This window comes from Mangifera indica, chromosome 9 (assembly GCF_011075055.1).
Source record: "Mangifera indica cultivar Alphonso chromosome 9, CATAS_Mindica_2.1, whole genome shotgun sequence".
Classification (NCBI taxonomy): domain Eukaryota; kingdom Viridiplantae; phylum Streptophyta; class Magnoliopsida; order Sapindales; family Anacardiaceae; genus Mangifera; species Mangifera indica.
Genome location: NC_058145.1, coordinates 3,733,713 through 3,794,660, shown reverse-complemented (window position 1 = coordinate 3,794,660; position 60,948 = coordinate 3,733,713). Strand labels below are relative to the sequence as shown.

At 32.7% G+C, this 60,948-nt stretch overlaps 3 protein-coding genes and 1 long non-coding RNA gene across 9 annotated transcripts; all 4 read right to left on the bottom strand.

Annotated features, from left to right (window-relative positions):
• Positions 1 to 19,230: 19,230 nt before the first annotated feature.
• On the bottom strand, positions 19,231 to 31,170 carry LOC123225836 (transcription factor IIIB 60 kDa subunit-like). Of its 5 annotated transcripts, XM_044650134.1 has the most exons (22): positions 31,007 to 31,094; positions 29,624 to 29,675; positions 29,463 to 29,548; positions 28,821 to 28,913; positions 28,625 to 28,706; positions 28,145 to 28,220; positions 27,987 to 28,072; positions 27,833 to 27,909; positions 27,087 to 27,143; positions 26,840 to 26,952; positions 24,871 to 24,950; positions 24,688 to 24,774; positions 23,718 to 23,798; positions 22,697 to 22,858; positions 22,488 to 22,592; positions 22,119 to 22,191; positions 21,890 to 22,017; positions 21,377 to 21,457; positions 21,030 to 21,167; positions 20,732 to 20,821; positions 19,851 to 19,904; positions 19,231 to 19,753 (listed from the first exon to the last, which is right to left on the bottom strand). In XM_044650134.1, exons 2-22 carry the CDS (start codon positions 29,639 to 29,641, stop codon positions 19,529 to 19,531), a joined length of 1,992 nt encoding a protein of 663 aa, XP_044506069.1. In that variant the 5' UTR covers positions 29,642 to 29,675; positions 31,007 to 31,094; the 3' UTR covers positions 19,231 to 19,528. The 5 variants fall into 5 exon arrangements, with proteins under 5 accessions (XP_044506069.1, XP_044506066.1, XP_044506067.1 ...); XM_044650131.1 differs by lacking the exon at positions 29,624 to 29,675 and having other exon boundaries at positions 31,007 to 31,154; XM_044650132.1 differs by lacking the exon at positions 29,624 to 29,675 and having other exon boundaries at positions 28,821 to 28,883; positions 31,007 to 31,154.
• Positions 31,171 to 31,937: 767 nt separating this feature from the next.
• Positions 31,938 to 33,850, bottom strand: LOC123224770. The gene is made up of 3 exons (XR_006504053.1): positions 33,633 to 33,850; positions 32,524 to 32,604; positions 31,938 to 32,224 (listed from the first exon to the last, which is right to left on the bottom strand). It is a non-coding gene; the product is annotated as an uncharacterized LOC123224770 (long non-coding RNA).
• A 13,226-nt stretch (positions 33,851 to 47,076) lies between these two features.
• Positions 47,077 to 51,290, bottom strand: LOC123225187 (DNA-directed RNA polymerase III subunit RPC4-like). 2 transcript variants are annotated; one of them, XM_044649086.1, is made up of 9 exons: positions 51,151 to 51,290; positions 50,942 to 51,012; positions 50,747 to 50,807; positions 49,699 to 49,738; positions 48,834 to 49,075; positions 48,696 to 48,759; positions 48,051 to 48,142; positions 47,734 to 47,970; positions 47,077 to 47,655 (listed from the first exon to the last, which is right to left on the bottom strand). In XM_044649086.1, exons 1-9 carry the CDS (start codon positions 51,181 to 51,183, stop codon positions 47,461 to 47,463), a joined length of 1,035 nt encoding a protein of 344 aa, XP_044505021.1. In that variant the 5' UTR covers positions 51,184 to 51,290; the 3' UTR covers positions 47,077 to 47,460. The 2 variants fall into 2 exon arrangements, with proteins under 2 accessions (XP_044505021.1, XP_044505022.1); XM_044649087.1 differs by having other exon boundaries at positions 48,834 to 49,060.
• Positions 51,291 to 56,429: 5,139 nt separating this feature from the next.
• Positions 56,430 to 60,323, bottom strand: LOC123225604 (splicing factor-like protein 1). The gene is made up of 2 exons (XM_044649698.1): positions 57,800 to 60,323; positions 56,430 to 56,769 (listed from the first exon to the last, which is right to left on the bottom strand). The coding sequence occupies exon 1, from the start codon at positions 60,197 to 60,199 to the stop codon at positions 57,836 to 57,838; it is 2,364 nt and encodes a 787-aa protein (XP_044505633.1). The 5' UTR covers positions 60,200 to 60,323; the 3' UTR covers positions 56,430 to 56,769; positions 57,800 to 57,835.
• Positions 60,324 to 60,948: the final 625 nt, after the last annotated feature.

The window sequence follows — 60,948 nt, the reverse complement described above, 5'->3', positions numbered from 1 at the left end:
CTCAAGATATAATTATTAAGCACACAAACTGTGTTCTGTTTTTGATGATGATATTTCATCTATAATTTATAAAAAGGCCAAAGGACTTATTCCATCCAAGTTCAGATGTATTCCCAAAGTCATATTTACGAGGTTTAAAAAACTTAAAGTCTCACCTATAAATCAACTATTGTTAAAATTCTCTGTTAGAGGTATGAATAAAATTATCATTTTACTAATAATATTAAAAAATATAAAATTCATTATATTTTCTCTCAAAATTTTAAAAACTAGCCACTTCATTTTTGTCTAAAGTTTTATAGCTTTTATAAATAACATTTTTCCCTCTAAAACCTAGAGTTTATTTTTTAGACGCTCTCTGACCACCGAGGATAGCACTTCAACGCATGAATCTGTGGCCACCCTTTATCTCTCCGACGATTCTAAGAGATGCGATTCGTCAATTCCAAAAGAATCGACAAAGACTCGTTTTCATCGATTCCATACAAATCGATGAAGATTTCATCTTTGTCACGTCTTCCTGAGCCAAAAAGTGAAACTCTGATGGATGAAAATGGTGGGTTGATGCGTCATCATCGATGGCCAGAGAGTATTTAAAAAATAAACTCTAGGTTTTGGGGGGGAAGGGTGGGGGAATATTACTTTTGAAAGATAGAAAACATTAGATAGGGGTGAAATTGTTAGTTTTTAAAACTTTAGGGGGAAATAATGATTTTGTATTTTTTAATATTATTACTAAAATGACAATTTTACCCTTACCTCTAACAGAAAATTTTAATGACAATGACTCATAGGTGGGACTTTGAATTTTTCAAACTTCATAGGTGTAATTTGGAAATGCATCAAAACTTGGGTGGGAATAAGTCCTTTAGTCCTTTGGCCTTTATAAAAATATCAATTTTAAGTGACCTGTTTGATATCGATACATCTTTGTTTTTTTTATTCACTGCAAGTACAACATTTTCAGAAAATGACTATAACTTGTATATCACAATTTTCACACAACTAAATCTAATGAACAAGATTAAAAGACCAAAGTGCCCATAAACCAATATAAAACAGAATATATAAAATTTTCAAAAATAATTTTATCCTTAATACAAAGTTACTTAATCATATGATGACATATTATTTTTGAATACAATACTTAAAACTGATAATATGTAATTTTATATTGAAGGATTTATTGGAATACATTCTTCTCCTAATATTATTTCAAATTAGAGGTGTACATAATTCAGTTCAAACCGTAAAACTAGAGCAAACCATTAAAAAATTTCAATTTAGTTTGGTTTGGGTTGAAAAATTTTTGAAAAACAGTTTACAGTTTGGGTTGTTGTTTGAATGATTTTCAAACCAAACTAAATTGTAAATCATATTTATTTTAAAATATATAATACATACACACACACATACACACATAGAGAGGAGAAATTAATTAAATGATCCAAAATTTAGGGGTGCAAAGCGAAATTGCCCAAAATTTTGAAATTTAAACAAAATTGTCCTATTTCACTGTGAAGACGAGATTGCCCTTCATTAAAATTTCGAAGAAAACGATGAAGTATTATTCCTAGCCACATGAAAACGCATACTCGCCAACACGATACCATAGACTTTTTTTGGTCGATTTTCTCAAGCGAATTTGGCAACGTTTTCAGCAACAAAAATGGATGAAAAGGTTAGTAAAACAATCTTTGTTATCCTTTTATACATTTTAGTGTAAGATTTAGTCGATTGGATGCAGTATTTGGGTGTTTAAACTTAGGGTTTCAAATTGAATTATTTGTTGGTGTTTTGGCTTAATTTTCTTAGGGCTTTTATGTTAGATTAGTTGTAGAGTTGATTGTTGATGAAATGGTATTTGAAAAACAAAGTTTGGGAGGTGAAATCTCACCATACGAAATCAGCAGTCATCACACGAAGTTTTTGCTCACCACACGAATTTATGTGATGAGATTTCTTAGAGATGGAGAGGTTTTGTGCATTTTTCAAACTTTTTGAACCACACAAATTCGTGTGGTTGGGGGCCAAAGTGCAAGTTTTTAAACAGTGAATTGTGTGGTGGGGTAAAAATGCAATTTTGAAAAATTTGTTGTTAAGCGAATTCATGTGGTGGGGTGCAAAATGCGTTTTTTCAAAGTTTTCAACTATACGAATTCATGTGGTGGGTTTTGGGGCAGAATGAAATTTTTTCTTAATTATGGGTGTTTTTTGACATTTTTATATGAGGGGGCAAATTTAAATTTTTTTCATTTTAAGGTTTTTTGATGTGTAGAATTCAAATTTAAGGTTTGTTTTTCTGAATAATGCATCTATGTTTAGAATTGAATCATTTCTAATATAATTGCAATTTAATTTTTTTTTTATAGGAAGCTTAATAAAAGAGAAAAAAGGATAAAAGAAAGGATGAAATGAGATTTCCTATCGAAAAGCACTTTAAGGCTCAAGTTATTACACGTGAATATAGAGATGTGAGAGTCATGATTAAGAAAATATTAATAGAGTGGTAATTACAAATGTTTCAACATGCCTATTTCGGACACTTCCTCAACCTTAAGGATGGTTGAGTCAGTGGAGTATTAATACCCTCCTTCATCCTGAGAGTGGTAAATAAGACAAACTTGAGCAATGAATTATGGTTTCGAGTTAATGAGATTGATGTCAGGTTTAGCCTATACGAGTTCGTCATTATGACGAGCCTTTGATTCAGTCGAATGTTGGATATTGACATGTATATTTCATCAAAGGTCATAGATCAAATCCAACATACATATTTTCACAGGCGTAAGTTAGTTACATATGTCGATTTAAGTTACATTTTACAACAGAAGTCTTAGAAGGAGGACGACACTGATTCAGTAAAGTTGGCCCTGTTGTATTATTTTCATATGAGGTTATTAGAAAATGATTTGAGGAAAATAATCCTTCAGAAGATATTACAGTTGGTTGATCATCTTGATGGGTTCAATGCATACCTATAAGGAGTACGGGTGTGATAAATGATATATCGATAAATCTGTGATAATATTTCTCGAATTTCTATAGATTTCAACCCTATAAAAAAAAATGAAAACCTTATGAAACAAAATGGTATCATAAAGTTCCCACTAGTTTTCCAAATAATTGTGGTATTTATTAATTTAAAAAATTGTGATTAAAATAAAATTAATTTAATACGACTGTAATTTTATAGAGTAATAGATTTAAGTTAAAATTATAGTTTTGGATATACAAGACGCTAGACACATTACATCAATGGGTAGATATCATGCCAGTTTCAAGATTTGTTTGGATGTTGAGATGACACACGAAAGACATCCTGGGATAGAATGCTATCCCAATTATTTTCACTAGAAATGTAGTAAGTAATAATTTGTTGTTGCTTAAAATATGAATAAAATTTAATAACAAAGTTTACTTAAACAAAAATTTATAGGATGATGTTAATTTCCTGTTAGTTTTAACTCTAGTGAAAAAAGCTGCAAACTGGTTTGATGACATTATTCGATATGTGGGGATGTTGCATAGACAGTCTTTTTTATCGACATCCTCCCCATTCTCATCAAGAGATGCATCATCGAGTTCTCCTAACGTTGCTTCTCTGATCGTTGCTCCGCCTCATATCGAGGCTCTTGTTTAGCCTCTTATCACCGATCCTACTCATGTCACTGAGCCCATTCTTGTCAACGCCTTTGTTATGACCACTGTCATCAAGTGCATATCATCAAAGCCCTTTGTTATGCCCTTGACCATCTAGCACACATCAGACGATCCCCTCGTCACGAGACATGATTTCTCCATTTATTACTTTGATGTTGTATTGGCTCAATGAGACAATTTTATCTTAGATCAATTTACTTGTTTGGAGAATAGGATGACTCGTATAGAGGACAAGATAACTCGTATAGAGGAGACATGATCTCATCTCTGCACAGATACTGTCGTGCAGGTAAAAAAGTTAATGATGTACAAAATATTTCAGTTAATGAAATATGCAAACATATAAACCCTACAATTGTTACAGTCTCCTCGTGACAATGATGATGAACCATCGAAAGGGGGTTCAACATTCACATCTCCACTTACTGTCAAGGTAAGTACTAAACTTTTTTAGTATATTAGAAATGATATTTTAGAAATACTTTTAGTATTTTATTAACTTTTATTACAACGTCAGTTTTTTATGAGGGACTATCAAAGGAAGATCCTATATTAATTTTCATGTGGGCAATGAGAGATCATTGTATGAAGTTTCCTCATTTACACCTTCTATGATGATACAGGTAAGTATAACGTTGTTTGTAAATGTTATATCTCAATTCAACATTAGTTTATTGATTCCCTATTAACTCGTTACTGTCAACATTGTGACAGTGCCTCGACATTGATAAGGTCATACCAAGGAGGGATCCCATATTGACATCTGTTTTGATAGTAAAGGTACGTATAATGTCGACTTTAGATATTGTAATCTTTGTTAAACACTTTGATTAACCAATATAAAATATTAATATTATTACAAGATGTCGACAATGATAGATCACCCCATGAGGTTTCCCTATTGACACTTTCTATAATAATTTAGGTAAGTATAACATTGTTTGCAAATATTATATCTCACTTCAACATTTGTTTATCAATTCCTTGTTAATTAGTTACTGTCGACATTATGACAGCGCCCTAGCGTTGATGAGGCCACATTGAGGGGGATCCCATATTGACACCTATTCTGACAATAAAGGTACGTATAATATCAACTATAGACATGATAATCTTTGTTGAACACTTTGATTAACCAATATAAAATGTTAATATTGTTACAGGATGTCGATGATGATAGATCACGCCATGAGTTTTCCCTATTGACACATTTTATGATAGTTCAAGTAAGTATAATGTCGTTTATAAATATTATATCTCAATTCAACATTTGTTTATCAATTCCCTATTAACTTGTTACTATCAACATTATGATAGTGTATAGGCGTTGATGAGGCCGCATCGAGAGGGGATCCCATATTGACATCTATTCTAATAGTAGAAGTATGTATAATGTCGACTGCAGACATTGTAATCTTTATTAAATACTTTGATTAACCAATATAAAATGTTAATATTGTTACAAGATGTTGACGATGATAGATCACCCCATAAAGATTTCCCATTATCACATTCTTCAAAGGTTGAGGTAAACTGTTTGATTAACCAATATAAATTGTTAATTTTGTTAATATAAGTTGTCATTTACCTTTTATCTATTGTTATAACAGGATATCCGATTGATCTATCTCAACACCCCAAGTAAGGCTAAAAAGATGATTGATATTACCTCTCAGGATAACAAGTTGATTGATATTACTTGTCAAAAGGACTATGTGGTTTAGCTCCTAACACAGAGGGAGATAATTTAGGTATGCAAATTTTGTTAATGTTTTCATTATAGCTTGTACGTTTGAATGAAAAGTATATTATTTATTTATTGTTTTTATGTCTTTAACACCAGCAGGTCCAAATATTTGATATAGTCAACCTGACCTTTCTTGAGAATTTCTTGACTATGACTCTTACTTTACAGAAGGTATTGAAATAAATTTAAAAATCTCACGAGTTAATATAATTTTAAATGACATATTATTTGTTTTGGTATGATATTTTTGCACACTTCGTGGTCAACTTGTCAAGAAAGGACTGCTTGTTCGAAGCTCATACACAAATCTGTTAAAACCAAGGATCTAATGAGCAAGGTCTATTGTGCCATTATCAAGTAATGAACATGAGAAAATTTTCAAGAAATGGTATATAGAACTTAATCTCTTCGAGAAATGGAAGTTGTACGTGTTAGAATATGCCCTAAAAACCAATCGCTTTAATTGGTTTTAAGAGTTGTATATCTTGCATATACATTATTAATAAAATAAGAGTTCTGTCATATTTCACATGTTTTCTACGTCACTTTTATATCTATATTGTAGTTGTATATTACATCCATATTAGCTACATGCATATGACATGTGAAAGGTCCCGATGAGTTTTAATAAACGTCATCAAATCGTTCCTTGCATAGGTAATCTATTTGGGCAATAGTATTGCATAGTGGGTGTGTGCTATATCACTACAGTATATCAATGGATGATATTAGATATGGTGGATATACACATGGGTAAACAATGGAACCATTTGATGGTTAAATAACTGATCAAAGGTTATTCTATTATATTGTTTATCGAACGTGACCGCTGAACGATGATCACATGGGCATTAATATGTAGTCAATGATACATCATGAATCATACTTGTGTATAGATCCTTTGACTTGAGATATCACAGTTATGCTTCGTTCCGGAACGTATGGTTCATACGGTGTATACCACGAGGCTAATCATGTCTCGTTCAAAAGTCGTTTTGATAATATGTTGTTTGAGTGAGAGGACAAGTGATGATTATACAGGGATCCGTCAGCTCGACTGCTCTCGAGTTCCTATATGAATATCGAGAAACATGAAAATCTAAGACACTGGCCAGTGTAGATAAAAGACCACATGAAAAGAGTTTCGATGTGGCACGTTATGATGTATTACTTGATATTCGAAAAGATTAAATATTGAATTTTGACATTCCATGAATCCAAGTTTAATCGGGATGTACTAATGAAGGGATTGGACTACATGGTAAGTGTGAGTAAAAAAGATTCATTTGACATTATGTGAAGCTTGTACTTCATTGTGATGTAGGGGTCATGAGACATTGCTAGATGACACCACATGATCAGTAGGAGCTTCGTTTTGTAGCGAAAAATGAAGTATATCGGTTAACGACAGTTTTAGGTTATATAGTGATATAATGAAACGTATCGTCTAATATAGGGCCCACGACTATGTCACTATGAACCTTGAAGGTCACACCCATATTTCAAGGAAGAAAATGGTGTTATGAAGCTGAAAATATTTATCCATGGTTGGCTAGCACTTTTCGAGGATAAAAAATTGTGCTTTTCGAATAAGATTCAGAAAAGGGGCAAAATTGTCATTTTACACCTTTTAAATTGTTTAGAAAGTTAAAATGAATAATTTTAGACACAAATTATTTAACATGTGTCAAATTCCAATTTCTCTTAATTATCAACCAATGAGAATTAAGCACATGTTGTAACTTGATAAATATCAAGTTTTAATGTAATAAATGTGAGGCAAAAATGAAGAAATATATACATTTTTCTTTTCTTCTTCTTCTTTTGCCGGAAAAAGCTTCTCTTTTCTTCCATTTGTCTTCCTTGAAGGGTGCAAGCCAAGAGATCGCTTATTTTAGTGATTCAAGCTTCCAAACTTCAAATTAAATTACAAGGTACAAGGTAGTTTACATGTTTCTATGTTTTATTTCTTGAAACAACATGTAAATTTTATATTACCATTATTACATATGATGTGAACATAAATTAAAAATTTTAATTTTCTTGCCGAAATCCTTCAGTACGACATAGGGATGAGGACCGAAATTACCTTTTAAGATACAGTGATGGACATATCTGGATGGTTGTCTGACAAAGTAGGTTGACTTGGTTAATTAATTTTGTTTGTTAATATAGAATGTCGTTCAGATGCATGATAATGTTATATTATTTGTTTTCACAACATGTTGATTCTTTTTGGGATTATTACATCGGCGACAATATGATGTTACGACGAAGGTTCATTAGAACTGGACGATAGTTAGTTCTTGGTTGTTTTGTTGTATATATCTCTCACAGGTATGTCGATTGTTTTGTTGTATTTTTCACATGACTGGTCAATGCAAATTATCCTTCTAACTTACATTTGTAACCTTGGGGTGTGATGGATTGTAACATCCCCCTCTAGAAGTACTACCCACCAAAGAAGAAATGTTACAAATTAATCTCCGGAACGTCTATTTTTTTTTTCTTTTAAACTACTTTAACATGAATGCATCACTAAAGTGTTTAGAAATTATTTTTAAAACTGAATATCTGGAAGCAAACCAAAAGATGTATATACTCATGTGAAAACTCATCTGAAGATATCTGAAAACGTGGAGTAATCATATACCAGTGTACCATCATCTCAAAAGGTCAAAAATCAATAAGAACATGCGACTATATGCATGTAATATAAACCGGAGATAATCTGCTCCAGCCAGATCTACCTACGCTGACCTGACCTTGTCTCGCAACTACCTCGATCACTTGTACCTGCAATCAGGAAATAAAAGGAAGTGAGTGATAAGAACACTTAGTAAGAGGAAGGAATCAAGTAAACTATCTTTTTTCCTATTTTAACTCACTTTCGGGACTCCACCTCACATCTTAACCTCTATAAGAGATTGATAGGGTAATCTAGCTCATTCTTTACTATTTGGCTCATACTTTGTCTCATCTGGTGTCTATTTGATACTTTTGGAAGCTAACTATAGGGATTTGACACTTTTCTAAGCTCAAGCTCTTTTCCTTTCTTTCACTACACCAATTGTGACCGGAATTGTACTCTACTACGAGCATGCTCTACTATGAGCGGACCCTACTATGGGTCTATGTCCTACTACGGACGTGTCCTACTATGGATGTGCCCTACTACGGGCGGTGTAGTCTAAAGTGCCCCTTCATAGTTTATAGCATGCATGCGGGTCTTATATTTTACTAATTTTACTTCCATCTAAATTTATTCATAACTCACCAGACATTACTCTTGGGACGACCCCTAAATCTTGAGCCCCGAATTCCTTTTCTTGCTTTTCTTTCTTTTTCTTTTTCTTTTCTTCTTTCCTTTCCTTTCCTTTCCTTTCCTTTCTTTTTTTTTTTCCTTTTCTTTATTTCTTGCCCATAACTACAAAATACTGTTTACAGAATAGTCATTTAACAGGGTAACCTTCTTTTTCATACAATTTAACAACCCAAACGATTTCTAATTTATACAAGCTATATATCGTTGAAAAGAGGATTCAAAGATCTTTCCAACAAGCTATAATACCATTCATAATTCTATAGATAAGGCAGTCAAAACGTGCGCTAAAGTCAGTGGGAAAAACTGCCTCCTCTGTTTATTTGGTAAAGCAGTCCTTGTGGTTCATGCAATATTTAACAATCTAAATGATCTCTAATTCATACAAGCTATATATCATTGGAAAGAGGACTCAAAGAGATTTCCAAAAAGATATAATAACACTCATACTTCATCAGATAAGACAGCCAAAACATGGGACGAACTCAGTGGCAAAAACTGTAAATATCATGCAACTTTCTACCATGAACAAAATAACACACATAGACATCCCAAATGACAAGACAACATTCATCAACTTCAAAATCATCATTTATAACATAGATCCAAGGAACCAAAAGCCTAAAACATGCAACATATCAAGAATGATTTCCCTTACATTGTTTCAAGTCCAATATTTGCAAGTTGGGTTCCTTCTCTTTGTTTTGTTTCCTTTAACACCAAAATCACATTAATTCTAATACCTTACACACTTATATAAATAAAAGTTATTTAAATAACCTAACTCAAATTACTTCAAGCATGTAAAGTATGAAATTCTTACCTTTCCTTTGCTAATTAGGTGATTTAAGCTTATTCTCCTTCTTTTCTTCTTCCGAACAACCTTAATCAACCAAAAATATAATCATCCATCAAAACCCTAAACTTGACATCTCTTAAAAATTAAACTTCTTATCTTAGAACTGACCAGAATTAATAGATTTACATTTTTTATAACTGGAAGCTCTGGAAATTAGGTGGTTTAGCTAGGTTTTTGGATGAATTTTAGTTGAAGGAAAGCTTTAGTTCAAAATAATGGAGGTTCTCGGCAAATGAAGAAGGAAATGAATAGGTTATGAGTTTTATAAACCTTTTGGACAAATTTACCCTTCACCTTTTCTATAAATGACTATTTTATCCTTAGCCAATTACCAAAAACCCTTAGCACCACCATATAATTTCAAGTATGCCATTCAATTTTCATTCCCACTTTGTCCCTTAAATCCTTCTAAAATGACCATTTTACCCCCTTTGAAAATTATTGCTCATTTAGTAGTTTTCTATAATTCTTTTACAATTTCTTTAAACAATAAATTATAAAATCAACTCTAGGGGTAATTTTGGAAGTGGAGTTTACTGACACACCTGAATTCGGATGTTACATGGATGAGGTCAAAATTCGATAATCAATTACTTTACAAGGATTACTGAATTAAGGTCTAATATATGTATTTTGTTAATGTGTGCAGGTTTTTATCCTAATAAACTTCGATAATGCATATTAGATAGCAGACGTCTTGGATTTTAAGGAGTAGAAGATCACAATTTATGACTCATTACAGAGTTTTATTACTGATCCAGAGATATTTAGTAGGAAGATGTTGAGGTATACATCGATGATACCACATTTGCTAGCTATGATATCATTTTGGTCTTACGTGGGTCGAATTCCACGGGATGATCCATTTGTATTGCATAGGGTGGTAGATATGCATAGTAGACGCCCTTATCAGGTGATTGTGGTGTGTTCATGTTATATTACATCAAGCGCTTGGCACTTGGCCGATTGTTATCTTTTGAGGCAGAGGACTCGTTACACCTACGCACACGTTTAGCGGCACATAGGATATTGATTAACCTTTACATTTTGAGTGTTTGTATATTTATATATGTTTATTCATTCATATGTTTTATGTGTTAGTATGTCTATATGTTTATTCATTTATATGCGTTTGTCTTTTATATAGTTACTATAACCGATCAGTCAAATGAACAAAAAATGACTAAAAATGGATATATGAAATCAATATTGACATATATAATAATTAAAAGAAGAAATCTTATAGATATAATAACAAGTACAATCACAAGTTTTAAATATAATATATCACAATCACAAACTTTATATATAAAGTAATAAGTACAATCACAAATTTTATATCAAAATAAACAAGTACAATCGTAAGTACAGTTATCTTCAACCATTTTTTTAAGTTGCTGAACTTGATGGTATGAAACTAGGTATCGGAACAGGACTTTTGCAATTCTATCTTGTATATCCAAGTTTCTGACATTGACTACAAATAAGTTGTTCAACAACTTCACTTTATGAAAGACGTCTGTTTTTATTTGCTAGACGTCTTGTGCGATGATGATGGATAAATGGTGGATGGATAACGCGTGCCTCTTCTGCATGTAACCACTCTGATTGATCTCCTAGTAGATTAACGACCTCTACATAATCTGCATGGTAAAAAGCGGTATTGTAGTAAGGATGCACTCATTGAATACAAGTGGTGAGCTTTATATATCTTGCAATGGCAATGACTTGCATGTAGAGAATCTGTGATAGCTGAAATTTTCTACATATACATGTCTACTCTGTAAGGTTAACCACACTATCGTATTAGCCACTACCTATAATCTCGTATCGTTCAAATGTAATAGGACACACCTCTAAGTTTGAAGACTTTTGCACACGTTTGACAATTTTCTTTTTTGCCCATGGTATTACGAGATTGGTGCACACATCTACAAATCATATAAATATCAATACATATGATAAGTAATTAAGTATAAGTATATATAAACACATTTACAACAAGTTATAATATTGAATATATAGTTACTTACATGATTTCTCCTTTCATAAAACTATCTTTGTACCGTACCTCTGATGAACTTGATAAGCATAGTAATGGACAAACCTCAAGTATGTCTGACAAGTGCATTAAACGACTCGATGATATTGGTAGTTATTATATTGTATCTATACCTTAGGAAATATGCCTTTGCTTATCAATCATAACCCACCTTACACAGGTACGTTACTGTATCAGGGTGCATACAGGACAATGTCTTCATTATCTCTTGAAATTCATACTTTGTGTATGTCTTACTTACTTTCAAATACACCCATACAACTTTTGCATTCTTCTTGTACTTGGACGCATGTTATAGTGAAGATGATGATAACAATAACCATGGTGCACACCTGGGAAGTCTTTAGCTATTATAGAGAAGATACTAATATGTCAATTTGAAATCATTGCTAATATCTCCCAAATTTCTATAGATTTCAACCCTATAAAAAAGAATGAAAACCTTATGAAACAAAATGGTATCGTAGGGTTCCGTTAGTTTTCCAAGTAATTGTGGCATTTATTAATTAAAAAAATTATGATTAAAATACAATTAATTTGATACAATTGTAATTTTATAAAGTAATAGATTTAAGTTGAAATTATAGTTTTGGATATACGAGAAGTTGGACACACAACATCAATAGGTGGATATCACGCCAGTTTTAGGATTTGCTCAATTGTTGAGATGGTATATGAAAGACATCCCGAGATGGAATGTTATCCTAACTACCTTCACCGGAGATGCAATAATTAATAATTTATTATTGATTATACTATGAATAAAGTTTAACAACAAAGTTTACTAAAACAAAAATTTGTAGGATAATGTTAATTTCTCGCTAGTTTTAACTCCGATGGAGAAAACTATAGACTAGTTTGATGACATTATCTGATATAGAGATTGTTACATAGACAATCTTTTTCATCGACATCCTCCTCATCCTTATCAAGAGATGCATCATTGAGTCCTCTTGATGTTGTTTCTCCGATCATTGCTCTGCCTCATATCGAGGCTTTTTTTTAGCCTCTTATCATCGATCCTATTCATGTCACTAAGTCCACTCCTGTCAATGTCCTTGTTACGACCCCTATCATTGAGCGCATGTCATCGGAGCCCTTTATTATACCCCTGACCATCGAGCACATGTCAGATGATCCTTTTGGATAAGATTTCTTCATTCGTTACTTTGATGTTGCATTTGCTCAATGGGACAATTTTATCTTAGATCGGTTGACTTGTATGAGGGATAGGATAACTTGTATAGAGGACAAAATGACTTATATAGAGGACAGGATAGAGGAGACACGATCTCGTCTCTACATAGATATTGTCGTACAGGTAAAAAATTTAATGATATACCAGATATTTAAGTTAATTAAATATGCAAACATATGAACCCTACAATAATTGTATATGTTGTTACAATCTCCTCGTGACAATGATAACAAACCATCAAGAGGGGGTCCGACATTCACATCTCCACCTATTGTCAAGGTAAGTACTAAACGTTTTAAGTATATTGGAAATGATATTTCAAAAATGTTTGTAGTATTCTGTTAACTTGTGATTATTGATATTATTACAACGTCAGTTTTTTGATGAGGGCCCATCGAAGAAGGATCTTATATTAACTTTTGATGTGGGCAATGAGAGAGTATTGTATGAGGTTTTCCTATTGACACCTTTTATGATGGTTCAGGTAAGTATAACGTCGTTTATAAATATTATATCTCAATTCAACATTTGTTTATTGATTCCCTATTAACTCATTACTGTCAACATTGTGATAGTGCCTCAGCATTAATGAGCCACACTGAAGAGAGATCCCATATTGACATATGTTTTGATAGTGGAGGTACGTATAATGTCGACTGTAGACATTATAATCTTTGTTAAACACTTTGATTAACCAATATAAAATATTAATATTGTTATAGGATGTTGATGATGATGGATCACCTCATGAGGCTTCCTCATTGACACCGTAAGTATAACATCATTTGTAAATATTATATCTCAATTCAACATTTGTTTATCGATTCCCTATTAACTCGTTATTGTCGACATTATGACAATACCCCAGTGTTGATGAGGCCACATTGAGAAGGGATCCCATATTGACATCTGTTCTAATAGTAGAGGTACGTTTAATATCAACTATAGACATGATAATCTTTGTTAAACACTTTGATTAACCAATATAAAATATTAATATTGTTACAGGATGTCGACGATGATAGATCATCCCATGAGTTTTCCCCATTGACACATTTTATGATAGTTCAGGTAAATATAACGTCGTTTGTAAATATTATATCTCAATTCAACATTTGTTTATCGATTCCCTGTTAACTTTTACTGTCGATATTATGACAGTGTCCCGATGTTGATGAGGCCGCACTGAGGGAAAATCCCATATTGACATTTATTTTAACAATAGAAGTATGTATAATGTCGATTGTAAATATTATAATCTCTGTCAAACACTTTGATTAACTAATATAAAATGCTAATATTGTTACAGGATGTTGGCAATGATAGATTACCTTATGAGGATTCTTCATTATCACCTTCTTCAATGGTTGAGGTAAACTATTTGATTAATCAATATAAATTGTTAATTTTTTCATTTACCTTTTATCTATTGCTATAACAGGATATCCGATTGATCTATCTCAACACCCTATGTAAGGCTAAAAAGGTGATTGATATTACCTCTTAGGAAAACAAATTGACTGATATTACTTGTCCAACGGACTATGTGGTTTAACTTTTGACACAGAGAGAGATAATTCAGGTATATAAATTTTACTAATGTTTTCATTATAGCTTGTACGTTTGAATGAAAAGTATATTATTTATTTATTGTTTTTTATATATTTCACACCAGTAGGTCCAAATATTTGATATAGTTAACCTAATCTCTCTTAAAAATTTCCTAGCTATGACTTTTGCCTTACAGAAAGTATTGAAATAAATTTGAAAATATCACAAATTAATATGACATATTATTTGTTTTGGTATAATATTTTTGCACACTTCATGGTTGACTTGTCAAGAAGAGACCGCTCATTGGAAGCTTATACATAAATCCGTTGAAACCAATGATCTAATAGGTGAGGTCTGTTATGCTATTATCAAGTACCAAACGCGAGAAAACTTTCACGAAATGGTATGTAGAACCTGATCTCTTCAAAAAATGAAAGGTGTACAACACAGGGATAAAGACTAAAATTACCTTTTGGGGTACAGTGATAGATATATCTGAATGGTTGTCTGACAAGGTGAGTTGACTTGGTCAACTAATTTTATTTGTTAATATAGAATGTCATTTAGATGCATGATAATGTTATATTATTCGTTTTTATAGAACGTCGATTCTTTTTGGGATTATTACGTTAGTGACATCATGATGTTACGATGGAGGTTCATTAGAATTGGATGACAGTTCTGGGTTATTTTGTTGCACATATCCATCATGAGTATGCTGCATGGATAAAGATCAGTTTAAGTACCAGTTTCCTCCACTTTTCACATGACTTGTCAATGCAAATTATCCCCCTAACTTACATTTGCTACCTTAGGGTATGGTGGGTGAGATCAGAATTCAATAATTAGTTACTTTACAAGGATTACTGAATTAAGGTCTAATATGTATATTTTGTCAATGTGTGTAGGTTTTTATCCTAATAAACTTTAACAATGCATATTGGGTAGCAGGTGTTCTGGATTTTAAGGAGTAGAAGATCACAGTTTATGAGTCATTACAGAGTTTTATTACTGACCCGGAGATATTTAGTAAGAAGATGTCGGGGTGTATGTCAATGATATCACATTTGTTAGTTGTGACATCATTTTAGTCTTACATAGGTCAAACTCCATAGGATAATCCATTTGCATTGCATAAGTGGTGGACATACCGTAACAAACGCCCCTATCAGGTGATTGTGGTGTGGTCATGTTACATTACATTGAGTGTTTGGTACTTGGCCGACTGTTATCTTTTGAGGCTAAGGATTCTTTATGTTTATGCACTCGTTTAGCGACATAACTATTTTTTTCAGGATATTGATTGACCTTTACATTTTAAGCTTTTATATATTTATATATGTTTAGTCATTCATATGTTTTATGCGTTAGTATGTCTATATATTTATTCATTTATATATGTTTGTCCTTTATATAGTTACTATAATCGATCGGTCAAATGAACAAAAAACAACTAAAAATAATTAAATCAACATTGATATCTATAATAATTAAAAAACGAAATCTTATAGATACATTAACAAATACACTCATAAATTTTAAAGATAATATATCACAATCACAAACTTTATATATAAAGTAATAAGTACAATCACAAATTTTATATCAAAAATAAACAAGTACAATTATCTTCAACCCTTTTTTTCAGTTGTTGAACTTGATGGTATGAAACTAGGGATCGGAATAGGATTTTTACAATTTTATCTCGTATATCCAGGTTTCCGACATCGGCTACAAAACAATTGTTCAACAAATTCACCTTGTGAAAGACGTCTGTTTTTATTTGCTAGACATCCTGTGCGACGATGGTGGATGGATAACGCGTGCCTCCTCTACATGTAACCACTCTGATTGATCTACCAATAGATTAATGACCTCTGCATAATCTGCACAGTAAAAGACAATGTTGTAGTAAAAATGCATCCATTGAATACAAGTGGTGAGTTTCATATATCTTACAATGGCGATAACATGCGTGTAGAGAATCTGTGATATTTGAAATTTTCTATATGTACATGTCTGCTCTGCAAGGTCAACCACACCATCGTGTTGGCCACTACCCATAATCTCATATCGTTCAGATGTAATAGGACAAACCTCTAAGTTTGAAGACTTTCACATAAGTTTGGCAATTTTCTCTTCTGCCCATAATGTTAAAAGATTGGTGCACGCATTTATAAATCATATAAATATCAATACATATGGTAAGTAATTAAGTATAAGTATATATAAACACATTTATAACAAATTATAATATTGAATATGTACTTACTTATATGATTTCTCCTTTCATAAAACCATCGTTGTATTGTACTTCTAATGAACTCGATAAACATAGTAATAGACAAACCTCTGTGTGTCTGACAAGTGCATTAAACAATTCGACGATATTGGTAGTTATTATATTGTATCTATACCTCGGAAAATATGCCCTTGTCTATCAATCATAACCCACCTCACACAGGTAACAATGACTTCATTTTCTCTTGAAATTCATACTTGGTGTATGTCTTAACTACTTTCCAATACATCCACGCAACTTTTGCATTCTTCTTGTACTTGGATCACATGTTACGGTGAAGGTGATGACAACAACAGTCATGGTGCACACCTGGGAAATCTTTAGCCATTATAGAGAAGATACTGATATGTCGATCTAAAATCATTGCTAAATGAGGTACCTCACCTAAACAATCATTTAACTTTGTTAAAAACCAACACCATTTGTCATTGTCTTCCCTAAGACCAATACCGAAAGCCAATGATTATTATAATCCAATGTAATAGCAATAAAAAATTGACCCAAATAGTTGCCCTTTAAAAAGATAGCATTAATACAATTGAATAGACGAATATGTTGTCGGAATACTCGGATACTGCAACCCAATGTCATGTAAAAGTATTTAAATTGTTTCTGCTCATCCGTTAGTGTATATGTCACAGTTCCTGGATTACAACGTATTAAATTATAATAATACTCTGGTAGCAACATAAACGACTCTTTGGGTGTGCCTTTCAATGATTAAAGTGTCCAATTTCTTGTCTACCATGTTTATGCATATGATATATCAATTGACGATGTCCACAATAATCTCCTTAGGTTGATACACATGATTAACCAATATAAATCAGGTTCTCAAAATTTACCCTAAAGCTCAAACCCCAATTTGCCTATGATGAAACAATATCTGATCTCTAGGATATGTGTGTTGGCTATCCATACGACATAATTTGAAACTTTCACTTTTTCCTACCTTGTTTGCCTGTACACGCTAATTACATTGCTGATTATGACATTTAACCTCCCATCTGAGTGTGTCTAACTTGTGCATTTTAAATTGATATTTTTTTTCAAGAGCATCTCGAGTTACTACAACAATGGCATACTGTTTACTTGAAAATAATGTACCAATTTTTTAAGAATCATCATCTTTTTACACTCCTCGACTTTTAGATGTGAATGACTGGTCAGAAATTTTAGATAGCCAATTAAATGTATTAATATGAACATTCCCACCATTAAGATTTGTTTGCGGGAAACTACTTGTATTTCCAATATCTTCATTAATATATATCTTCTCTTTGAACTCTAGTTCCACATGCATAACCTTCCTATCAAATTCACTCTAATCTAGAAATTTTTCTTTGTTGTCACGAACAAATTCTTCTGTATTATACAATACAATAAGATGAACATCATTTAAGTAAGCAAAGTCTTCCTCAGAAAATTTTTGTTTCGGATTGATCGCGATATTTTGAATCCCTCCTAAACCAATCTTATGATCTTGTAGATAACTACTCGGCTCACTACCTTGTAAACCCTCATCTGCTTGTTAAACTTTGTAACTATTATCATTAAGTGTAGTTATAACAAAAACTGAAACACATGCTTTAAAGATGTTAAATAGACCATTAAGAACCTTAAAATCTTCATCATTTAAAATTTCAACAGAGATGTCGTTGTCAAGATGCTTTGGTCTTATACTTATTTGAATGTTAAATACCTTTTGATCTATATTACACTTTTCTCTCACCATTTGGATTAATCTCTTGAATGTCGTGTCCTTTGAAATTTTAATCAATTTTCTATTATCTCTAACATATTTTATTACGTTGTTACCTATTTCTATCAATTCTCTCTCATATCTAATTGAAACATATCCGACCATTTAGATTAATTCTACAATGAAATATAAAATTAATATAAATAATATGAGTAAAAATACTATTTACAGATTTGTGTTACATTATTTTATTATTAAATTTGAGATTCGTGATTTCATTTCTATTGTATAATTATACCTATTCCATAATTCTATTACATATTGTAACTGTTAACATACTTTGATTAATTTGATACTAATTTTTGAAAATATCACTTTACCTCTATATTGTCAAATATCGTTTTACGTTCAAATATTAACTAACATTTCTAACACCCTTTATTATAAAATATCATTTCACTCCCTTACTATTATAATTACAAAATTTAATTTTTACACAACTTTAATTTATTATATAAAACACCACATATAATTATATTATCAATAAAAATAATAACGATTGAAATTATAGTATATATAAATACCTCGATATCACGAACTTTTTTCTTCTCTCACGAAATCACAATCATGAACTTCTTCTCTCTCAAAATCTCTTTCGGATAATAAGTAAAATTGTATATGTTGATAGATAAAGAAAGAAATATCGAATCAGGCTCATATAACTGCCACATGTGTAGTATATCCGTAAAACTTAAGCCACTAGTAACCTAAAATTATCAGATGGAGTTTACTTGGGTACAATGCGCTGATACCACACCAGATACGACAACAAAATTTTATATACAGACACCGTCAATTGTTTCAAAGAACTACAGATTTATCAGGTGAGATTTGACAAAGGCCTCTCTCAGGCTTCAGTTTCCACCCTTGAATGATGAGGCATTCCAAGAATATATGATAAAAGAAAATAAAAAGGTTAGTACAGCAGAATATTTTTCCAGGCTTAACTTTGAGGCCAGTGCCAGGTAATAAGAGCCCAGCAGAAATAATCGTCCTGATTACTGGACCAAGGCAGTCGACCGTGACGATAGGACCCATTAAGACAAATCAATGTTCAAATTAGTAGTCATCTTCGAGATCAAAAGTGTCGTCTTGATTTTCATAATCCAGCTCATTATAAAACATTTCTTCCACATCCTGCTCATCATTGTAATCATCTTCTCCATCCAGGTCACCATCTTTTAATGTATCATCCCACTTATGCTCTTTTTTCCCTGTACCGGCCAACTTGTCATCATTGTCTTGTGACTCAGTTCGCGGTTTTTTGGTATTATCTGCATCCTCCTGCAAGAAAAAATGAACAGTCCCAACATCCAAACATCCACATTAATTAGATGTTACTACAGATGCAAGAATGCAAATGATATAAAGACAAACATACAGAATCCTCAAAAAGTTTCTCCAGCACTTCATAGTTGATTTTGGAGCTGAGTCTCTGCACACAAATCAAGTTGACATCCGTAAAGAAAGAGGGACAATAATCAATATGTTTCATAGAAAAAAAAACCCCCATAAATAGGGAATTTCATACATATGCAAAGACATGTCAATGCATTTACTAAGGGGTGCAAACGTGCCGAGTATTGCTTGGTTTGAACTCAGCTTGATAGAGTTCACCTAAGGTTTATGTTCAAACTTGATGAGCTAGGATGTTGCTGGCTCAAGCTCAAGATTGAAAGTGAGGACTCGAGATTGGCTAAAAAAATTACGTTAAACCTCATAATTTATATATTTATTAATTATTCCTTATATTCAAAGTTAAAAGAATAAAATTTTAAAAGTGAAAGTACAAGAGTTTAAACTTTTTGAGGTTTATAATATTATATTTGAGTTGAACAATAGAGACCTCTAACTTGGCTCGAGTATAAGACTTGAACCACTCAAGCTCATCTCAACAATAACCGAGCTGAGTCATGAGTAGCTCATGATTGGTTTGTCTCGTTTGCAGCCCTACATTTGCTCTAACAATGATTACTTATGAGAGTTCTCCAAAAAAATCTTCTAAAAATAAGCCGTGATTGAAGAGACTAACATATTCAGCATCTAGTACATTTTTGCCTATGAAAAGCCAGTGACTAGCCATGGGAGAGTAATTCATTTCTTGCAGTACAAGTTCCAATCTGGGTGAGTGCTGGTCCAGTATCAGAAATATAAGATTCAACTCTTGTGAATGATTTCACTTTAACTAACCACTAAGATGACGAGAGAGTTTAGCTTTTTGTAGTTATTATAGAAAAGAGGAGTTAAAGTGTGGTTTGGTACCTTTTTATTCAGCATTTGGCGAGTGGCTTCCAATGCAGTCTGAGCAGGAGCAGTGTTTTTCGCTTCTGCAGCTCGTTTTTGTTGTTTTTCCTGCAATGAGAAGATCACATAAAACATTTTTAGAGACAATTTGTGAAGATCACATTAAACATTTTTAGCGACAATTTGTGAAGCAATGATACTATTTTCTGAAGAAGAATATACTAAAACATAGCATAGCAGATAACTGACACAGCCTAAACATACGCCCTACCATAAAACATTTCAAATGCCTGTATTTATGGATACCTAAAACTACCTTCTTATATTTGGCCACATTAGCTTGAGCAGCAGCAGCAAGCTCCCTTGCAGCTTTTAATTCCTCAGGATTGCCCTTGAAACTAGCCTCAAAGGCTTCTCTGGCAGCTGCTGCAGCTGCTTCCTTTGCTGCTTGTTCCTGTAAAAATTATAGCACAAAGAAGTTCTGGTGGAATCAATATAAGCCAAATTAGCAGCAGGTGCAGCAGAAGAACAAATCAAGAAAACAAATGAGAACATTTAACTGTGACACTTCATTTATAAGTTACATCAAGAATTAGGATATGAAAGTTTCTACTGAATATGGTTTATGAAATCTAGGATTCAACAGATTACAGATCACATCACCTCAACATACTCCCGGTTCATTTCTTCCCAAATTATTTTTTTGAGATGTTGCTCCTCCTCATTATGAAGGTAGCCATCAACCTGAGATGGCAAAGTTGCACAAATTGAGTCTTGATCGATGTAATGAGTCATGCATGAAGATGAAGTGCATTACTTATCAAATATGAAAAGAAATCCACACAATTAGAAACACACATTTAAACAGAAAAATGGATGATGCACCCAAATTGGCATAATATAAATTTCAAATATTATTTATGTCAGAATCCCTAAAAAAGTGTTTATGCCCTTCAAGTGATCAAATACACAAATGAAAGAACTTCAAAAACACTAATATGGCTAACTATATTATAGTTATTTTTGTTTTCAGCTCCTCATGAAGCTTGAGAGCAGTACTCAAACCCTTAAATAGAAAAAAAGAGAACCTTTTTAAAAAATGTAGAAAATGTAATTTCTTAAGCAGAGTTAGATGTCTTAAAAGATAAAAAGGGATGATAAAACTTAATTGCACACCTCAAGATCATCAATGTCCGAAAAGTTATCTGATTCATCTGAAGCTTCAGTACCAGCATCATGTCTGGGTGATTTACTATAATCATCACCATTACTAGTTGCCTCCTTTCTAACAGCTCCTGAAAGCCCTGTAACATCACATTTTTATAGGCACACCAATAACTGATGTTGCAAATATGAAACTTAAAATTGCAACAGTGCTTCACAAGAACAGAACAAAGTAACTTACCATTACTTTGTGGCTCTACCAACTTTACTTTTGCAGCCTTGCTCATAACCGGGCTGTCTAGTTCTTCCTCAAACTACCATAAAAGTTCACAATGAAAAAAGAAATTGTCCTACAGAGAAGCTACTGTAACTTCTTGGAGATGAATCTTAAAATCAAATAAAATGCAAGTAAAGACAAAATTTTAAATTTTTTTAAAAAAGGCTATAAAATGCTAAGCAGCACAATGAATATCTGAGTATGCTACAGTATTTAACAATTTCCATGATATTGAAAAAAACAAAGTATAATTAAAATTGAGTAAAAGATTATCTAGTATATACGATTGTTCATAGTTTTTAGCCTGCGGGAAGGTGCAGACGCAACACTTACAAGTGTATTTTCCTCAGCAGATTCTTTGGCCATTCTCTCTCTTTCAGCAGCCTGGAAAGCTGGAGGATCTGCTCCTCCCTCAAGTCCTTCTGAAATTGTCATAAACTGCACCAACCAGCAGAGAAGGACCTTGGTTTTTGATACAAGTGCACATCCCTTTGTGACAAATATTTTTTTTAAAAAAAAAAAAGGAAAGAAGGCAGACTTACTTCATCATAACAACTTCTACAAAGCCCATATGCAAATGGTTTACCAGTATCCTTATGTTTGCAAAGAACCTCAGTTAAGCTTGATTCTTTCGACACAGAACTGGGGTGATTAGTTGAGTAACTTCCTTGCAGCTCCTTATTCCTAGCTAGGAAGTCCTCAATCTAGTCAAAAGAGAAATTGAAGGGAAACTTTAAGAAATATTAAGATTGCAACAAACCAAATTTATACATTAACAAATAAAACTATTAACTAAATGAACATGACATTTTTAACAATAATATTCTTAACATAAACATCAATCTCTAACTTCCATAAAAGTTAAAAAATACCACTTCAGTCAGAAGGGAGAAAAAAAAAAACCCAAACAGCTGAGTATTCTACATTCCTCAAGTGAGTAACATAATTCAGCTGTAAAGTCAGTTTTGAGTTAGTAGTAAGGGAATCTTATGCAACTTGTGATGGGGATCAAGAAAGAAGAAAAGAGGCAGATAAAGATAAAATAACCTAACTCAGACTTGCCAAATCATCAATATACCCCCAGGTCCACTAAAACTACAGTTATTCAGCATACAGAAAGATTAACCACACTCCTAAAATTAACTCTCCAAACAGAAAATTGACTCACTCCTAAACTAGACGTATAATCATACATGTTTCACTTGCAGCAATTGTCATAAAAATATATAAATAAACCGACTAATAAATTGTTAAAACCAAATTAAATAGGAAACTAGTGATCCTATTCTATAACACGTATCACAACATAAGCCATCAGCCCTTAAAGTCTAGAATTGTGCAGCTATATTAAAATGACACAAGACCACTCATAGAAGAAGGTATATGAATGGTTCACAAAAGCAAAGCGGAATTAGAAAGGATAACCCATAAAGATAACAGCAAAACTTAAAAGCGATTCTGAATTCATAAACTAATGCAACCACTGATTTCCTGAAACAGCAATCATATTGCCATTTTACACATAGTCCGTCTCGACAAAAAAAGATGTTGCAAGAAGCATACCGTTAAGCTTCCAGAATCTGTGTTCTCAAATTCAGTCAACCGCTTTGTGAGTGTAGCTTCACATATATGTACAATTTTCACCTGATGAAGATTTGTAGAAGACATCAAACTGGTATGAAGAAAATATATATCTCAACACTTAAGTACTTGGATATTAATCACCGAACAGAGAAAGAAAGAGAGCAAAATCAGAATGGCAATTTTAGATAGATTCTGTCGAAATCCAAGAACATTCTCCAGAGAGGCTAAATGAAGAGCCTAACATAAAATGTTCAATTACATGTGTAGGGGTTTGTACTTAGTTGCTTCATTATTAGATCAAGGCTAATTACAAAAACTTCTCCCTGATTTGAGGATCTACTTTGACATTGTTTGTACTTCAAAAGTAAAAATTATTCTCATAGAAAATAGTTAAATATTCATACAACAAATCAATTAGATTTTATATAGAATATGTTGACAAATTAGAATGAAAAATCTATTGTGAAAACTAAATTCAAAAAGTTATAAAACCTATTCTATCCCAAGACCTACCAATAAACAAAGGGAGTGCATCTTTTATATTCTAAACGATAGGAATCTTTTATCGTTTAAAATTTTATGGTGGCACAATCCAAATCCTAGTGAAACTTCACCATGTGCAACTAATAAGAAAGGGTTCCCCTTTAAATGGAATCAATAAGGAATCTGTTTTAAAAGCAACTATTTATTTTCTACAACCAGGGCAACTTGTCACCATCGGCAAGAGCCAGTTCATGTTCTAAAATCAAAACTGAAGGCCACCTGTTAAAGGCATCCCTGCATATAATCCTCTAATTTTCGAGGCTATCCTACATTAAACAGATTCTAATAAACAGCTATTTCAAAGCTAAAAACACATTCTTTTGAAGACAAAACACAAATATAACATTCACATTCTGCAGCATGAACCAAAATACAGAGGAGCAACATAAGTTGTGAGTTCACTTACAATGTCTGACTTGGAGAACTTGAGACCATGTGTAAGTGCAGATACGTACAAAGCAGCACCACACAATCCACTAGGTTTTCTCCCTGTCTGTATGTTTAAATCAAGTCACATTTCAACTTTTGACAATTACCAACTAATTCTAATGCTGAAATTGCATTGAAATAAGATAGCAAATTATTAAACCGTAATCCAATTTCGTTTCATGCTAGCCAAGATATCCCGAGCAGTACTGCAAACCTTCTTATCCCCTCCTGGTAGTAATCCTGCAAAGCAAATTGGTGATATGTCTCCCTAAATCAATCCAAAATACGTAATACATGTTTAACCCGATCTAAAGTAAAAGAAAAAAGAGAGTAAGCACTTTTTATTACCATGAAACTGAAGAGAAGTTACTGTAAACTCTGGTAAAATAATAAAAAAAATCTAAAGTGGAATTAAAGCAAGGAGAGAGACGGAAGAGGAGAGTAAGAAAATGAGAGAAGAACCTAAAATTTAACACGCATCCAAATCATCAAGAAAACACATAACTGTCACCAAACAAAAAAAATCTGTATTCCAATTTAGCCACTTAAGCCTAGTGTACAACTCAAGAAAATATTAACAAAACAAAAACACAGGAAACAGATACAACAACACAAGTTTGCAGAACAACAAGAGTCAAACAAGATTGAAAAGGAAAACTGGGTTTGAAAACCTGAAATGCCATACTCACAGCCAAACACTAGATGAAATAATTCTCCAAGAAACAGTACCAATATTGTTTGTTATTTATAATATGCATCTTAGAAAACCAAATTTATGATATCACCCTTCAAGCATCGATCCTATTGAGGAAAAAAGTCCTTGCGCTGCCACCAAACAGAGCTTCTTTAATTTAACAACACATTAAGCTAATAGGGATTCCACAAGTCTAATGCCAAGGCAAAAGTAATATGATGATATAAAAACTACTAAATTAGTTTTGGATAGACCCAATGCACTACCAAAAAATTATCCATGCCTTAGGCATAAACAGAAAAATCAATTTTGTACATTATGGATTGACATTAAAATAAGTAATTTAGATTGACATAAAGCTGGTGTGTAATTATATCAACAGTACAATAGCCCTGACACTGCATTAGTATAATAGATACCTTCAAACCTTGTTTTACACTTGCAAGTCAACTACAATTTTTTTTAACATTTTGGGTGTGTTTGGTTTGTGTAATGTTTTATTACAAAAAATAAAAGATTACCTTAAAAATTAAGGAATATAGATATTAATATACTTGATAAAAGTTGGTAGGTATTGGTGTATAAATAATTATTGTGATTAATTGAAAGTAATAAAAAAATACTAAAATACTATTTTACTAAAATAACCTTGAGTATAATTATTTTAAAATAATTTTCATGTTACTCGTTATATTAATTAAAAATGAGGATATTTTGTCCTAAAAAATTAATAAGGATAAAACTTAACAAAATTAAGATTAATAATCTTTTTTAATACTTAAGTTAGTGGTAATAATCAGATTATTCTTTATATTACTTGTTACATCATCATTACTAATATAAGATTACCAAAATCTTTTAAAACTAACAAACCAAATAAAATAATGTGAGTATTAAAAGATAGATTACTAAAGTAATCTTTTTTTACCTTAAACCAAACAACCCCTTAAAATCTTACAACAACAATGCAATAGTATAATAGAATGCTTAAAACCAGCCAAGAAAAGCCCTAGGAAAGATGAAAATATACAATTTAGACAAATGCTAACAGCATTTACAAACTCACTCCCTACAACACTAACAGCTTGTTTTCAGATATCTCCAACGTTTTCACCTTGGTTTGCCATTCCACATGTAGCATGAAAACAAGCCAAAAAGTACCGTAAAAGGTGAATTAGCAACTATCATTGGCAATCCTCTTTTACTTAAAATTCAATTGAGAACAGTTACACCAACCAAAATAGAATCTAGGAAAAGTACAATATGATGCAATCATTAGAGATATCGTCTTCAAATATGATATCTTTGGCCAAAAGTCTTGACGAACAGAAAATTTTAGAATAGACCCTTTGAAGGACCTTGCCCATTCCTTCCAACTAAATTTAGATAGATAAGCAATACTGCTAATCATTGTGAATTCTTTATAGAAACTTACGGTCAGTAAATTTAGGCAAAAATATGGAAGGATCAAGTTGTTTCTGTATATTGGATTCGTCTGCAAGGTACAACACTTGGCACAGCTGCAAATATACACCACCCAGCTCATAACTGCAAAATAATTAAGATGAAAGCAATAAAAACTCATAATTGTAAAAAGCTGATAGCTACATTACTGTTAATGTTAACCACACATACATACATTGAGAAGTATTCATGAAAAAAGAACAGAAAATTTTCCTTACACATTGACATTTAAGTAATTTGCAAAGTCAATCAAAAGAAATGGCTTCATTTTCTCCCTGCAAAAAAGAGATTCAAATTTGATATTAGCAAATATCTTTACTGTACGTGTTTAAAAACCATAAAGGCAATTTTAATGTAGTTCATTCATTATCCAACTTAGGATGAACACAAATTCTTCAGCTTGTGCTTGACTTTAACAATGTGTATAAATAAATTTGCAGTAATTTCTTTGTGTACTTGAGAACTACAGCAGTTTGCAACCATAAGCATATTAACTAAAATTACAAGATAGCCAGAGTTGCTTGATCAAAGGACATAATTACGTGCTGCAGAACTTCTAATTCATAGGTATGGTGGCTTATCCTTGTCAAGATGAACCAACATGATGAAGTACTTTAATCTCTTTCTCACAGTCTTTCTCTTTATTATTCATAAATTCTCCTTCAATCATAAAATTCCTATTTTTAACACACATACGCTGGTCCAAGTGAAAATAAAGCATGAAATAAATTCCATCAGACCAGTAGCAAAATCCATGTTCTATCAAACTAACCTGATTTTGATTTGTTCTTTTTCATCCGTAAATTGATATACATAACAATATTTTTCTCTACGAAACAGATATACATACAATCGCAAACTCTTATCTTATCTTTGGGATGACATTTATATACTGATGCTGCAAGTAAGAAAGCTATGCCCATGAATCACAGTAAAAATGTAAAGACAGAGAAAAATTTCATACCTGCATGCAAAGTATAGACAAGAAGCTTGTACTTGCTCTGCTCGACGCCCCCTAGTGAAATTCCGTGCAACAGCCATCTTCACAATAAAGAATCATTGATTAGGGCAATCAATTAAGAAAATGTACAACTAACATAAGCTACGGCAAAACATACTCCATAGAGACGTTTAGCTATGTGAACTATCTCATCACTATCACCGATACCTAAGGCATTCTTCATTTGTCTCATGTCATCGAAAGCTGCAGCACCACAAACAATTAACAACAAAAACAAACTAGTACCCATGTGAACATAACATAAACAAAATATACCTCGTTCCAATAACCGCTCCCGGGAGGCTCCATATTCACTTTGAATAGTTCTTATCAAATTTCCTGACAATTGACTCTACAAATAGATCTAAACCAGTAAATACATTGGATATAAGTAGCAAAGGAAAGCTAAAGAACATGAAAATTCAACTAAAACAAAGTCAGTCATTACCAAAGTGAAAATTCACACACAAGGCACATTATTGTCATTTATTGAAGAAAAGTAACAAAAAGTCAAACATTCCCCGGATGAACAAATTCTACCACAGATTTCAACTAAATTGCTATTCGGTTATAATAAGAATACAAAATCAAACACTCCCAACATGAGCAATCGACACAGTAGGGAAAATGTAAATTTTGATCGAATTTCCATTCTTTAACAAATACAATACAAATCAAACATACCCAAAATGAACATCAACACAAAGAGGCACATATAAATTTCAACAAAATTGCATATTTTAACAAAAATAATACCTGCCCAGATGCATTCTTAACAAATGTCACTTCAGTGGAATAATTGTAATAGTCTAGAACTCTCCCACACAGTTCACAACTTCTACAGAATCAACCACAAAACCAAACAAAAAAATCAAAATTAATAAAAACAAGACAAAACTAAAACAAAAATCAGTAGAATTTAATTCAGATTTAATCCCATCATAGAGCTTACAATTGAGAATCATAAGGACGGATTCCAATAATATTTTTGGAACAGTGAGTACACCACACCATTCTTCTCCAAAAAAAAATAACTACCTCGGATCTGCAAAACAAAGAATAAAAATAAAAACTCACCAGAAGTCGTGTGAGAGGAAACTGAGAGTGGGGTTTTATTGAGAGTAATTAGTGTACTTGGGCCAAAGAATTGAGTTATGTTCCGTTAAATAGAAGTCTCTGATTGTGACACATGGAATTGTTTTATTGGCTATGAGGTGGGACCTTGGAAATTGAAGTAACGGACTTGAGTGTTCAGTTAAAAAATAAATGAATCACAGTAATAGCTAAATATTACCAGCATCCATTGTTTAACCACATATATACCAGTCTTGTTTTCTTGAAATAAGAAAATTTTAAGTCTTTTCATTTATACATGTTGTCTACAGGAGCATAAAAAAAGTTAACCAATGCTATAATTTTCTTGTTGAAAGTGTATTACCATTAACAAGTTTAAAGACAAACATAAATAGAACATACTCAGAAATATAGTGTTTTGAATCATCAAATTTCAAACAAAATGCTTAATAACAAGCTTAGATGCAACTAACTCAAAAAAATTACATTAATACTTGACTTCAAAGTACATGTCTCTTACGATATTAAATGGATGCCACGAAATTTTGCAAGCTGAATTATGCACTGTCCTACAATGCTTGCAGCACCATTGCACAATAGAATCTCCTATTTATACCCAGAATAATCAGCAAAATCAAAAAAAGATACATAGAAGCATCAACTTTATCAAAATGAACATACAATAGTTCCAGAATTCATAGTCGTTAAGTCTTCAACCACATTCTACACGCACCTACGAAATAAAATTATTTTTTAGATTACCAGGCAGTAGTTAGCATTGTATTTGTATCATATGATAATTTGTTTTCATCAAATTATGCATCAAAAAATTTTAATATTACTTAGTAGGAATTTTGTCAAACACATTGTGAGTTACTTATCTCATAAAAATCATTGGAGGATATAAACGAATTTGGATCTTCTCATAACTGGATTATGTGCAAAGTGACTTTTCTTACAATTCTCAGATATGAATTCTTTTATTATAGTAGAAAGAAAATTATAATGTTTATAGAAAGTATTACAATCAAAATAAGAATGCAAAACATAGCATGTAGATTTAATATCCTATTTTTAAATAAGATCTCAAAGATTAAATCAAGTCAAAAGATGTCTAGAAAATAGAGGATAAATCTGAAACATATACATTTTTTAAAACACATTGAAGTGTTGGATTCGTTTCACAGCTAACATCGATTCTTTAAACTCAAAACAACATTGTTATATTTCATTACACCAATCAAAACGTATCTTGGTATCTCTTGGATAATTGATATTCTCTTCAATACAATAAAGCAATCAGGAAGAAGAACGACTTATCAACAAGTTGAGTGATGACTGGGACAAGTCCGACGACGGCACAACTACCATATTGTTGGATGACAAATTGATTGATGCTTGAGATGATGACTGAGACCAAAACTACGGTTATGGAGCTATAATTATTTACTGGTCAGAAACAATGATGGTGACACTGAAGAGTTTGAGGTAACAGTAGATTATATGCGGGCTACGGATGCACTTGAGAGGTAGGGATAAAGACTTGCAAAATTAGGGTTATATGGGTCCCTGTATTCAATAATATATATATATATATATTATTCCCAAACCGTTTATGTGCTCAGGGGCGCTGCCCCTTGAACCCCCGCCCACTCGAAAGGGAGTGGGGCCTCTGTCGATTGACTGGGCAGCGAAACCTGTCTGCCTCAGCATAACCACTTATAGACGGAGTGGTGGCCAATTCAACCAGAAGAATAGTACAAGAAAATCTTTTGGATTACATAATAAGAGCATATCATAATTAATTCTAACCCATAATATATATATGTACACACACAGAGTCACACACATAAATGGAACCTTTATCATCTAAAGCAAATAAATATGATATGAAATCTTAACCAAAACAAAAAAAAAAATCACAAAAGGGTATCTAGAAAAGATGAAATAACAGTTAAAAACGCAACCCAAAAACAGGAAAAAAAAATACTGAACTGCAAAAATGAAAAAAAATAAATACAAGGTATTATAAATTAAAATCGATAAAAGAGAGTAGAGAAGAACCTTGTGCTGTGAAAGTGAAGATGAGATTGAGATTTTTAGAACCCTCAAACCCGGAACCGGAAGCACAGAGGACTGAGAGGAGGAGAAATTGAATACTTGGGTTTCAACTTTGAGCATGGGCTGCATTGGCCCAATTATGGCTGAGCTAATTAGGCTCTTGTGAGAAAATATAACCCAACGTCCAAGTCTGATTTGAATTAAACAAAACCTAAACAAAAATTGGTTAGAGTTTGATTTAAATTTAAAATGGTTAGAATTAGTATACTAACTTCAGCTCACTTCAAAGTTGTAAACAGTAACATTAAAGAATGAATTTTTTTAAAAGATGCATCAATTTATATCAATAATATGTGTATCATATCGTATAATATTTATTATATCAAACTAATTTTTGATATATTTTATAATATGTATTATTTTTCACTTATATATTATAAAATATGTTTTATGTATCTTCAGATAACATACAATCGTCCTGCGTATTAGTGTTGACATTGATCATCGTACAAAATATTACAACGAACAATAAAACTATGTCTTGTATGACTTAAAATATCGATGAAACCCTGCACCAAAGTATATTGAAGATTAAATAAGTATTTGATCGCCAAAGGGTGCATAACCAAAGTATACTCAGTGGAGGTCACTTGGTCTTATCACATGGTAGTGGACCGGATTTGAGACAGCTCAAATTAACTTTTTTCTGAATTTAATTCAGTTTAAATCCACCATTGATGTTACAAAACCCTTCTCTACCAGAGGCATAGTCTGGGACAGGAAGCTATTTGTTAGAGATTAACTATTTATAAATGATTTATGAAAACTAAGAAAGGTGGGCTTTGATGAAGAGTTTTAAACTTAAATGTTTTCTGAAATTGCAATAGTGGCAAGTGAAATTTTGGTTTGATGATTGAGTGTTTTTGGTTAAAGGCTATGATTTATTCCTTATGAATAATGCAATCACAGACTCCATATAACAGGATTTCAGTTACAGGATATTTCCTTAATTCCTTATTAGACAAGGAAAAGCCAGTCATGAATGGAGTTTTGATTTAAAAAAAAAAAATCCTTGAAATGGTACATATAACAAGATGGAGAAATTCTATGAACTCGAATAGAGAAATTTGATGCTTCAGGCTGCATTTTCTCGCATTCTTCTCAGATCAACTGGAAAAGAACGGTTAAGAGAAATCATTCTCCAAGGCCAGGAAACACAACCTGAAATCAAACAACTGATTTAGTTTCTTATTTAGGTAAGATCTGATTACTTGAAAGAAATAGAATACAATTAAATCTTTGTGGTATAAAGTTTTCTTTTCTCAGGATTCATGGATAATGAATTATGATTTTAGTACTCTGGGAATACAATGAAGCAAAAATGAAGATAGATTCCGACACCAGCATGATGTTAGGATTTGTAACATAGAAAATAAGAAAGCGGGCGAAAGAATGGAGAAATCATTAGAAGATTAAGAAATTGAAAGAAAAAGCCATTAGATTTTACGAAAATGACTTACTGCAATGCGCTTCCCAGCATTTTCAGGTCTCTTTCCGACCTTCATTGCAACAGCTACAGCCACACCGGAAAATATGCCAATCTGATATTTAATAGGCAAGCAAACATTAATGACTAAGTCATATTAAAGGAATGGACACGACAAGATTAATAGAAAAAACAGTTGTTTAATTGACTAAGAATGAATCAAAATGATTATTTTCTATAGACGCAGACGAAGCGGATGGTTCACAGTATGTTTACAATCATAACACTGCCAAGTTGGAAAAAACCAAACGAAGCAAACAGTAGTGTTGAATTGTTTCTTATAGAACTAGGGTTATTGATTTAGTTATCCTTCTAGGGTTTGATTTGAATATAGATTGATGTTTATCGCCTTCCAAAAGCTTAACTGCCAAATTGTCGACACGAACTTTTGGCATGGTGTTAGGACTTTGGGTTTTCAGGAACACATCTTAATTCTAGAGGATAGGGTAAGTATAAATAATTGGGAGATAAGATTGTAAAAGGGTGAAGGAATAAATTAGGGTTTAGGTAGCCTTTGGTTGTGGGCAGCCTTTGGCTGAAGAAAGGCTTACGATGCCTCAAACGGTTGGAATTGAGAGGTCTCAACCCCATTGAATTGACAGTTTATCTCTATGATTCCCCAAAATCAATAAAAATAGTTTTTGTTCTCTTTATTTGATTGTGTTTGTCATTGTTTTGGTTAAATATTAGCGGAGATCCTATCACATGGATTCGTTTAAAGAGGATGTTTCTAGAAAAAAAACTCAATCTATTGTGATCGAAATGAAGTTAGGAAAAAATTTAGTCAGCAGACTAGCTGAAAATATTTGCAGAAGGGTATCTTTCGGAAGTAAGAAACAATGACTTTTGGCCATGTAGGTGCCTATGAGAAAACTCAAACCCAAGACCTTATGTAAGCAAACCACATGTCTAACTGCTGGAATAACCCATCATAGGCATGAAGGATTATGATTTGACAAACCCATAATCTAAGAAACAAAAATATAGTGCTTAATCATTTCCATTTGAGAACTACTCATAGATTCAGATTCAATTTTTCTTTGATTACAAGTCGTATAAAGGTTTGCAAGTAATGAGAAGTACTAGCCAACAATCCTTCCTAGAGTGCCACTTGTTTTGTAGTTTCAATAGCTTCATCACTGGATATCTGCAAATTCACAACAAACAAGAAGTGAGATCTCATAAACAACAAGGACGACACAAGGAGAAATTAAAATGCGAATCACTTATGTTGTCACAAGTTTAATATGTCAAACAATTTTGAAGTCGGTCATATACAGCTTGAGGGAATTCCAACCTATTTTGAAAGTAAAGCCTAAAGATCTAAAACTCTTGTAACAAAATAGATAAGTTTTAAGGGCGTAAAAGAATCAAAGGGTAGTATTGCTTAACATGATTACACCCAAATGGTGGGCCAAATAATATCGAGTTTCACATGTTCTAGATTACTAAATATTGTATATCTAACAATAGCTTCCAGCATCAAATAAGAATCACAAAGCAGGTGAAGTCAGGGCATATATTGTTAGCGGAAATTAAAATGTCCAAGATCATAAAAAAACATACCTGATTTAGAAATCTAAAACTTTAATGATGATTGGTGATTCAATGCACTTCCGTAAGAATCTACAACACACTTTGCTTGTTTTGCTTTCTTGTTTTCTGTAAAATTTCTTCCAAATGAAGAGAGTTTTAGAGAAATAGCATTTTGCATGTTTTTAGCATAAGAGAGAGCAGTATTCTCTTCTCCCAAAACAGAGTTACATTATTTTTATTAATAGGAGAGTGATAGTTAACTTTAATTACTGTCAAGGGTAAAAGAGTAATTTTTATATATATAAGGGTTACTTTTGCCTTTTGACTCTAATAGATTGGGTCAACCCATCATGGATGGATCAGATCCAATATATATCCAAGATCAGAAACAATATTTGTCTAAGGTGTCGCTATTAACTGTATTCTGAACAAACACTTCATGATACCTACTTTTTACCAGCAAAATACAACTCCAATAGTCAAAATTTGTATATAATAAAACTACTTTTATTGACGAAGGCTCACAAGGATTTAATGGGATAATTGCAAATGGATACTCTAAAAAATTCTAAGTTGCTATAACCAAGCCACATGAGACTATCAAGAAGAAATTGAGAGTGAGGTTTTATTGAGAGTAATTAGGGTTTACGTGGGTTGAAGAATTGAGTTGTGTTTTGTTAAATAGAAGTCTTTGATTGTGACACGTGGAATGGTTTTATTGGGTGTGAGGTGGGACCTTGGAAATTGAAGTGACAAACTTGTGTGGGTTTTTTAGCTTAAGTGTGTTGACTCAATGAGTCATTATACTCTTATTTTGATGATAACAAACTAATATGTCCCTAAGCATATTGACTAATGATTTTATTTGAGTATGAGTTTAGATTGCAAGAATTTAACTAATGCACTTGAAAGAGTTTCAAGATGAAGAATTGAGAGTAATTAGGGTTTACGTGGGTTGAAGAATTGAGTTGTGTTTTGTTAAATAGAAGTCTTTGATTGTGACACGTGGAATGGTTTTATTGGGTGTGAGGTGGGACCTTGGAAATTGAAATGACAAACTTGTGTGGGTTTTTTAGCTTAAGTGTGTTGACTCAATGAGTCATTATGCTCTTATTTTGATGATAACAAACTAATATGTCCCTAAGCATATTGACTAATAATTTTACTTGAGTATGAGTTTAGATTACAAGAATTTAACTAATGCACTTGAAAGAGTTTCAAGATGAAAATGAAAGACAAGACTCAAGTGAAGAATTCTTGAAGATTTGAAGAAAAACTCAAGTTTAGATAGATATATGTATAATCTTGAAGCATTCGTATTGATTAGAATATTTATTTGCATGTGATAGCTCACTTAAAAGTCTATTTTTGTACACAACACTAACTTTTCTCATTTTTCCCTATATAAACTCAATCAAATTCATTTGCAAAGGACTTTTGCCATCAAGAACTTTCACATATTTGAGAGCAAATTAGTTTTGAGCTATTCACTTGCAAATTCTCTTTCTAATCAAAACCCTTACTCAGACACTTTGTAATTTTATTTGCATTAGGTTGTACTAAGCTTAAACTTTCATATAAAATATTTGAGAGAGATTATATTTTGAAGTCATACCAAAAATTCGTATTATAAAAGAGTGAGGTTCACTCTTAGAGAAATTAGAAAATTTTTTGCGAGAAAAATTAAGTTCTAGCATTTGTAAAGGTTAATAACACCTTGGAAGTTATTTTGTTGTGAAGAAAAGTTTGGTTGAGTTTTTGTCATCCAAGGATTAGTGGAATACTCCAAGGAAGATAGCTTGGAAGAGTGGACGTAGACCGGATTCTGCCGAACCACTATATATCGCGTGTTTGATTTTCTTTTCCCTTAAATTTATACTTTGTGTTATATTCTTTTGATTGTATTGATTATTTGAAATGTTTTTGTTATTCTCATAAATTGCATTAAAAATAGGCAACATTAATTGATTTGAATAAATTGGTTTAATTCTTTAATTTGATAAAAATTGTTTTAAATTGTCGAATTCACTCCCCTCTTTGGTCATTCGATCCTTTAGAGTGTTGTTAGTAAGTGTGTGGTTTCTGGGGTGAAGGAGACAAGACATAAAATAATAAGGGTTTAAATGTAAAACTAAAAGTTAATGGTTTCTTTTTGGGCCAAATGACTATTTCCCACCCAAAGCTAGAAGAAATGACATATTCTCACCCTTTAATTTAAAAAATCCAATTCTTCACTAATGAAATTTGTTAACAAATTTTGTTAAATTTTTTATAAAATTGTTAAAAAGATTATAAAAGAAAAAACTCTTAAGCTAAATAATACTTTGTCTTTAAATTTTGATGTGCATGATTTGATTTAGTATGGTTTAAAACATTTTTTAAACCAAATTAAAAAAACAATTTGAAAAAATTGTAAACCAAACTAAACCATTTTAGATAACAAACTAAATTGAAAAGTATGATTTGGTCTGGTTTGGTTTATGATTTGAATTAAAGGTGTGCATAATTCAATTCAAATTGTAAAACCTAACTGAATTGCACCACTTAAAAATTATAGTTTGGTTTTATTTAATTGTAAAATGATTTAGATTGGGTTGAAAATATTTCAAAGGATATTGAAATTTTTGCCACAAAATGGGTTTGCCTATACAAATATATCACGCTTTTAACATACTAAACATTTATATCAAAAAGTTTATCGAATACCTAAACTACCCTTGTCTTCAACCTTATAAACACAAGTTGGCCTTTTCACACCAAAAATCACATATTTGCAAGAAAATCATCCCAATTCATATCAGGGTTGATTTATTACTCTGATGTTATGTCTTTTTTTGTTTAACAAAGTAAAATCGAAGAATGTATGCTAGATTCATGTTGTGATTTCATGTGAAATATAATTTACTATTATTTAATGTTGTGATTTCATCTTGTAATATTGTTTAATATTAATATAATGCAGTTGAAGTATTGATAGTTAAACTAGGAATAAGTTGATGAAGATCTAAGTAAAATCTGGATAAAAAATAGAATGAAGAACTGGTTGGCGAGGTCGTCAATCAAAGGCAATCTCACCAACTGTAGGCGAGTTCACCAAAGGTAGGCAATCCCGCCAACCGTTCTTTTAGACCCATGAATCGCAATTAGTTATCCAAGGTATTTGCTTATTGTTTTAGGTTTAGTTTAAACTAAAGATGAAAAAAACTACATTTAAGATTCGCTATGGAAGGAAATAGATTTTAAGTGATAACAATGTGATGAAATATGTCGATAAGAATGAAAGACAAATCTGCATTGACACAAATGTTGATTTCAAAGGATTTGTGACAAAAATATTTTATCATATTAAAATTGATCGAAGTTAGTAAAATATCTATGTATTTATCCTTGGTGACAAATTGGTGGATCCAATTAAGATTGTAGACGATAATAATCTTGAGTATGTGATGGTTGTAGCAAAAAGTTTACGAGAATCGACAAAACTCTATGTTATTGAGAGTCCAATTGAAGGAAAAGATAATCAACAAGCTGAAGATATTTAGGAGAAAAAAATAGAGGATCATCCAACAGACAACTAGGCACAATCACAAAGTTTCCAAAAGTATAGTAGTAATTATGGTGATGATGATAATGATGATGATATGAATGAGGATTGTGAGGTTGAGGGTAATAAGGATGACGACGATGATGATGAATTTTTGGGGTTTAATGATGGCATGTATTGCGTACCAAGCTAAGATGTTGGAAAAAGTCAAAGCATTGCTTTTAAATGACATGGCCGAATGTAGCACGAAACGTCATGACTCCATAAATATTGGAGTATATACAAGTCATGTTCATAATCCTAATCTATTTAGTAGGTTTTTAAGTTTGTTATAGATGTTGATAATGCAAGTATTAGTAATCGAAAAATTAAAAGAGATAACAGTTTAAAAATGATGGGCTTTTGCAATTCAAAGGTAGAATTGAAAATATTATTTTGAACTTATCTGTTAGATATATGTATTCAATGAAAAGTTAGTCACTTTGATAGGGTACAATATGAGATTAAGTGTATACATCTAGAATGTAAATGGAGGACATAAGCAACAAGGGAGGAGGATGAAGACTACTAGATGTTATGGCGTATGGATGAGGCACATACTTATCCACGTGATCAAATTTTGCCATACTATAGATAAACTAGTACAAAGTCATTGAGGGAACATTCTTAAATCGATATTTGTAATTGATTACATTTATCTACCAAAGGAAATTATTTCTAACATGACAAGTGTGGCGTGCCAAGACATATGTATTAAATGCATTATAAAGATCTCCCAAAGAGTCTTTCATACTCTTACTTAAGTATTGTCACAATTTGGATCTCAAGAAGCTAAGAATTGTGACATGTATTGATATCAATATGTAAAAAAAGTTTCAATTTTCTTCATAGCATTAGGTTGTTCGATCAGAGGATTCCAACAATTTTGCTTCTTGTGATTTGCATTGATGTTTTACATTTAAAGGGAAAGTACCTTGAGTCTCTTTTCATTATTGTTACAAAAGACGACAATAATTAAATTTATCTACTAGCCTTCGGTATTGGCCACAATGAGGGAATGAATATATAGACCTTATTTTTGACATACCTAGTATATGCATCAATGATGTTTCAGACTTGGCCATTATTCTTTATCATTGTCATTTAATTATTGTATCGGTGGTGAACGTAATGTTTGAAGCTCGCCATGGTTTTTGTAATCACAATATAAAAAGAAACATGGCATGTAGTTCAAAAAAACTAAACATATTAAAAAATTATTTTAGTGAGCTACTAAGGCATATTACATTAAAGACTTTCAATTTGTCATGAGTAGAATTATCCAGGTAAAACCCACTGCAGTAGCTTAGTTAACCGATATTACGTATGAAAGATAAACGCATACCCACTTTAGAGGATAACAATATAACATCATGACAACTAATATTACTAAGTCCTTTAACATTTTGATATGTATTGCTCTCGCTTTGTCTATCACTATCTTGGTTGAGTTTTTGAGGAGCATAATGCAATATTAGTTTTATAATAGTTAAAACATGACAGGTATGTTGAATAAACTGTTTTATTTTTTTCATTGGGTTTTATTAGTTGTTTTAATAGGTGAGAGATCTCACTTGTTAACACCATGGGTGGAGGATAAGATTGTTGAATATATACATAACACTGTCAATATGGTGGTCAAACTAATCAACTTCCACTGATACAAAGTACAAAATTCATGGCAATAGGTGTTTATCATAAATATTCTCTATCGGACTTATGACTATGAAAAATTTTAACTTTCTCAGATTCTATATACATATGACACGACTGTTACAAGGTTTAATAACCTCTTAGACAACGGAGGATGTGTTAGTGTATATTATTCCATAACATATTTACAAAGGGTGTATAAAGAAGATGTTAATACAGTGGGAGATTAGTCAACTTGAGCACCATCTAATATATCTGCAATTTATTCATCTGCGATACAACAATAATGGTCCAATCATCTATCCAGCCAACCAAAGAGCCTATCACAAAGGAAAAGAAGTCTAACCATAAAATTGTAGCTGATGCCACCAACATGGACATACTCGACTAAATTGTCAAAGCCTTCCTCTAGTGTCCATTGCTAGCTCACTTTGTGCATCAAGTAACGACATAGACACAGGTCAACCTATCCGATAAAATAGTTGATCATAGTTTTAGTTTTTGTATTGACTTGTATTGTAATTTAATGTTCAAATATTTTGCTTGATTAACTTTTCTTTTGGGTTTTGTCCATGTTTTTTTATATTAATTTCTTGATGTTTTATTTTCAGGTTCTTGCTAGTATGGGATGACAATGACTCATAAGAAACAAGTTACCAACATCTATGTAACAAAGAGTTGTCTTGTACTAGCTCATCCTAAGTATTATGGATAAGCTAGTGCAAACAATTGACTTGGTTACTTGGTTATACAGTGGCTTCATCATCCCGTGTATTAAGAAAAAATTACCAACTTCTCTGTAACCACAATACCGCTTAGCTTTTATTTTAATGTTTGGTCCATGTTTAATTGTATTAATATCATTATGGTTTATTTTCATATTATGACATAACGTTTAATTATTTAATTATATTTTATTTTCTTGATCTTGTTGACACAAAATCAAAATCTCTATCAAGGAAAAAGTTAATATCTTTTGTGTAACAAAGTCACCGTTCTGTGTAACAGAGTTAATGGTGTAGTACAACTAGTTTTGTTACACAGAAGATTGCAACTTTACCTTTAGTTATTATAACAATTTTCAAAAAAGTTTAGCATGGTCTTTCCTATATTTTTGGAAAATGTTTGGCATGGTCCCCTATAGTTTTTGAAAAAATTCGACATGGTACTCTTTGTATTATTGATATCTCCTTTTTATTCACACAAGAGAAAAAAGAATACATAAGATAAAAAAAATATAGTTTACTATATATTTTAAACCATCCGTGAATAAAAATTCACTCCACTATATACTTTCAACCAACAATGTGAAAAAAATACATTCTATTATCACATTAACTGTACTCGTCCAAATCTACAAAGAGAATAAGCAAAATTAGTTAATGAATACATAGAACCAATCATGTAATTGCTTAATCAATCAACTAAAGTCCTATAAGATTAAAAAAAAAATTAAACCCAAATTAATTCTTACCAATGGCCTTTTCGTGGAATGTGGTGTTGGCAATGTGCTTCCTTAGCAATTTAGAATGTTTAGATGTGAAGTTTAATGCATGATTCTAGGCAAGGTATTTTATAAATATTAACAGTCGTCAATTGTTACATCTTGTTTTGGCACTTCACGGACAAACTTAAATTGCAACCTTTGTGAGGTCTTGGTAGGGGGATATTCTTTTATGTGTAATAATTGCTAGCCTTCATAAGGTGTGGTAGTGCCTTGTATAATGCCATCAACTTCTTCATTTTCTCTTTACACATGGTATATTTTGTGAAGTCGTATATATATAACATCCAATCGCTTAAGACGAAGAAACCATAAACCTAGTGTTGTTTGTCAAAGTTGAATAGAAAGAATACTTGACATCAACATAGAGGACAAATATTATTTAACATTACCCAAACCAAACTAACAAGTTAAACAATACTACATTCTCAACATTGCTCCATGTTTGAAAGAATTCATTGGACAGTTCAGGAGAAACACCATTAATTTGATGAATGAGAAAAGACAATCACTTTATTTTCGAACCCAAAAATTTAAACTCTTTTGTGAAAGCCAGAAGGTTCTTCATGAATTGGGTCAAGCCATCATCTAATTGCTATCCAAAATGATTTCTGAAGTATTCACATGAAAGATTCAACATATTGCATTAAAGAATAATGCATAATGTGTTTTCCAACTATTCCTCCTACAATACCAATAACCTCCACCAAATGTCTTTGTTAAAATTTGCAGTTGTACTGTTAGGGCCACCAATTAATACACGTTTGGTGTCATTATACGAAACACTATTGTACCATACATTGAATGTTGAGAGTGTTGGTCTAATGTCGAGTAGATAACTAGGGCATTAACAGACTATTTGTCTATCACTTGAATAGTCTTTTATATCTTTGTCAAATTTGAGAACAAACTTATCAATTATTTTCCTTTTCGAAGAACACATCCAAAAGTTGACTATTTCTTAGGAGTTGGAGCCTTCATAGCCTTTTTCAATGGGACATCATCCTATAGTTGCATATCACCCTCTAAGGACACATTCACTTAAAAGAAAGTTTTTTGTTATTGTACTCTAGCATAAGTAAATAAAATATTAAAACAATTAAAGTGGATATTAACCTGTATTGATCTCTCTCTCTAAACATACGAATCCTTAAGTGTATTATCTGATGCATTATAAAGGACTGGAGTTCTTGCATCTTCCTATGAAGAATCGATGTTTATTGTTGATAAAGTTCTTATATCTCTCTATGAAGCATCGATGTCTACTGTTGATAGAGCTTTTGCATCTCCCCACAAATCATTATTATCTATTGTTAAAAGAGTTGTTGCCACTCATCCTACATCATCGTAGCCTACTAGTTAAAGTGTTGTTGCATCTAACAGTTGATAATGAAGGCATGTTACAATAGGATTTATTAGAGAAGGTCCTCCAATATACCATTGTGAGCAGTTTCATGAAATGAGTGTAAGAAGTATACATCTATAAAAGTACATTGACGGAGGCAATGCTAGATAGATAATGGTTGGCCATTTAGTTTGGAAGGCTTCACATGGGAAGCTTGAAGAGTTAGAGACTAACCACTCGTGTAGGAAAAACCTAAATTAGGGAAGTTTGCATGAGGAACTAAGGGTTGGCCACCCCTGCAAAAGAAACCCGAGTCAAGGAAGTTGGCATGGAGAGATGGGGGAACCCATGCCAAGTGGTTGAGGACCACAAAGACTTTACTGAAGGTACTTAAAATACAATATGATGTACCCTGTGAGTATCCTTATCATTATCTGATGAGATATCTGATGTTTGTTTTCCTATAAACTCTAAAGCTCAGATGTACCACTTGGTCTCCTGCTTAATTTTAGTTAGATGCAATCCATATGTAATAACCTTTTAGAACATAATAGATATTCATCAGAATTTTTCAAAATTAATATTGAATGTTAAATTATAAATCTATGAATAATCAACTAACCTCAAAGACGTCTCAAATTCTTCCAATGTCATCTCAAGTCGGCAATACAACAATTCTCCGTTTTAGTATATGGGAGACCTAATCATCTGTTTGGAGACTAACATAAGGTGATAGGTTTCCAACTGTTTTATAAATCCAAAACTGCACGATGGATAACAAATATTATATTAGTATTTACAATTGTGTGTATAAATTACTAGACTATGTGACATTTACCTAGAATGTTATGGAGAATCCCATAATATTGTAGTTATCCATAAGGATTGGTCTTCTGTAAGACAGGTAGTGTTGTTGACAATAATTATATTTTTCATATATGTCTTGCTGCATGGATTCTACTGTCTTGTTCCATGACAAGAAACCCTATAGGTAACAACTAAATACATCAAAATCATCAACTAAATGCAAGAAACTATCTTTGATGACATTTTTATTGTTTGCCTCTAACAGTCTCGCATGTATTAAATATAAGGTTGTAAACTTCACAATATCCTCATCATCATCTCCTCAAATTTGTGTCTCAATTGCATTCTCAATATTTAAATAGGTTAATGATCTATTAATATTTGGGAAGTATTCTTGCTTCAATTGAGATGATTCTACACAACTAACATAGTTAGACACCTCCATGTCTTGCCCAAAGATCAAATCAGTCACAAGCACAAACTTAATAGGGTTGAATCAGACCTTAACACCATTCAATCTGAACCATATTTCTCTCACTTGGTCCCCCTAATTAATCATATGAAGTAACATCGCATGTATTAAAACGATGCTAAACCTTAGATCCACCAAATCTAAGAAGTGTCCAAAATATCGCTCTCTAAGCCTGCGTTAGTTTATCTCTGATAACAGTCATAGAGTCCATTTTTCTTCGAATTATCATGTGCACTCGAAATTTGAACATGTCATAGAACCTGTAAGCTCCCTCCTGGTAGTTGATCATATATCCCTAAAAATTGACATAGTAGGATTACATTAGCATTAACATCCAACAAACATAAGTTGCCTAAGCGTTGACAAGTCACCAAGCTAGGGTTGGTGATCCACCAACCCTTAGTGATATCACTAAGATGTTCTTCCTATTGAAATCCCTAAATCTAATAAAATAATGTAACCAAATCGTGTTCAACCAAATTAGAACCAAAAAATCAATCATAAATTTCATTCTCATATGCTAAATCTAACAAAATAACTCTAAAAATGCATGAATCATGCGAAAAACCTAAATTATTCCTCACCTACCCTACCATTGCATCGTTAGAGGTCGATGATGGGTGTTGTGGCCTCTCTTACATTGTTGTCTATGGTTGTTGGTTGCTTGAAGCATTGGTGGTTGCTAGTTACATGAAGCAGCAGTCGGTGATGGGTGTTGGTTACTTCAAAATGGTTAAAGAACATGTCGATGGTTGCTTGAAAATGGTTAAAGAATCTGTCGGTGGTTGCTTCAAATTGTAATGAAAATGTGAGGAGAAATCTCGCCAAGCACCAACAACTTTTCAATTTCATATGTGAACAGTAGTAAGGTCAATGTTCACGCCTGAACAATAACTATCTATAGCATCTAGTCAAACAAGAGGCTTTTTGAAATTCTTCTCAATTTGTGGTAAATATGTTTAGACATTTATTTGTGTGGTAATTTTGTATATGAGGTTGATTATTGTAGCAAAAATTTCAATCTCATTTTTTAAACAGTCTTTTTTAGTTTAGATTCCGATTTGGACGATTCTCATACTAAATCAAATCATAAATTGTATTTTTTTAAATACATATATATAACTATTTTTTACATAATTTTTCAATAAACAATTAGGTTTACAACTTATTTTTTTAATACTTATTTTGTCATTTTCTTTAAAAATATATATATATTTCATATATATATTATATTTTATAAAAGGCCAAAAGACTTATTCCTCTCTAGAGTATGTTGTTTTCCCAAGTTGCCTCTCCCCCCCCCCCCCCCCCCCCCCCCCCCCCCCACAACCTAAGTTTTCAAAAGCAACATTTTTTCCCTAGAGTTTCCAAACTTTCAGATCCAATTTTTTTTATAACAAAGAGACTTCTCCAACAATCTCTAAATAATGTCTTTTTCTCTCCAATGCATCCTCTTTCCTATAGTCCTTCTTTTGACTCAGTGCGACATCGTCTTCATCTCTACTAAAGATGAACCGTCTTCGTCTTTGACAAAGATGAACAATCTTTGTCTCTAACGAAGATGAATTGTCTTCATCCAGAGATGAAGACATGGTCTTTGTCGACAAAGAACTTCATCAACAAAGAGTCTTCGTCTTCGTCAGAGATAAAAACGAGTCATCTTTATTCTTTAATGAAGATGATATCACACCGAGTCAGAAAAGAGAACCGTTAGAAGGAGGACACACTGGAGAAGAAAAGATGTTGCCTAGAGATCGATAGAGAAGTCTCTTCGTCATAAAAAAAAATTGGATCTAAAATTTTGGAAGCCCTAGGGGGGAAATATTGTTTTTGAAAACTTGAGTTGGGAAAAAATTATTAGTTTTTAGGATTTATAAGGAAAAAATAAAATCAAATTTAAATTTATTTTTAATATTAAATATAAAATAACGATTTTGCCCTTAAACCTAATAAACTTAACCATCAATGGGTGATAAATAAGATTTTCAAAGTTAACAAGGGAAAACTTGAAAAAACAACATACTTTGGGTGGAAATAAGTCCTTTAGCCTTTATAAAACTATAATTCAATTAATTTTATTAAATAATATTATTTAGAAGTGAATGATTTTAATAAATTCAAATCGTAATCCAAACAACACCAAATCATATTTTTTCAGTTTGGTTTGATTTAGTTTAAAACCTAAAGTAGTTTGATTTAAACCGACTCTTAAACCACACCAAACCAGATTATATATACCTTTATTTCCTATATTTTGATAACCAGATCAGTTAGTTTAACCAAGTAATCGGAAACTTATCTATAGTTTAGTCTAATTCTCATAAATTAATAAATTGATTTTCAATTTAGTCAAACCTGATAAAAAATAGTAATATAAGTTTGACCGATTTTAACCTATTTTTAGTTTTTACAAGTTTTAACAGTAAACAACAATTATCTTTAGTTTGACGTGTTTAGCCAATGTCCAATCACCTCTTACTTGAATCTTGCATTTGTTTTTTAATTTTTTTTACAATTTTGTCCTTCTATCAATTTTGTCTTATATATATTAGGGATAATAATTTAAGTCTGATTTTAGGGGTTTCAACCCTCCCTAACTATAATAGAGAAGGGATTCTCTAAAAGAAACGAGGAAAGGGATGGGGATAAAAAAGACCCCGTAATCAGGGATGAGCCGGGGATGGGGATACATGTGTCCCTTCCCCGCCTTAACCCTTCCCCTCCCTGCCCCTATCCTTTTCTTTTTATATTAATATATTTATTTAAAATACTAATATATTTTTTATAGTTTTAAATTATTTATGATTTTCAAATTTATTTAAGTTTTTGTTGTATATATTAAAGTAGTTAATATATTTTATTTGTGATATTTGAAATAGTGGATTAATTTTAATTTTACTTAATTATATTATTTAATGTATTTATATTGTGTTTAAAAAGCAAAATAAAGAGATTTTTTTTTTGCAAGTATGGGAAGGAAAATTTTCCCCACGGGGATGGAGAGGAGATAGGGAGAGGATTTTTCTTTACAGAAGGGGACGGAGAATCATTTTCATCCCCGTAGAGAGGACAGGTCGAGGACGGGGATTGATATCCTCTACGGGGACGGGGACGGGGATTCAAATCCCCTCCCCACCCCTCCTCGTTGCCATCCCTAATATATACCTAAGTACATTTGTCACTTTTACCTATTATATTTTAAAAATAAGGTCTTATATAGTGGGCAATTTTGAGTCATTTTGTTGATATTCATAGTCAAAATGGTCAACAACCAAATCATATTCTCAGTTGTTATAAAATTCCGCATCATCATCAAGTTCTAATAGTTGTTGTTGCATCGTCATATTGGTGGTGGCGGTGTCCAAACTAAACTTGTGCATAATTCACCCATCATGCCAATCGAATTTTGTTCTGGTACCAAAATCTTTTTTTAGTCCCAATCCTTCGATTATTATTTCTATACCATTACCTTATTGTTGTCATGTCCTAGTTCCAACATTAAGATTGATTCTTGAACCTTTTGAAGTCTTTTTCTTCAATTGAGGGAAGAAATATAAATCTCGATAAACACAATTCCTCTCGAAGAGATTTCAAATATGTCAAGATTCTTCAGAACCATAAAGATTATAGTCAGAAATGAATAGATCAATACTAGGAATGGGTTAGTTAGCTATCTTGTTGTAAAGATAGAAAGCCACTAATTCACAGTGGTTGGATTCAAAAATGTAGCCAACGGCTATGGGATGAGAGGACTTAACTGTTCCATTTTTTTTTTTTTTTTTTGGGAATCAAATACCAGAAGAAATTTCCAACAGAAGGAAGTTTCTTCTTTTTCAATTGGAAATTGTAGTCTACCAGAACATATGGGTCAAAAAGAATGGCATCCTATGAATCCTAAAGCAGCTCCACAAGCCATTCGGTTAGTATTACTCTACTTCTAGTAACAGATTTTACATACTAGCCTAAGCATTTTTCCTACAGATCTACATTCCACATCCATCATGCTGACAGTTAATCTTCCGAATCATCAGTTGCTCCAGCATCTTTCTTAGGTTCTCCCAAGTTAACCACTTTATCGAACATAGAATCAATGCCTGGAGTTACAACAACTCGTTTATCAACTTCTCCAAGAACGCAAAAGTTTCCATCTTTTGTGTTGATTGCCGCAACGTCCTGGCTGAATGAGCAATCTGATCCAGGTGAAACCTGCAAACAGTTTAACTTAGCATTTTTGTAACTATGCTTGCTTGTCTTTAGTTAAGGAAGGCTTGTGGATTTGCTTACATCAAATATGGTTTCTCCCAGTTTCAACTTGACAGCTCCACTCCTGTAAACCAGCATTTTGCCCATATATCCACCTGGCAACTCTTTTAGACTGCAGCCACTTTCTGGAGCATCGACTCTTCCCAAAATTTTTGAGCTTTCAGCTTTCTCTTTTCCCTTTACGCTAGCTGATCGCCTGAATAGGGGCAGTGTACTGGGAAATTGAAAGAGCATCATTCTTTCTCTTTGAGATTCATCCTGTCATCAATTTTGTGCAACATGTCAAAATCGGTAAGAGCTCAACATTACTTAAATAATTTAATCATTCAACTACCAACCAGCAACCCAAGATCTTTAGCAGAATTTATAGTATTCTCATCATACTCCAAGTTCCTTGCAGCCTCCCCAAATTCATCCTCATCAAGAAGTTCTATAAGCAAAGAGAGGAAAAATTAATCAAGCATTATGCGATTAAACAGAATGAGCAATGTATATAGGCTTGAGGTGCTATACTTTCCCAGAGAACACTAATCATCATAAGCCCGGATCCCATTCAAAACATATAGAATCAAACTTCTGAAACAAAGTAATTCCTATCTTGAACACCTGAACATCCTGCAGAGTGGATGCATACATCTGATGAACTATTGAACAAACAGAATAGTTATAGGAGTGTCTAAAAATCCTTAGAAGTAAGTTTACTACCTCCAAAGTGAGAACATATAAAATGTCAAGTAATGGCAAAATGCAATCCTTGTGTCTCCCAACTCCTTACATTAAATATGGGTACCAACGAAGTCAGTAATATAAGGGCAAACAGAGCCACACGCTCACCTAAAACTGACCCAGGCTATGAGCCAATTCATGCATGGGAATCTAGAATGGTTATCATGGTTGATGAGGATACTTATCCAAATAGTTTCCAAGGAGTATTAAACAGCCAGTAATATGGTGACAGATTTTATAGGCATCTGAAAGCATACCTGGGTCACTACAGTCAGGCTTCCTCCAAGGAAGTGTAATTGGATAGGAAGTATTTTTGTAATCCTGCAGTGCAATCAAGAAACCTGAGCTTACTGAGAGAGAGAGAGAGAGAGAGGTGGAAGGTTAAAGTTTCTTACCCCAGGTTCCCTGTAATCTTCCCTGAACTTTTCAGTTGATGCACCTAGAGAATAGGGGAAGGTTTCATCTTCTCTGGCAGTTGATCGTACAATTTGCCTATCATCAGAAGTAGAATCTTCTAACATCGAGTCAGTAGCTTTTGCACTATCCCCATCCTTTGGATTACCATATTTCCTTATGGAAGTTGATGATGCAGCCCCAGCATCAAATGCAATTTGCACTGAAGCTGCAGGTTTTAACTCTAAACATAAGTATGCAGATGACAGCATTAACAATTACATTAATTAACAACACTAATATTCCTTGTCATCCATTTGGTACTTTGAGATAACTCCCAGTTCTTAAGTTGTCTATATGTATTGGTCAGATTTTACAGTCACTTTTTGTTGCTATTGCAAATATTTAGATCAAAATTTAATATTTATGAAAGGATTTAGTGTGAGAGACAACAACACGTTCTCACTGACTTTTCAAGATAGAAAAATTCAGGGACAAGCCTGCTTATTTGGAGCAGCATATCCAGAACAAGAGTCTGAGCTGCAATCACATGAGATTAGCTGATGCAAAGAAACTTCACATCTGTCAATCACACTTCCTCAAAAACTACTTATTTTGTACATGAGAGTTCGAATTATGAAGAGATCAGTGCAGTTAATGAAGTGATAGTATACTAAATCAATCAACCATATAATCGATTAAACACAAAATCCACATAGTGACCGAAATGCTGAGCCCTCCACCGTAAAGGTCTCTTCTTCTATGCAAAATGAAATTACTGCAGCTGGCCATCGTCACCAAACTAGTTATGAAGACTAACAGATTATCAAGATCAAAATGAAAGTGGACAAGCTGAGGAGATATTACCTTTCTTTGTTACTTTGGGCACTTGCCGTGTATTTGCTTCCTGAAAATAACAAATAAATTAATTACATCTTATAGTTTACAAACGAGGAGATATGGCACATAACAGTATGTCATGGGAATGCTATTACAATAGATAACCATTGATTATTAAAAGCTTAACAGATTTAGGAATCACCTCCTGCGCACCAATTAACAAGTCAGTCCCAATGGCATTTTAACTACAGCATGCCATCAAAAGCTTTTCCTTACACATAATTGGAGATGCAAATACTGCTAAGAACAAAATGAATCTAAAACAAACCTTTTTCTTGTTCCTGCCTTCTTTTTTTAATTTAATCTTTGAAATATCAAACAATAAGCATACTAAAGTCTGGGATACCTTATCTAAGCTCTCTTAACATCATAATGAATAACTATAATTTAATTTCTTTGCCACCAAGAAAAGAAAGTATAGGCACACACATACCAAATGGAATTGAATTTAAGAACAATGTCATGCTTGAAAGACTGCTAAAATATATATCAAACTAATTATAATATCTTGTACCAAACATAATACATCCCAATAAAGATTAGTCATGACAAATAACAATTGTTAGCAAGAAATTCAATTTATTATAAGTCCCGTACACTTCATAGACTTTGAAGGATAATGGACAAGCAAAATAGGCAAGTCAAAGCACAATTATCCTTTCCTTCATCCAACAAGAAAAATATAAAAGAGCTCACGGCCCGTTTTAATTCTTTGCATTCTTTCCAAAAAATAGGTGAAATACGTTCGTAAACTTTATCCCAACTTTGTAAATTACTGATCACATCACAAATGGGAACTCAAAGATAAATAAAAATGATTTCTACTTGATGTGAAAAAAATAATAATAAATAAATAAGAACCCAAAGACGCACTTCTTGTGAAGATATTAGTAATATTTTTAACGTAAATATAAAAATAACAGCAGTTATAAATACTGAAAATTGAAAAAAAAGAATCACTCAATAAATAAAATGCACCTATAACAAGGAGCCAAGAAAATATTTGAGTACGTACGGTGAATTGGCGCATGAGTTCCCGGGCCTCTTCTTCTCCTCCGTCTTCATTTTTCGATACACTGCATTTAAATTACGTTAACAATAAGAAATTTAACTTTAGACATCAAATTTAAAAATTCAGGACAGAAATGAAAATCAAAAGAATATTAGAAAAGAGAAAAAAACGAAAATAGAAGAAGAACCAGAGAGTTACGTTTCGGGAGCAGGGCGTTTGAGCTTTTGGCTTCGGGAAGGTGCCGGAGGAGCTTTGGGAGGGTACTTAAACTACAAGAATTAAAAAAAAAAAAAAAAGAGGATGAAATTTGTAAAGGTTTCTGAAATGGAGATTTGAATGTGAAATTGTGGGGGAATTCATAGGCGTGAAGCGAAATTGAGGAAATTACTAAGAGATCTTTAACGAACCTTTCTAGGTGGCTTGTCTGGATCTTGATTCATGGCGTTCAAGAAGACAAAACAAAATTAAGTAAAAATGATCTTCAGATGCCTCGAACCCGAGACCCCAAAGTTGAAGAACATGAAGTTCACCACCGGTACATTTTAAGCTAACGCTGGTGGTTCACAGATTTATATATTTAATTAAAAGTTTGAAAAAGGGAAACAAGCCATTGCAATTGGTCAGACCGAGCCATGCCTAATTTGGCAAGGGACACCGTGCCAGCTCACCTCGAATATAAGACTCAGGGCATGGCTTGCAGCCCCCTGGGTCATGCCTCCATAGACCTTTTGGTTGACTAACTCGTTAAAAATAATTTTTATCATTTTTATATATAAATAATTTTAATAATTTTTTCATTTATGATAAAAGAAAATTATGATTATATGATAGAGAAAATTAAACCAGTAAAATAAAAGAAATCATACATGAAATCATATATATTATGGTTTACAAGTGTCATACATTTTCAGACTCTTTATATCTAAATTCTTGTAATCTTCACATATATTTTTAACAACACAATTTTGTAGTTTAAAATTTGTTGTCAATCAATTTTTTCATGTACATAATATTTGCAAGAATACTTGGCGATAAAATTATTCTTGCATCATCCAAGATGTATCAATTTGCACTAAAAATTGATGTTAATGCTACAATAAACATTAAGGGGCCGTTTGATTCCAAAATTTAAAGATTACTTTGATAATCTATCTTTTATTACCTTATTTAGTTTGTCAGTTACAAAATGTCATATTAATCTTCTATCACCAATGTTAACGTAATAAATAATATATGTGATAGTCTTTTTACTACCATCACTTTAGGTATTAAATTTTATTATAATTATATTATAATTTATTTTTTTTAAAGAAAAATAAATTTATTTTTAATTAATATAACAAATAATATAAAAAATATTTAAAAATAATTATATTTAAGAGCATTTTAATAAAATAATTTATTAATACTCTTTTATTACCCTTAATCAAATACAATAATTATTTATACCTATCAAATTTTATCAAATATAATAATAATTTATATTCAATAATCTTCTAAATAATATATCTTCAAGGTAATCTATTTATTTTGATAATAAAACATTATCCAAACTAAACACCCCCTAAAGACGTTTGTAGATCATGTGACAGAGGAAAGTACATGATAAAATTTTTCTTATGTTTTCACCGTGTAAAAATATTAAAACTATCATTTTCACTTACTATTTCAACTAAATAATATTTATATAATTTGTAAATTCACTAAAATTAGAAATTAAACTTACAGATTGTTCACTTTTCATAAGAATAGACTACAAACGGATTTTTACCTTTTGATGAGCCTAATAAACTTACTTCTGGTTGTTGTTTGTGTAATATTTTTATATATTACTTTATAAACGGAATAGATTTAAAATAATAAATCTCTATTTGTGCTCATTGTTAATTATAAGGGGTTTCTAGATTTTCCCAAATAACAAAATTTTTACTCATAAGAAGCGTTTAGTTTAGATAATATTTTATTACAAAAATAAAAAAATTATCTTAAAAATAAATTACTTAAAAGATTACTGGGTATAAATAATTACTATGTTTGATAAAATTTGATAGATATAAATAATTATTATGTTTGGTTAAAGGTAATAAAAGATTACTATCAAATTATTTTACTTAAATGCACTTGAATATAATTATTTTTAAATATTTTTTATATTATTTGTCATATTAATTAAAAATAAATTTATTTTTGTCTCAAAAAATTAATAAATATCAATATAATTATAATAAAATCAAGATTATCTTTAAATCCCTAAGGTGAAGGTAGTAATCAGATTACCACCTATATTCCTGTCACGTCACCATAAGTAATAGAAAATTATTGTAATTTTTTATTACTGACAAACCAAATAAGAGAATAAAAGATAGATTACCAAAATAATCTTTAAAACTCATAACCAAACGCCCCTTAATAATTTTTTTATATGATCTAGTATAATAGATGCAGAAAACAATAAATGTGTATTGTTTAATAAAACTTTGTGAGCTTGTTTCCAAAACCAAGCTTACCAAGTAAACAAGGAGCTTGCTAATTAAGACTGCTGCTCTGTTAACAGTGTTGATTGTAAATGACAGGCAATGTAGACCTTGCCCTAATATGAATTCTGCAATCCACGACCGATGAAACACAATACTTCCTAAATAGACAATACATTTTAAAAACAATAAAATTATATACATATATTTTTAATACACAATTAAATATACAAATGATTTATCAATATGTGATTATATGAGTTTAAATCAAAGATTAAAAAAAAAACACTCAATCACATGATGACACATTATTTGTACACCTGATTATGCACTTAAAATTGTGCACATATATCATTGCTCTTTTGGAAAACCTAGCTGCTAATACTACAGGCAGAAGTCCATCATATGTTGACCAATCAATTATAGTAAAAGAAATTTCAGGTAAAGACGACATTTATGGAGAAATATATACAGAATTTCTATACCAACCAAAACAGGTGGGAAAACGTAAAAACGCAAAGAACATGTTTGTTTTAAAATCCATCATACGAACTAGGCAAGAAGCTTCAACACAAACAAAGAATGGCCAAACACCACAGACTAAGTTCGCTGCACAGATCAAACAGAAACGAGGGCAGAACATTCTGAGTTTCCAAGCTCAAATCCTAAATGTTACTTAAAACTAACAGCTGACACACCAAATATCTTCTTCAATGAGCATCCACAACTTGTAACGGCAATGACTACCTGGCAAACTTCTTATCTCAAAGAAATACACCCTTACGGTTAGCACAAAATTACAGATAAGTTACAATATAGATAAACCGGTATTACACATTCCAGGAAATGCTTTAATACAAGAGGATTACTTAAATTGTTGTGTTGAGAAGGAGAAACTATTCAATAATTTGAAAAAAAACAACATTGCAAAGTAAAACTATGGCTATGATCAACAAGGACTTGCAATTTACAATTATAAAAAAAATGACAGCATTAGCATAACCTAAAATGTCAAATATATAAAGCAGGTTAAAACCCAAACAGATAGTTTTATGTGGTAATAAAACCCAAAAACATCTTTGACAGGAGCCGACAGAAACTAAGCCATTAACCTAACTATATAGCAGTGGTCCAACTACTTCAATATCAATCAAACGAACTAATCAAAAAGGTCAAAAAAAGATGCAGCTGGCTCCTGTTTACTGTTGTCGTAATTCTTTCTTCAAAACGAACTAAAAGTTTTAAAAGCATGAAAAATTTTCCAGTAACAATAGATGCAGAAAAAAGAAAGTCATGCCATCATCAAATGAAGCCATGAATTCACTACAGCTAATATACGTCTGCACAAATTACAAATAAAATACTTGACAATAGTTCTATACTTCTTCAATACTAAGAAAGCAGTTCTTAGTAATAGGATGTGATATTCCAAATTATGTAGGGGCATACAATTGTTCTTCAGGACAATTACATTGTTGCAAAGTAGATACATAGCAATTAAAAGATCTAATAAGATAAATATTCAATCATACACAGAAGCCCTTTCTTAGATAGGAAGTTGTTAGAGGTCTTTGAACCTTGATGCAACATAAGTCTAGAAGCATTAGTATGTTTAGAATGACTTATCCATAGAAACATGCATTTTCCCAAAAAAGGACTTCGTGCACATCCATTATACATTAGCTATCAACTGGCCACTGATATTTTGGTGCAAGTTGGAAATCATAAAACCAAGCTCACAAAGGCAAGTGGAAAAAAAATTAGTTGATGGCTAACGATATAAATATTAAGACATGAAGATGCACACCCATAACTGATCAGCCTCTACCAAGCCTGACAAAGAACTGACATGAATAAGCAACACCAATTTTGTAACAGACATTGGATAATAACAGTTGAATGTTCACTAAAATTGAGAATTTTTCGCAGTAGAGCTTGTTACACAGCTGGCCCCAAACAAAGAAGTTTGAAACAACACAAAAACTGATAAGTGAAACAACAAATGTAGCCAATGTATTTGCCTTACTGTTGACAGACAAAATAAATACCAAAAATAACAAGTATATCATAAGGAGGATGCTTTTTTATTTCAATGACATAACAAGAAAATTTTAAAGATGCACTTTCGAACTCAGAATTACCAGAAGTCACTCATTCTTGAGTAGCTTTGGAATATTCATGAGCACATACCCAGCAACCTTTTAAAAGATATAAACTTATCTTGTTCTATTGTCAGTAATGATCACACTTCAAGTGCAAATCATTTTTGGTAATAAAGAAGCTAGTTTGCAATACAAATTAAATTACTTCAATGAATTTGAAACTACTCGATTACTCATAGTCCAAACACAGTAACATTGTTCTACCACTTCTTTGAGAAAAGAAATAACCACTTCAGGGTTTGACACTGCCAAAAAAACATATTATTCAACACAGCGATAGCAACATTTCAACTAAAGTCCAACAAACATGGGTAAGGTTCAACACTCCTATCCTCTGTTGCTCCTCCCCAACTCTGAACCAGCAAATCCCAAAAAGCCCTAAAAACCATATTTGTCAGTTACATAAAATGGTATTCCCACTCTTTCATAAGTGGATCCTTCCATCCCATCATAAATTATGGGCATCGTGTCTTCTTTTAGAAACTAGACCAATTTCTATTGAGCTACCTTAGTAAGTCTGCTGGTTCAATTTAAAAACATCTATTCTCATTACTATTGAGATTTTCTTACCTTCACAGATCTTATTAAATAGGTGAAACAAAGAAGACAGATCTGTCACTGGTAGAACCAAGTTCCTAAACAAATGTCAGGAAAATATTAGTTATTTATAAATTTTTACAATTTCTAAGACCATACACAAAAAATCATTTTTTGATAAATCCCACCAAAACTAACATCCAAAACCCATGATTACCAATAATAACAGTTTAATTACCTGCCATATAGAAACTGAAAAGAAAGATCAGAATAGGTTTGTTTCTAAAAAAAAGAAAAGAAAAAGAGGAGTCTGGAAAATATATAAACAAAGGAAAAATTAAAAGCTTCTACCACGTACCCCAATGCCTTCTGTTCCTAAGATATGCTTACCTTCTTGCCACGAAACCATGCCACGTAAACTTCAGAACTATGCAAGTAGATAGCATATACTTTCACAATAAAATCAGAATTATCACAAAAATAAAAGTGAGCTAAGCCAAGTAGCCAAATCAGTTAAACCAATCAAGTAAAATACAATTTAATAACAGAAAATGTCAGTAACCAGTTCACACAATAAGAAGGAAAATATTAGCATCCACACATTATAAAGGAGGCAATAAGCATCCATAGGAAACAAAATTAAGTCCAACATAAGAGCATTGAGTTTTAAATGATATTGATAAGCTTTTAAAATGGCTTCTCCAAGATGCAATTATATGAACCGAACTTCAGCGAAGTCTCTGCAAATGTCATAACAGAACAGCAAGGTTAAAGATGTGAGTCCCAAACTTCCAACAAAGTCATGGCAAGAGGTAAGAAATCAGGTTCATATGTGCTCCAAGAAACATCAGGCCTGTAAAAGTTATCCAATAATAACAAAGAGAAAGGGTTAAGAGACATAAACACATAATTCCAACAAGGTGAACACCGCTTTTCATACTTATCTCACAAACTAAATTGACCATACGGGTGGCCAAAAAAAAGAACAAATAGTAGATTAAACCAATATAAGGATGTGAAAACCATAAACAGAATGGTATATTCAAGCATCATCACATCATGTAAAATCCAACATTTCATAGAGCACCAAAATCACAACAAAAATACTTTTATTTTCAATAGTGTCAAATCTGAACTATTATGTTAAGAGAGCATGCCACATACTTATGAAGCAACAACACTTATCTCCCTATAAAACCTTCAAATACTCAAAAAGACTAGTGAGAATACCAATATCGAATATCATAAAAATCTAAATGAAAATGATAAGATATAATGAAAACTAGTCAAACTACATGGTCAGGATAATTGCATTTGTTATTCTCTGCCCTGGCAGTTACCACTTATCAAGCAACAAGAACTGTTAGTACTAAAATTTAAAATTGGAAAACAGTGTTGATGGTGCAAGACATGGCTTAGCAATGTGGAAAGGATAGTTGATAATCACCCTACCCTATAATCAACAATAATATTGCATTCTTAGAAACAAAAGCCTTAGACAGTCAGCCACAATATGACATAAACTAATCATAGATTGCCAGGAAAATATGAAGCAACTTTTGGTGCATAGTATAACTATAGCTTATATTCAGCTCTAAATGCAAGGATTGGTGAAACCCAAAAACAACAAACTGTTTTTCCAAGGAGAGTGTTTGGAAAATCTTTTATCATCTACCACAAGAAAAGTAAACAATTGAGACATAAACACACATCTGCTTAATTCCCACAAGTCACATGATATGACCACTCAGGTCATATTGTCAAAGACATTTGCATCTTCAAAGATTATCAATTAGTAATATGGAAAACGCTTGAAAAAATTGGAAAATTTATCTAATATTATATGCAATCACCAAAAGAAAAATCTAATAGGTTCAAATTACCTCTCAATTAAGAAGCAAAACTTAGAACGACCCACATCATTTCATCTCTGCCATAAACTTCTCATACTCAGCATCTGCACCATAAGTTGTCTTTTCTGCAGAAGAAACAGGAGGTGGCACTGAAGGATTAGTAGCCCAAGGAACATTACCCATGCTCTGTGAATGGTCCACAGTTGAGGATGGAGCAGGTGGAGGGCGAGGAACTGCACTGTAGTACGGAGGGTAACCTAATGCAGCAGTTGAGTATGCAGGTTGAGCATTTGGCGGCATTGGTGCCATGGAGCTTCCATACATATTTGCTGATACGGTTGAAGCAGAAGTGCTGCTTTCAGATTGCACCCCTGGTGGGAAGCTTTGTTGTTGAGCTTCACTTGAAGTCACAGTCTGCGATGGAGCACCAGGGGGAGACATCTGCACAGGTGGAGGATACTGTACTCCATATGGGGGCATTGGTTGACCAGGGACAGGAGGGTACGAGGTTGAACCAGGAGGAGGAGGAGGAGGAGGAGCATAAGGAGCATAAGGTGGAGGAACTGGTGGTCCCCATGGAACAGGAGTCCCAGTGTAGCTTGCTGGTGGGGGATTAGGAAGAGGACCACCAGGTGTAAACTGCTGTGATGGATAGCCACCAACTGGCTGAGTAGAAGCAGGGTAAGCAGGCACAGTTGAGGCTGGAGGGCCTGGAGGTACAGTAGGCTGAGGCGGCTTACCGGCAACTCTCACAGCTATAGTTCTCCCCTCAAGGCGGTAACCATTCATGCTTGCAATAGCATTATTAGCCATCTGAACATCAGAATACTTAACAAAACCATAACCTTTGCTCAATCCAGTAACTCGGTCCTTAATAACCTTTGCCATCACTATATCACCAAATGATGAAAACAACCTAATCAAACCATCATCATCAAGTGTAGGTGGCAAATATCCAATGTACAGATTTGTATCATCAAATTCCTTGATGGGCTTAGCTCCAACTGAACCTAGTCCAGGGTGTGCTGAGCTCCCAGTATTATTTTGCCAAGGTGGATTGCTTCCAGAGGTGCCAGGACCTAAAGCCAAGGTAGAACCTTGTTTGGTAGCTGATTCAGGAAGAGTTCCTCCTAACTCCGCCAAGAAATTCTGATATTCATCATCCATTTTCTTCCCAGCTGTTCCCTTCACCGGACAATCAATAGTTGGATGGCCACCATCACCACAAATCTTACAAAGAACATCACTCTTAAAAGTTGAAGTTCGCGAGGGACATGCATACTGCCGATGTCCTGGCTCACCACATAATCGACAATACTCCTCATCCCTTATTGTCCCATTCAAGGCCGCAAGCTCCCTCAACTGCTGTCTTTTATGCTCGTTCAAAACCTCATCAACTGGTTGCAACAACTTCTCTACCATTGCAGCTGCAGCCTCAAGTGATTCCTGAGTCTCTGCCTCCACCAAAACATGCAAATCCTCATTCTCTGATGGGTCTGGCTTCAAATCCCTCTTCTGTTGCAACCTGCCCTCTTTCACCGATCCTTTACCACGAATCACTATCTTTGCACCAGTCTCCCTCTCCATTCTCTTTTGAGTGTTTCCTCTCGGTCCAATAATCAGACCAATAAAATTATACCCAGGATACTCTTTCATTGGTATATAAAGCTTCTTCTGAAGTTTTGGAGGCCTATAATCCGCTGGTGGCTTGAACGCAGGATTTCGTTTAATAATTTGAGATATAATCTCCTGTCTCTCTTTATTCAATCTCTCTCGTGCCCTATACTCTCTAGTATTAATCCTAATTCCCATATTATCATAAATGGGTTCAGGCGAAGGACTTCTCTGCCCTTCTGGTCTATCATCTAAAGGCATACCAGATTGCATCATTCTAGAAATTTCTAGTAACCGACTATTTAAAGCTTGAATTTCCGGATCAAACTCAATACCTCCAGTGAAGTCCTTCATAAAATCCGGTAACTGAATCACCGGCTTCGGCTCGTCATCCGCCCACCGTGATTTCCGCTTCTTGGTCCCAGTCCCCGAGTCATTATTATTATTCCCCTGGTCGCCAGTGCCCGACTCAGACGGCGGCGGATCCCACCTGCTACGACGCCTTCTTCTGCTAGTGGTCTCCTCCTCACCTCCCGATTGATCCTTGTCGGTACCGGAATGAGTGTTTGTTAGACCATTTTCCGACAATAAAGGCTTCTGCTTAACGTAATCGGCGATAGCGTTATTATTATTATTGTCCTCGACGTTGTTGTTATTGTGGCCATTCTCGGACCCGTTTTGCGGAAATTGAGAATCGGGAGCGAGGGTTTTAGGAGGGCTTTTTGAACCGGGATCTAGGGTTTCTGATAACGCAGGATTTTGATTTTGGTTGTAATCTAGGGCTTGAAAATGACGATTGGATTCGACAGATTCCATTGAAGCGAGCGAGGCAGAGACAAACTTGTGTCGGTTAGATGTCTATAATTGCTAAGATTGCGAAACAGCTATTCGCCTGTGCTCTCCTATTCGAGTTTTTATGGTGGTTTGAATGAAACCAAAGGTGTAGATATAGTATGTTGTATGTATATGCGTGGCGGATTCGGATCTCAAAAGGCTGCTAGGGTTGGAGCTTGGATTCACCCGGTAGGGTTCTGGTAAAATCGGGCTGGGTTGTTGGACTAGGCCCAATTCTGTCTATCCAGTTTGTTATTTGTTCCGAGTTTTTATTTGGGGAAACTATATGAATGGCTAAAACTCAAAAATTTCTCAAAATTATTAAGATGAATGGAAAATACCCCTTTTTTTTTTTAAACGACCGAACTGCCGCTATATATAAATTAAGAATTTTACATAATTCCCCTTACATTTTCGACATATTCACTGTTCAAATTCAAATAATTTTGGGTCTCCCATGGGCGAAGCAATTTCTATTGATTTTTGTGTATTTTGATAACCGAAAATAGTAAAGAATATCAGTACATCATCCATATTTTTGTTTGAATCAATTTATTGTTAAGAGTATTGGATTTGAGAGAGATTTTGAGGTTTAAATTTTTAAGGTTCCGATTTTGAATAATGCATAAAATATTTTAATTTTTGGGTGTTTCGATTGAAATTCTTAAGGGATTTTATGTTATAGGATGTGTAGATTTCGTTTGTGTTAAAATTAGAGGCTGAAATGACGA

Coding starts and splice junctions, on each gene's coding strand:
- LOC123225836 (XM_044650131.1), bottom strand. CDS start 31,132: ATGCAGCCCATGCTCAAAGTTGAAACCCAAGTATTCAATTTCTCCTCC. Junction 22,593..22,696: donor GTAGAAGTTGTTATGATGAA/GTAAGTCTGCCT, acceptor TGGTTGGTGCAG/TTTATGACAATTTCAGAAGG. Junction 19,905..20,731: donor GCCAAATGCTGAATAAAAAG/GTACCAAACCAC, acceptor ATTTGTGTGCAG/AGACTCAGCTCCAAAATCAA.
- LOC123225187 (XM_044649086.1), bottom strand. CDS start 51,183: ATGAATCAAGATCCAGACAAGCCACCTAGAAAG. Junction 50,808..50,941: donor AAACGCCCTGCTCCCGAAAC/GTAACTCTCTGG, acceptor ATTTAAATGCAG/TGTATCGAAAAATGAAGACG. Junction 48,143..48,695: donor GCCTGACTGTAGTGACCCAG/GTATGCTTTCAG, acceptor CTTTGCTTATAG/AACTTCTTGATGAGGATGAA.
- LOC123225604 (XM_044649698.1), bottom strand. CDS start 60,199: ATGGAATCTGTCGAATCCAATCGTCATTTTCAAGCCCTAGATTACAAC.